The 72,089-nt window shown below is 36.4% G+C and overlaps 5 protein-coding genes and 1 long non-coding RNA gene across 8 annotated transcripts in view; 2 read left to right on the top strand and 4 right to left on the bottom strand.

Annotated features, from left to right (window-relative positions):
• LOC110888950 (flavonol sulfotransferase-like) overlaps positions 1-217 on the bottom strand; it is a 1,038-nt gene extending 821 nt beyond the window's left edge. Inside the window, exon 1 of the mRNA XM_022136443.1 lies at positions 1-217. This exon is cut by the window's left edge and continues 821 nt beyond it. Within this exon, the coding sequence (XP_021992135.1) occupies positions 1-217 (217 nt within the window).
• Positions 218-7,996: 7,779 nt separating this feature from the next.
• LOC118484313 lies at positions 7,997-9,280 on the top strand. Its single transcript, XR_004873300.1, has 2 exons — positions 7,997-8,569; positions 8,927-9,280. It is a non-coding gene; the product is annotated as an uncharacterized LOC118484313 (long non-coding RNA).
• A 28,844-nt stretch (positions 9,281-38,124) lies between these two features.
• On the top strand, positions 38,125-39,168 carry LOC110888949 (flavonol sulfotransferase-like). Its single transcript, XM_022136442.1, has one exon. It carries the CDS (start codon positions 38,125-38,127, stop codon positions 39,166-39,168), a length of 1,044 nt encoding a protein of 347 aa, XP_021992134.1.
• A 3,804-nt stretch (positions 39,169-42,972) lies between these two features.
• Positions 42,973-47,745, bottom strand: LOC110887460 (mitotic spindle checkpoint protein MAD2). 3 transcript variants are annotated; one of them, XR_004873299.1, is made up of 13 exons: positions 46,996-47,745; positions 46,837-46,913; positions 46,405-46,502; positions 46,181-46,300; positions 45,937-46,096; positions 45,436-45,584; positions 45,220-45,338; positions 44,647-44,773; positions 44,450-44,533; positions 44,210-44,287; positions 43,714-43,803; positions 43,412-43,533; positions 42,973-43,252 (listed from the first exon to the last, which is right to left on the bottom strand). XR_004873299.1 is itself a non-coding variant. In XM_022135078.2 (3 exons), the coding sequence occupies exons 1-3, from the start codon at positions 43,880-43,882 to the stop codon at positions 43,196-43,198; spliced, it is 348 nt and encodes a 115-aa protein (XP_021990770.1). In that variant the 5' UTR covers positions 43,883-44,170; the 3' UTR covers positions 42,973-43,195. The 3 variants fall into 3 exon arrangements, 1 of the variants encoding a protein (XP_021990770.1); XR_004873298.1 differs by having other exon boundaries at positions 44,210-44,533; XM_022135078.2 differs by lacking the exons at positions 44,210-44,287; positions 44,450-44,533; positions 44,647-44,773; ... (5 more) ...; positions 46,837-46,913; positions 46,996-47,745 and having other exon boundaries at positions 43,714-44,170.
• Positions 47,746-49,208: 1,463 nt separating this feature from the next.
• LOC110891395 (5'-methylthioadenosine/S-adenosylhomocysteine nucleosidase) lies at positions 49,209-52,509 on the bottom strand. Its single transcript, XM_022139087.2, has 5 exons — positions 52,239-52,509; positions 52,074-52,141; positions 51,844-51,999; positions 51,505-51,741; positions 49,209-49,677 (listed from the first exon to the last, which is right to left on the bottom strand). Exons 1-5 carry the CDS (start codon positions 52,456-52,458, stop codon positions 49,309-49,311), a joined length of 1,050 nt encoding a protein of 349 aa, XP_021994779.1. The 5' UTR covers positions 52,459-52,509; the 3' UTR covers positions 49,209-49,308.
• A 19,203-nt stretch (positions 52,510-71,712) lies between these two features.
• LOC118484203 (extensin-like) overlaps positions 71,713-72,089 on the bottom strand; it is a 5,198-nt gene continuing 4,821 nt past the window's right edge. The window contains exon 4 of the mRNA XM_035980198.1: positions 71,713-72,089. This exon is cut by the window's right edge and continues 21 nt beyond it. Within this exon, the coding sequence (XP_035836091.1) occupies positions 71,713-72,089 (377 nt within the window).

The following is a 72,089-nucleotide window of genomic DNA, read 5'->3' as shown; positions in this document are numbered from 1 at the left end:
TTGCTTCAACCGAGAAGTCGGCTTTTGAGTGATACCAAAAACCGTGGAAATGCCAAAATCCCATATACTTGCATAGATCATGATCTACATTCATGGGAAGAGACGAGACTTTGTCTTTATATCGCTGGATTAGACTCGACATTTTTGCCTTTCGTTCCTTTTCTTCATCTTTTGTAATGGTTGCTACAGGTGAATAGAAGGCAATAGGCCAAGACATTATGTTAAGCTCACAATGGAAGTAGGCTCAATTGTTTACATTATTGTGCAGCTCATTTGTGCATATGATGTACATATATAACAAGATTTCCAAAAGAAAGACATTTAATATTAATTGTTAATAAAATAAATAAATTTTAGATAAACATAAAACTTAAATGAATTAATATATTAATATATGTATATATGTTTATGTTTGTTTGTTTATTGCATGATTATTTATTTATTCAATCTATGAATATAAGCAAACTTCTGCTTAGCATTGCATGATTAGATTAATTAAATCTATGAAGATAAGCGAAATTCTGCTTAAAAGCTTATAAACGGTTCAATATATATGCTTGCTAATAAAAAACAAATTGTTTTGTATAAAGAAATATTTTAAACATTTTTCTCATATTCAATTTCTAGAATCCTGAGTTTTGATTAAAAATAGTTAATAATTCCCATCCATTATTCATCCTATAAAAAACATTAAGTCACGTTCGTAATCAATAATTCATAACAGCTGTTGCACCCTGCTGGCGTTCTATAGATAAGGCTGTTGCACCCGACTATTATTGTTGCTAGAATCGAGAAAGATGGGCCAAGCTCTTCTACAACGTATTAGGTAGGGATTTTCTGTAAACTGTTCGTAAATCGTTCGAGCAGTTTATTTATCAGTTATTTGATAAACGAACAAAAATGATATCGATTGTGATGAAACACTGGTTAACACTTAGGCTAACCAGCTGAGTCGTCTCGTGTTTAGGAGTTCAATCTCTTTCTCCACTTGCAGGATGTTGGATTCCTGCAAAATAGAACACCGGTGACTCGTCACAAGGAGGAGAATAGGGGGGTTCTCCATGTGACCATCCTCCGGCGTGAGAATAAGCACTGTTCTGAGGAGAATAGTGTGTGTTGTAGGTGAAATAGAGAGAGAGCAGAATGTTAAACCCGAAGGAGGAGTGTCCTATTTATAGCCGAATGATGAAGGAGGAAGGAGAGGCCTTGCCAGCTGCTACCGGGTGCCAGCTGTCCGACCAAGATGAATATTTTCTTGGTCTCCTCTGTTACTCAGAGTAGTGGATGACGTGGCGCGCCGTTATTTGTCCAGATAGGAGAATTGTATCAGCAGCTATCGGCCTGTCCTAGGATTATGTTGCAGGTTCGGGTGGCGTCCGATCATTGATGACACGTGTTGTCCTTTTTGTCTGGAGGAGCATCTTTGGCGTCACATGCGATTTCTTCCAGAAGCTTTTAGAAGCTTCTGGATATGCTCTGCTGGTAGACGCCATGTTGGATAAAAAGTGGTGTGGTCCTTGCCATGTGTGCATGGACTTGAGACCATACCTCTTCAGATTGTGATAAACGGAGAACTTAAACCCATATTCCGTTTGTAGACGTCGTAAATCAAACTGAAAAAACATAAAAGCTGATAAATATCGATTGTGATCGTGAATAAAGATAAAAACAAGAGTAAACTGCCAAAATAGTCCCTGAGGCTTGGTCATTTTTGTCACTTCAGTCAAAACTCAAACCTTTTGAATCTGGGTCCCTGTGGTTTCAGTTTTATTGCCATTTTCATCCAAAATCAAAATCTGGTCGGATTTTTTAGTTAATATCCAGTTTTTTTTTGTCTTTTTCGTCCCTTTTAATGAAGGGCAAAATGTGACATAAATAGAGACTGAAAATAAACAGGGTTAGTGGTAAAGGTTGAACCATGTATCAAAATATGAACACAAAGGTTGAGTTTTACTGATTTCATATGGAAATGTATGAAGTGCAGTTTAGGTATAACATAAAAGTTGATTTATACAATTTAGTCCAAATATAATGACAATTATAACACTAATAATATATAATAAAAATAATAATAACAATGATAAAAAAAATTAATTTGTAATTGAATACTACACTAAGACCGCCCGTACTGAGGCGTGTTTTTTAAAAATTTTTCAATTAAAACGCCCTATAACGCCTCACATGCCATTACACCCGGCGTTATAGGGCGTTATTTTCGATAAAAAATTCGTCCGGCGTTTTAATTAAAACGCTTAAAATTGAGAGGGGGCCCACTTTTTGACCGTTGACAACGGTCATATTATTTATTATTTATTTTTTAATTTAAAATATTACCCACTATAAATATATACCCCACATTCTCACTTTTTTTTATAAAAAAACTCACTTTCTCTCCTACTTTCTCTCCCACTTTCTTCTAATTTTTATAAAAAAACACACTTTCTTCTAATTTTTATACAATCATGCATCCATACCGCCCCCCTTTTGGTGTCCCCGCAAGACCCACGAACCCGAACACAACCCAACCGCAAACCCCGTACAACCTTCAAGACATGGACCCGAGCTTTTTAACTTACGCGGCTTACTTGAGCGGCGCCCCTCCGTTTGTTCCTCCCACTTTCGGCTATGGTCAAGCCGGCGGGTCTCAACCGTCACAACCCGAAGCCGAACCCGATGTGGAAGTCGTACCGGAGACGCAACCCGAACCGGTGCAAGAAACATCAAAACGCGGCAAAAGGTCGCATAAGAAGAAGGAAAAAGACGCACCGCGGCGTACAAAAAATATCATTAAATGGACGAAGGAAGAGGAATTCACGTTGACTCGGGCGTTTCTTGACATTTCGGAGGACGAAGATACCGGTAACTATTTTATATAAATATTATTTTACTTATTTTGTTACTTTAATTTTTAACATACAACTTATAATTTTTTTTTTTTGTAGCAAACTTTCAAACGGGCCCGGTTTTTTGGGATAGGGTTCGTGCACTCTTCTTTAGCACGTGGGGTCAAGGCGAACATCGGGACAAAGATTCCATTTCTAGCAAATGGACCGACATCAACAACAAGTGTCATGCGTTCCAAGAAGTCTTCCAACGTAACTACGATAATCGGCCAAGCGGTGAATGTGACATGGGGGGTTTTAACGAAGACTTTGGAGGAGTTCGAGAGGACAAAATGCCCTTTCACGTACTATAAGTGTTGGGAGCTACTACGAAAAAGTCCAAAGTGGGCGGTAGTTAATCCAATGATGTCTAGTAGTAGACGTCGGGCTAAAAGGTCAAAAACATCATCCTCCGTTGACCCGTCAACTCCGACATCGGATGCCCGCAATGTTGATTTAAATGAGGCGGTGGACGTTGACGAGGGAATTCAAGAAGAGTTGGTCCGACCCACCGGTAGAAGAAAGGGAACCGGGAAAAAAACGGTCGAGTCGTCTTCCGATCTCGAGTTAAAGGAAGATTTCGAGGAGATGAACCGTCGTCTCCAAGACATTCGCGACCTCGGCCACCAACGTTATGAGATTATGAAGGAACGAGTGGCCGAAACCAAAACATTTAACGAGATGCAAGAGGCGAGGCAAATGGAAAAGGACATTGAGTTTTTGTCCAAACCTATCGACCACCTACAAGGCGATGCGTTGATCCTTATGCAAATGCGTCGCCAAAAAATTAGAGAAAAATATGGACTCTAGATCATGTTATTTTTTTTAAGTTTATTTTTTTTGTTTCGGTTTTTTTTTCTGTTTATTTTATTTTCTGTTTTTTTTTTCAGTTTTTTTCCAGTTTTTTTTATTTTTATTTCAAGTAATGTATATTTTTTTTAAATTAATGAAGTTTTTTATGTTTTAAATTAAAAATAATAATTGTGAAATGATTGAATGGGGGTTATTGGCATAATGCCCCACTACGCCACTTTTACTATAATGCCCCATCGCTGACTAGGACGCCACGTATCGGATAATGCCCCATAGTGGGGGCATTATACTACATTACCACTACACATGCTTTAAAAATAAGTTAAAAATGTGAAAATAAAAGAACAATTACACATCTAATTAGTCTATGAAACCAAATATAAAAGTAAAATAATAGTCATTCACAACAAGACTACCATATCTCTACTTATTTCTAAAACTTAAGGTAAATGTCTAAAAATCAATCTTTTTTTTATTCCATGTCAGAACCAACAAATCTACGTTATATTATATTATATTATATTATATTATATTATATTATATTATATTATATTATATTATATTATATTATATTATATTATATTATATTATATTATATTATATTATATTATATTATATTATATTATATTATATTATATTATATTATATTATATTATATTATATTATATTATATTATATTATATTATATTATATTATATTATATTATATTATATTATATTATATTATATTATATTATATTATATTATATTATATTATATTATATTATATTATATTATATTATATTATATTATACTATACTAGGTTATAACCCCGTGTATTACACGGATCGAATAAATAAATTTTATATACTAAATAATAAAACAATATATCTTTAAAAACCTCTTTTATTGCAAGGGTTAAATAAATATAATTTTATATATTAAATAATAAAAAGTTATATCTATAAGAACCGCATTGTACCGGTTGAATAAATATAATTTTATATAGCAAATAAAAAAGTTATATCGTTAAAACCACGTGTATTACACGGGTTGAGTAAATGTAATATTGTTTACCAAATAATAAAGTAATACATCTTTAAAAAACCTCATTTATTACACGGGTTTAATAAATATAATTTTATATACCAAATAATAAAAATGTTACATCTTTAAAAATATGTGTATTACACGGGTTGAATAAATGTAATTTTCTATACTAAATAATAAAAAATATATATCCTTAAAAAACCCTGTGTATTGTATGAATTGAATAAATCTAATTTTATATATCAAATAATAAAAAGTTATATATTAAAAACCTCATGTATTACACGGGTCGAATAATGTAATTTTGTATAGTAAATAATAAAAAAAATATATCTTTAAAAAATCACGTGTATTACACGGGTTTAATAAATCTAATTTAGTTTGGAAGTGAGGCGAGAAAATCATAAAATAAATGCTTACCATTAATGATAGGTGTCACATATTAATGTTTTATTATATATTTAGATTGATATAAATAGATTATTCTATTGTAGTAAAATTTGTTAACGGAGTCTCAATAAATTTAACCTTTTATTTAAAACTTGTAAATGTAACGAAGTCTCAATAGATATAACCCTTTATTTAAAACTTGTAAATGTAGAAATGATAAATAATATTAGTTAATTTTATTTTAAGTTTTGTAAAATCGATTTGATACCAAACTAAACAAAACGTTCAAATATATAGTTAATATCAAGAGTAAATTACGATTTTGGCCCCTGTGATTATATCACTTTTATCCTTTTAGCCCAAAAATGATTCTTTTAACATCTGAACCCCAAACATCTTTTTTCCTAACCCTTTTGGCCCCTAACACTAATCTCATCCATTTACTTTTAGGGGCTAAAAGGGTTAGAAAAAAGACGTTGGGGTCCAAAAGGGTTAGAAAAAAAGAACTTGAGGACTCAGATGTTAAAAAATTTCTTTTTGAGCTAAAAGGGTAAAAGTGATATAACCACATGGACCAAAATCGTAATTTACTCTAATATCAAATTAAATAACTAAGTTTAAATTTGAAGTAAATAGATAAATATAAAAGTAATAATTAAACTAAATAATATTTAGTTGGAGAGTTATCTATAATTAATTTGAAAATATTAAACTAAAATAATAATTATCCATAAGACATGGCTTAATATGATGACAAGTGTCCCAAAACTGGTTTCTTTTATTATATAGTATTATATTATATTATATTATATTATATTTTTATAATTTGAAAATTTGCTACAGTAACATTTATATATATAAAAAATTACTATTCATCTTCCATCAAATTACTGTGAGTGTACAAAAACAAGGGATATAATAAAATAAAAAATTACTTTTCTTCGGTTTCAAACTTGTCATCGACGCTAGGGCGAATCTAGGTCACTTTTGTGGGTTTCTAGGAACCCATTCGGTTCAGAAAAAAATGAGAAAAATTAGTAAGAACCTCGTATGATTTGGAAAAAATAGTAAGAATTAGTGAGAATCTACCAAAAGGAACCTAGTGAAAAAAGTTCTTAGGTCCTTCACTATCTACTCGGGTGTGGGTGGCGATTGGTTAATTTTGGGAAGGTTCCACTCACCAGCATGGTTGGGTGTGTTTGGGTTGTCAAATTAGGGGCAATAACAAAAGTTCTAGTTGAATGGATTCATTGTGGTGAATAACAGAAGAAAGTTGGAAGGAAACGTATAAAAAATTGAACAGATTAGAAGAAAGTTAGATCATTTTTTTGGTGAAATGAGTGATTTATATAGATTTTTAAAAGTTCAATAATTTTTTTTGTTAAAGGGTTCAAACGACTAGTTGCACAATCCCCTACACCCCCGATGGTCATCTACCCAGCCTCCACACCCACGAAATCCACTGCATCCGGCCCCTCCACGCCCCTTACTGCCCCGTCGGCACAATCCCCTACGGGTCATCGACCCAGCCTCCACACCCACAAAATCCACTACATCCAACCCCTCCACCTCCTTTAGTGTCCGGCTGTTGTGGCGTGTCAGGCTCAAATAGTCAATGTATCTGGGCTTAACACTTCCCACAACACATGTTATAACTCTAAAGAAGTTTCACCAATGTCATTGTCATTGAATCAAAGTCTCTTTAGAGACTAAAGCCCTTTTTGAAGATGATGTAGGAGTGAGAATAAAAAAGTTTAATGATTTTTTTCTAAATTTTGGGGTTAGAGATACAAATGTGAATGTTTTTTTTAAATAAAATGGGAGCCCGAAGTGAGCCCAAAGCCCTTGATTGACGTTAATGATCCTTGGGCCGAACTTGATTTTAAGTAAGGCTGGCAATTTTGACACGAACACGATAACATGACACGAACCTACATGAAGTTAACAGGTTTCGTGTTTAACCTTAACAGATTTCGTGTCTATAACAGGTCGACACGATAAAATCTGTTTAATTTCGTGTCATGTTCGTGTTTACCAATTTCGTGTTCGTGTCTTATCGTGTTCGTGTCTTAACAGGTCATGCCAAAGACGATATGACATGTTAAGACATGTTAATACTTAAGACCATTATACAATACATGTTAAGACCTGTTAATGGCTAAATATCAAACATGTAGTAACAGGTTGTGTTCATGTCTTAACATGTTGTATGATACGTTGGTAAATTTTTCGTGTCTTAACAGGTCGTTCGTGTAACCTGTTTATTATCAGGTTCGTGTTTGTGTTTTGAAAATTTGACATGATAAGATTTCGTGTCATTTTCGTATTTACCTATTCGGGTTCGTGTCTTAACAGGTCGGGTTGACACGATATGCCAACCCTAATTTTAAGATATTATGATATTAAAATTAATATCAGAATTTTCATAGCATATAGATATTTATTTAATTTGTAACTTTGGTTAACGGTATAAATGTAAATTCATACGAAATAACTAGCTGGCTTATTGTATTCTTCACACATGCACCTTTTGTGACCTAAAAATCAGACAAACCAAGAACACAAACTAAACGTGTTTACATTTTTATTATTTTTTATATATAATTTCTGGTAGAGGATCCTATAAAAAGTGCTCAAAAGTGTGAGAAGTGTGAGAAGTGTATTATAACACTATATATAATACTATATAACACCATATAAACACCGTATAACAATAACAATATTTAACACCATATAATACCATATAACACTATGTAACACTATATAACATTATATAACAAATATAACACTATAGTTTGTCTGATAGCATGTCTATGATAGATGTATAGTGTTATATTTGTTATATAATGTTATATAGTGTTACATAGTGTTATATAGTGTTACATATTGTTATACGGTGTTTATATGGTGTTATATAGTATTATATATAGTGTTATAATACACTTCTCACACTTCTCACACTTTAGGCCCTTTTTACACTATCCTTACCCTATAATTTCTAATAGCCACTTCTCAACATAAAGTATTTTAGAACTTCAAAAACCAAATATTTGTAATTTGTTTATTAATAGTTTCATGATCATCTTTCAAAAAATACTTACAACACACGTTTGGTAAACCATAAGAGAGTAGTAAGCATTAGCACGAGTATTTTCTCACCTTTAGTGTTTCATCTTTGTCTCATTTGTAGCATACAGTTGTATCTCAACACCCGAAGATATTAACAAGATGATGATAACTCAAAACTTGAAGAAATTGATTGTGATGTTTGTCATATCATCAATGATGATGATCCAAGTAGTGTGGCGGATGATGGTGAAGATATTATGGAGTGTGATCGGAAGGCATGTGATGTCTTGGGGGCTTGACATGTGGGTGCGGTTCGAGTTGATGCTTCTCAAGTATGAGATGGAAAGCATTAGTGCAAATTATGTCGTTCCGTATGACTACTATAAGGTGTGTTAAAACATTCATATATGTATTTTGTATGCATAGAATGTCATAAGCATATATCAAAAATAAGATAAATACACATAGGGCAAAGGGTATGTGAGGGGGAGATATATCTACTCAACTTTGGTCTATCAAAGTAAAAAAGGAATCGAAAAATTATGTTACACACAAAAATGGATTCGCTATACAAATTTACAATGTAATAGGTCAAAACTCAAAATGTTGATATTTGGCTGGTGCAAATGAAAATGAAGCACAAGCTAGCTAAATTACACATATTATGACACTTTTACTTAACTAGAGCCTAGGACAAGGTTTAGTTAACAAGAACAAAACGATAAGCTTCTACTATGAATCTAGGCGTTTACCTCTCTATCGATCTGGTCGGAGAAGGTGGATCCATTTATGGCTAGTGATGGAAAGTGGCTTTCGGCAACTATGTAATGATGGCGGTAGTGTAAGGGAAATGTGATCTTCAAGCATTCAAGAAGGCTAGAAGTTTGAAAGATTTTGCCATCATCATTAACATTGTTGTAGACTTGAAAACTATGTATTGAATCTATCTATTGTATGGTGATGAATGAGTCATCTCTACTAATTTGGTTTGGGTTCTACTTGTCTAATTTGAGTCCAATCTCACTTGGAACAGAACTCAAAACACTCAAAATATAAGTTCCTTCTTTTGTCTTTTATATTATATATTTTTTTTTCTTAGGAGAACTTGTTACCAAAAAACTCACAGGAACTCATCAATACACTACTAACCAACGAGATTATGTAAAACGCAGCAGGCGACCTACAAGGGGTTAAAAGAAGTAAACCAGTGGAAGTTGTATTCAAAACCGGGACCTTTACTAAAAGGGGTCAAACGTTTACAACCGTGCTATGCCTTCTTTGGAGGTTTTATTAATATGGTTTATATATGGGTTCTACAACCTAAACCTCTATTAATTTAATATATATATTCTTAATTTTGTAACTTTATGTCTAAATAAATGTTACTTATGAATTCTTATAATGTCATTTTTAACAAAAAAAAATACTATTGAAATTTGAAGGAAAATGATAGAACTGCATACGAAGTTCCAGCTTTTTGAATCATAAAAAAATATAATAAACAAATTTATAAATAATAAATAAAGAGTTAAGTGGACGTCCCTGTGTTTTGTCCAATTTTCCATTTTAGGCCAATTTTAAAATTGTGTTATTTTTCTTCCTGGCGTACTTGAAACGTGCCATTTCAATCCAAAAAAACAAACCCAGTTAAAAACTTTTGTTTAATGAAGGGCAAAATTTTCATTTCATATTTTCTTTTAATTTACATTTTTTATATCCCTGTTTTAACACAACCTAGACCCTCCATCATCACGGCGTTACCCCTCTTCTTCCCCTTTCTCCCTCTACTGAAAATAACCACCCACCAAAACCACCACATCGCACCACCCTTCACCACATCTCCACCTCACCCTCACCTTCTACAATCAGCAACATAGTGACCCTAACCACCATTCACCACCGTAACCCCCATTATCATCAGTGTCATCACCATCAGAGAACCCACACCACCATACACCGCCATCCGCCACAAATAACCAACACTTCCGGAAATCCACAATCACCCGACCGTCGGAAACCCCCATTTGTTAAGGACCATCCGCCGTCACCTTCCCCCATTTTCACCGTCCTCCGTCGTGCAGAACATTACACATCACCGGGAGTCAGTGGAATATCAACCATCACCATTGTCATTCACTATTTCACACACATCCACTCAAAAAATTATTCACCACGCCCGTCAAATGAGGATCTCCGCCACCTGCAACTCCAGCTACCAAAGGAGCACAACTGCCACCACCTTGCAATATGGTAATCCAGAGGAAATACTTGATCTGTGGTGGTGTTGTTTAGATATCGTCGGAAAATGTGGTTTAGATATCGCTGAAATACCCTATCTGTTTAAGGATTGTCGGCTAAATATGTTGTAGGAACCGTTTGCGTAATTAAATAAAAAGAAAACAGTTTTATTAATAATGATTACAATACAGAAATATGAAAGCCAAAAACCAGTACAATTACAACTGAAATAATCAAATTACAAGAAAGAAAGATGAAACATAAATTTGATTTGCTGAGGGTTGTGTTTAACACAGGGCCCTTAAAACAAATTCCGAGTCTCCCAGGATAACTCGTTTTGTTTCCCAGGGTACAACAGCCGAAGCAGTGTGTACTGCCGGAGCTGGCACAAAACCCGTAGTCTACCTTGATAAAAATAAGAAGATCAGAAGTGGGAAGAAAGTTGTTTGCATTAGCTGTGTAGTTGTTGGTGTCTCTCTGCTGTGGAGGTGATGTATTTATACAGCATCTGAATCGTAACAACTAAAACGAATTAAAGAAGAGATTTAAGTTGCATTAAACGTATTCAATGCAATTTAATTCGTCATTTAATTCTCAGTCAAAACTGTTGACTCGTCAGTTTCGAATGCTGAACTGAAACTGCTCAGTCATTAATGTCTGGAAGCTTCTGCAAGCGTGCAAGTCACACTGGTATGCGCGCCCTTTTGGATCAAGTCATGCGCGCGTGCGCCAGCCACCAGTGAACCCATACGAGCACGCCACACAGTCGCCTCGTATTGGCTCACTCTAGTGCGCCCGCGCGCGTCAACCTGCCACGACACCCTCCAAGGTCTACCTGCAACCTGGTCCTTGCAGCCCATGTGCTTCACCACGCGCGGTAAAAAATACAAAGGCGGTTCTTGGCGTCGCGAGCGTGCGAAGTGCAAAGTGCGCCATCAAAGCGTCACATTGCGCTCACGCCACGCGCGCGTGTGAGTTAGGCCCTTCGCGAGTACACTTAGTGTGTGCTTCCATGAAACAATAAGGATAGAGTGTTCCCACTTTAATACCCCTTTAAGTTTCCTCTCTCCTTCTATGTAGGACAAGGTTTCACTTTCCCAATTTTTCAGCATTCAATGTTTCAAACTCCAAACTTTGAGCATCGATATCTCATTCATCTTAGGTCTGTTTTGGACGTGGTTTAGTTCGTTGCGAAGCTCTTCCAACATAGAACACAAACCCACAAATAAATATATCAAACACCTCAGTTTGTTATACTTATTTCTAGTCCAAAAATAGGAAAAATACATTTCCTATATTTGTGAAAAACGTTATTTTCACAAAATTTCCAACATATGTTGCGGTGATCGGAAACATGAAGAAGAGAAGGCTGTCAAGGGGGGTTGGGGTAGTGGGGGTTGCAGGTGCTTAGGGTAGGTGGGGATGGTGGCAGCGGTTGGTGGTGTTCGCCGGCGGTGGTGTGGGGTGGTCGACGAATATTGGTGTAGGGTGGAGAGTTTGTGGTTGGTTATGGTGTAATAATAATAATAATAATAATAATAATAATAATAATAATAATAATAATAATAACAAGTTTAAAAGTTGAAGGATAAAAAACCTATGTAAAATCTATGTAAAATGACCTATTTACCTCTGAGTTAACTGAGTTTTTTAACTGGGATTTGTTTTTTGGATTGAAATGGCACGTTTCAAGTATGTCAGGAAGGAAAATGACGCAATTTTAAAAATCAGTCCGAAATAGCAAAAGTAGACAAACCAAAGGGACGTAAATGTTACTTAACTCATAAATAAAGAATGAAATAAACACTTGGTTGTATCAAATAATTTGAAGTAAGAAAATTAAATTAAATGGAAACTGAAAGTAAAATATAGAAGTTTTAATTTGAGTAAATGAAGCTAGTTATAAAATGGGATGTTTTTTTACAAAGAGAACAATTAATAATCGGGTCGGCCTATCTAATCCACACCCCACACACACAAGCGGGTCATGGACCTCGCGACCCGTTTAACCTTTGTTTTGTTCCTCTGACTAAAGATGTACTAAACGAAACATCTTTCTTTATCATACACGTAACATATATATAGGACATATGGATGTATTTCATTGAATTCCAAATTATAAATGAAAACTGAAAAGCTTTATCATACACGTAACATATATATAGGACATTTATGGATGTATTTTCCTATTCCTATATCTTATCTTATCTTACTATATAATAAAAGAAACCATTTATAGAACACTTGGCATCATATTAGGCCATGTCTTATAGATAATTATCATTTTAGTTTAATTTCTTCTAATTAATTATAGATAATCTCTTATTATATATTATTTAGTTTAACATCTTATAGATAATTATTAGAGGTTTAGGATTAATTATAGATAACTCTCCTACTATATATTATTTAGTTTAATATCTTATGGATAATTATTAGAGGTTTAGGATTAATTATAGATAGCCCTTCTATTATATATTACTAGGTTATAACCCCGTGTATTACACGGGTTAAGTGAATAAAAAATCAAATAGTTAATAACGAAGATTTAACAATTATAAAACGATATTTTTAAGACGTTTTTCTGATATCCAAACAAAATTTTGTGTCATGTATGATCAAAACTTGTGATGTTTGTCAAGTTTATAAATATGAAAACATTCGAACCATCGATTAGAAGACAGACTGTATCATCGACTTTCTCACGAGTTTTAATAGTCATGTAAACATACATTTAATAACCCAAGTTTTATTTAAATAATAGTGGTCTTAATTTATTAGTTCTAAAAAATGTTAGAAATGTCCAGATTAGACATATAGCAATTATCCAATTAGAAAAAACTTATATAAAAAAATAATGTTTCAATTTAAATTAATTAGATAAGTATAAATTATCGGTAATTATTAAATTATATAATTTTAAAATTTAAATATCTGGACGTGAGATGCATCTTAAAAGGATGGTTGTTTTTTGATAAATTTATTAGTATGGTAAATGTAATTATTATTCTTCTTGCATTTTAAACATCTATTAAATTTAAGAGTACACGGATAGTCCCTGTGGTTTTGTAAAATAACACCTATAGTCCCCAACTTTTGTAAAATGCACGAAGAAGGCGTGTATCGATGAGGGAGTTGCAGGTGCTGAGGGTGAAGGTGGGGTGGGGCCATTTGAGTTAACTTTATCTTTTAATATTTTAATATTTTTTAATACAGTAAGGGCATTAAGGTCATTTCACACACACTTAACTGAGAAAACTAACCCTCATCCACTCCAGGGACTATCCGAGTAACAAACTGTCAAACCACAGGGAGCACCGGTGTAATTTCCAAAAGTTAGGGACTGTAGGTGTTATTTTACAAAACCACAGGGACTACCCGTGCATTTTACTCTAAATTTAATAATTTAAATTAAATAATAATTATCTACAATTAAGGAATTAAGATATAATTTCTAACCTAGTAATTAATATAAATAAATAAGAAAATATTTTATGGAACTTTATCCGTAATTTCTTAAATGTTTGAAACATATTAAATTTAATAATTTAAATTAAATAATAATTATATATAATTAATGACGGTCTAAAATAATGACAAGTGTCCCTAAATTGGTTTCTTTTATTATATAGTATAGATTTAGTTTAATAACTTTGATGTTTGGGCATGTTTGTCATTTTCATTCAAAACAATTTTTTTGTAAAATATAGAATACTACAAAATAAATAAAAATTAATATTAAATCTTATACTACTTTAAATGTCGAATAGAATATTTTTATTTTTCTAATAAAATATTATCCTTAAATTTAAATTGTTAATTTAAGATATTTTTAAATAAACAAATTAATTATCACCAAAACCAAACTATGTATTAATATATTATTTATTTTTATTTCATTATTAAAAATTATTATATCGATTTTATTACATAATTTTTAAACAAATTGTATATAACTTTCAATGTTAGTTTATATAAAAAATTAGATTTATCACGGTTTTTTAAATAAATTTATATTTTATCACTGTTTGACCATTGTATCTTCTTTTCAATAATCATCTCCGCAATCACCATATCTATTGCGTACCGAGTATATCCATTAGTTTTTTTTTAAATATAAGTTTCTTATTATTTCGTATATAAAATCATATTTATTCAAGTCATGTAATACACGAACAATTTTAAAGATATACCTTTTTTAATTATTTGTAAACAATATTACATTTTTTCAACCAGTGTAATACTCGTGGTTTTAAAGATATAACTTTTTTTATTTGGTATATAAAATTACTTTTTTTCCCGTACAATATGGTTCTTATATATATAACTTTTTATTATTTAATATATAAAACTACATGTATTCAACCCGTGCAATAAATGAGGTTTTAAAGATATATATTGTTTTGTTATTTAGTATATAAAATTAATTTATTCAACCCGTGTAATACACGGGGTTATAACCTAGTATTCCTATATATTAATAAAGGAAGTAAATGAACAGTAAATTCTATTATAATATAATATTATATACAGTTTTTTTTATAGTTTTATTATTTTAACATTATAATAATTGTTATCTTCTTTACTTTTTAATTTTGATAAGTTTGGTGTTAACCGGTACTTGTATCAAAAATATCGTTTCGTTATCGGTACATGAACGTAAAAAACAGCACCAGACTGGTACATAAAACGCCAAAGGCGGTACCAGATTGAGTTTGATAATCTTTTAGTTCGAGAAATTTGGTACTACTACCCAGTACTATTTGCTCATCCCTGATCACAGGTACTGTTCGAACAACAACGATATCGTTCAACTTTTTTTAGTTTCAGGGGTAGGGATGAGCTCGGTGTCATCTGACACTGAAAATACCGGTTACGGTATCGGTATATGAAGGTAAAAACCGGTAGCGAACCGGTATCAGGAACGCCAAACGTTAGTACCGAACTGGTACTTAGGATCTCAGGAAATTCGGTACCCATACCCATTACTATATGCTCATCTCTGACTACGGGTTTCTACCGAACAACATCATTACCATACAACTCTTTTAGTTAATTTTCTTTCGGTTATTTTTAGTGGTTTTTTTCTATATTTTCTTTTTATTCTTCTCAGTGATTCCGTGTGCAACGCGCTCATAGTGATTTCAAACACATATAAACACAGACTAAATAACAAAACAAGTTCGCCGCAACGCGGCGACTGTTTTTATAACTAGTTTCATTGAATTCGAAATTATAAATGAAAACTGAAAAGGATAAACAATTAAACAACCAGCCCACCTCCTATGATACCGAACCAATTAGTAGTCCAGTAACGTGTAGACCATTCCGTGGCCCATAATATCTTAAGCATGTCTTACATCTGATAATACAAAGCCCATTTGTATTTTCTAAAATGGGTATAGTGGAGACGTGGACATTGTGAGGCATTATATTAAAGAAAAAAGATCAAATACACACAAGTTTAACGTACAAAACGTATGACCTGAAGATTTTGCTGAAAAAACGCGGTGGTATTTTCGTAATTATCAGTAATTATCAAAATTACTTTACAAATAATCCTGTAGAGTAATTTTGATCTTTATAGAGTAATTTTGTAAAATGTTCTTATAGAGTAATTTTGATCTTGTAGGGTAATTATCTAAATTACTCTACAAGTGTATCAAAATTACTATGCATCAAAAATACTTTACAATTGAATCAAAATTACTCTGCAAGTTTATCAAACAACATGCTACTTCTGTTTCAGGGGGGGGGGGGGGTCGTTTTTTTGGTGAGGTATAGTTTTTTAATCAAAATTACTCTACAAGAACATTCTACAAAATTAATCTAAAGATCAAAATTATTCTACAACATTTAACAAAATTACTCTACAAGATCAAAATTACTCTACAATATCATTTGTAGAGTAATTTTGATAATTACTCTACAAGCAGATAATTACAAAAATGCCACCGCGTGTTTTTGTCTTTTTCATGCTATTCGTACGTTTAGTACATTAAAGTTATTTGTACGGGAACTTTACTCTTATATTAAAAGGGGTGTTAAACAATTAAATAAAAAAACATCCAAAAAATGTCATTGGGCAAGCAAAAGCAAGAACGCATGTGATTGGCCAAAGAATTGGACGTTGGGCGTGGAAAAAAGGACGCTTCTCAAGTTTTTTTTTTTTTTTTTTGAAAAAAACGCCCCAGGTAGTGTGGTCAATTGGTGTTTTCGGATGTTTTTAGGCAAATTTTGCCCAAATACTGCTCCACTACGGGTGGTCTAATATGTTGTATAACAACTTGGCCCATCTTTCTCGATTTTAGCAACAATAATAGTGGGTGCAATAGCCTTATCTATAGAGCGCCAGCAGGGTGCAATAGCTGTTATCAATTATTGACTAACGGACGTGACTTAGGCCATGGGGTATGGGGCGGGAGTTTGGGCGTGGGTTGGGGGAAAACTGTTAGAAATAACCCGTTGATGTGGCCTTAGGGATCATTTGGTAACATTACGAATATGACATAACTAGTCCCCGACAATTACTTGATGGTAGTAATTGTAATTATTGATTAGTATTAAGGGGTAATTATGATTTCCCTTTAGGTACCATTAATAGAGAAAACATAGAGTTTTATAACGGATCACCATTCATGACCATTATTCATTGATCTTTATATATTGATAACAAGTGGTGATCAAAACTCTAGAGTAGAACACCAATACTAAAATACTAAAAAATTCTCTCTAAGGTGATCCATCAACCTAGGGTACCATAACGGGAATCATGGCCTTATCTTCGTCTTCAAAGATGACCACTCCCACAAGTAAGTGTCTCTAACTTGGTATCTATATTTACGTTATGATTGAATAAACATGATTAGGTTCTATATTTTGACCCATGTTTATAGATATAATCAACATGTGGTATCAGAGCAATGTCGATTATATCTATTCAATCATGTGATTTGATGATTAGTTTCTTCAAAATAATTGTTGACTCATTTTTTATGAATAAGGGTATGAAATTGAAGAATGTATTTAATAAAATCCAATCATGGGATTCAAAAGTACACAATGGAAATACTATGGTTGACATTGTTGTCGTTTGTTATCTTCTTTTGTTGATAAAATCAACAGTGTTTTAAAACTCAATTCCTTTTCAATTCATTACTCATTACCATGAATCAAAATTATTTTCCATGGCCCAAACTTAATTAATCTAATCATTTATTCAACTTGATTATTATTTTTCCATAAATGACCATCAATGATCAACTTAATGTTGAAACGTCTAATCATCAATTTGATATTATGGATAGTTATTTTGCCTTTACTATGGGCATCAAATAATGATATAGCATTGGTTGTCATATTTTGCAATAATTTAGTCAAGAATTGTTTCATGCAAAATGACACCATACTGTATTTTAAATTCATGAAATTGTGTATTAAATAATCAATACAATATTTGGTTGATGATATGAATTTTATTTTTTTAAGTCATGATTATTTCTTTTGAATATATTTAAAATTTTGTGCCTTGCCTTATGTCGATGGCTATCAAAACTAAATCGTATATATTTGTTGGTGTGAATCCTATCTCCAATTTCGCATGGCTCATTTAGTTTATGAAATTAATTAATTGATTTTTTGTATGATCCACAAAAATTATATATTAAGCTTTCGCATGTGATATTTTGTATAAATTACTTCTGCATAAATTTTCGCATAACGTTTATACGAATTCGCATGCCTTATGTTAACTTTTGGAAGCCTTATTTTATTTGGTTTCGTATGACCATAACTTGCGAATGGCCCAACTTTAATTTATGTCATTTTATGTTATTATGTGTATTATTGGATAATGAACCCAACAACTAATTGTTTAATGACATACATAATGAATTATTAGCCTAATTTACATAAATATTTCATTTCTGGCCCAAAGGTGTTATGTTATATTTATGTGTTTTACCTTATTGTGTATGTATGTTCATCTTGATACATGAATTTTGGTCAAAGCCAAAGCGAAGCTAGAGTTCATGTAGAACATTGAGACAGTCTATATTTATGTGTGTTCATAATATGTGAATTTTGGTCAAAGCCAAAGCGAAGCCAGAGTTCATGTAGAACACTAAAGACGGTCTATTATTTATATCGTTCATAATGCTGAATTTTGGTCAAAGCCAAAGCGAAGCCAAAATTTAGGTAGAACATTAAGCCGAGGTTTATTATTTTATATCGTTTATAATGCGTGAATTTTGGTCAAAGCCAAAGCGAAGCCAAAATTCAGGCAGAACATTAAGTTGGTTTTATTTATTTATGTTCATAATACATGAAATTTGGTCAAAGCCAAAGCGAAGCCAAATTTCATGTAGAACAATAAGTCAGTCTATTATGTATGTTCATAATGCATAAATTTTGGTCAACGCCAAAGCGAAGCCAGATTTATTATAGAACATGAAGACAATTTGTTATTTATGTACATTCTCTGAATTTTGGTCAAAGCCAAAGCAAAGCCAAAATTCAAGTAGAATCTTAAATTAGTCTGTTATTTTGGTGTTATAGTAGACTATATCTTCAATATAATAATTTGTGTATGCCTTACTTGATTACCTCATAATGTAAATCACTCCAAGCTTCTTCTTAGATTTGTATCTCATCTATTTCATCCACTCTAATTTCAAAACCTAAAATGTTTTGCTTACTAAAGAGTTTCTACAAAATTTGCTCTTGTTGAATTGTTGATTATTTCTTAAGATATGATAATCCTACTGCTCTTTTCTGATAAAAAGTATTTGTCACACCCCGATTTCCACGTGTCTCACCGGTGGGCCCGGTGGGGGATTACCGTGACGATGTTGGCAACAATATAGTCAAACCACACAATTATATAATGCACAGTGGAAGCTTAAGATAAATATATAAACTTCAACCTCTGGTTGTAGTATCAAATGTATTACAGAAGTTGAATATATCCACAGCGGATCAAAATAATAAAATATTGTCCATTCAGATACGGCATCGAGTTTGCGAGACTATTCATGATGCTTAGGCAGCTAATACCAGCCAATTTCGTATAGTACCTGCACTTAATCTTTTTGGGGAAAATACGTCAGTTTACACTGGTAAATACATTCAACTGACACATTTGAAAATGTTTATTTAAAATTGATTTGAATGCACAAGGCACAAACTCTTTTATAACTTGGGAAAATTATAATAAAATCTTGTGAACGTTTTACATGTTCTTTTATGCGTTCAGTAGCCCGGGTCGTGCCGGGTTAAAGATTTATAGACACACCACATTGCGTAAAACCGTAGTATAAAAACCAACGGCTACGTCTTTTAATTTAATGTCGACACTATATACCGGGTGTACGCCTACACCGGGATGTCGATGGTCGTGGCCATTTCGTAAAATGATGCCAAGGATATCCGGGACAACGGTCATTAAACCCCCCAAAGGCTTTTAAGCAACAAAACTGTTTAAATGAGCCGATCATATTATTTAATTAACCACCTAAGCGATGGAAGAATACAATGCTCAATCAAGCGGTATTAATATACCGTAACCCAAGCCCATATAGGGGAAATAAGTTAAAGTATTTACCTTTGCAAGTATATTTCCTTAATTTGGATTAAATCACCGATAGCTTTTACTGGGGCTCCTAATCTGGAACGAAGGTTTTAATTAACCTCTTAGAATCCTAACGAGTCTTTATAATGGCCGTAGCCTAGACCGGTTGGTTCCGATATATATAGATATGGTTTAATCGCGCGAAACGGCGAAAACCGAGAATGGAGTGTGATTCTGACCCAACAAGTTCAGAGACTTGTTTTATATGGGTTAATGGTTCACACTCTGGATTTTGGGGTTCAAATAATATAATTTGACCCGTATCGGCTAATTTATGAAAACTAGTTTCATAAGCCGAACCGTGCGCGCAATAGGCGAAACGGTTAACCATGAGAGTCGTACGCTTATTTCCTAAGTCAACATGCCTTAAATGGGTTGTGGTATCAGTAGGATACCTTCCGTGACGCCCGTAACGAGTTTAAGTTAATATTATGCCCCGTAGGGGCTTTTCGGTCACTTTAAAGACTTTTAAAGAGCTTTTCGAGTTCTACAGGAAATCTGAGTTTCCGAACAGCTTATAAAGCTTAAAATACTTTATTTATTATTTAAAATCAGTAGCAACTGGAATCGGGTCAAAAGACCTTGTAGAACTCATGTTTTGGCCGAAAAGGGCATATTCGGTATTTACCGACCCGTAGCCATAACCGCAGGTTATGAGCGAGGTAAAAATTATTAAAAATCTTTAAAATTCCCAAAATATTATTTTAATACAGTGGGTAAAAGTTTTGGTGACGAAATCTTGGTTTAGATAGGTGTTATGCTAATTGCGCCGTTAATTACTAAAGTTTACTTTAAATGCGCTATTTAGCATAACTCTCATTCTAGACCTCGGATTGACGTGAAACTTTAAGGACATGCTTATAATTTAGTAAGCAAGGTTCTGGTCCGTTCACGTGTCCGAAATGCTCGTTTTATTTTCAAAAGGCCGTTACGGTCAACTTTTAGGCGAATGACGGAAATGCGCAAAAGACTCGGATAACTCATGAACCGATCACAGAGGTTTATACCAACATGTGACCTGGTCCTAAGAGAGTCCTAAGGCATATCTATACCTCACTAAAACGGGTCAGAACTGAAGTCAAAGCAAAAGTCAAACTTTTGCGACATTCGGCTCCGAACCGGTTCAATATAGCAAATGGTCGATTCAAACGAGCGCAACAAGTTTATATACTTAATATCATGTTTTATAAGTGTCAAAACAGGTTTCATAACATATACATTACAGATTATGCATAAATCGCTAAAATAGCTTTCTGTTGACTTTTTAACCGCACGTTTGACTCGATATTTGACATAGTTAGAGTGGTGATCAGGGGGAACCCTTTTAGAGGTTTTTTACCCACATAATTACCTACTCAGAACTACTTTTGATCCGTCATAAGACTGAACCATTTGCAAGTTATTGTAATGACAACCGTTAGTTACGACGGTTGTGTTCATAGGCTAAAACTATGGAAATGTAAGACCAAAATGGTTATGAACGACTTACAGAAGTTGAGGGAAGACTTAAGAACTCAGAGGGATGCTTGAGAGCTTCTTAGAATGATCAGATAGTGTGTTTTGTGTTGTGTGAATGTTATGAGCCAAACTTAGCTATTTATAGTGAAACTAAGCCCTCAAGATCATCACAACTCAGCCTACATTTGATCATGGATCATGGGCAGGTGTCCCTAAGGTGTATGGGTCAAGTGTAGGGTGCCCATGCCTCATTTATTGAGGTTTGATCGTTCACAATGCTCAAAAGGCAAGAAACTACAAAGTTTCTGCATCTGGGCACTTTACGCGACCCGCATGGGAGTTCCCATGCACTTTTACGCGGGTCGCCTAATATTCAAATATCAGGCGTGTAATTTAGGAGGCTCGCGGCCCGCCTACACTTAAGCTTAACCTTCACGCGGGTCGCGAGAGGCCTGTTTTTCAGATTTTTAAAATCTTTTGAAATGATTACGAAATCCTGGTAATTAATAACGAAATCTTTCGTAATGATTTACCTGACCTTTCGGGTTTGAAGGGGTAACTTTGCGGTTTGGCCCTTGGTTATTTACCGATAGGGGCCTCGTGTTATTTACCCGCATTATAAAGACCCCGGTTAGTTTATTAATTATTTGGAAAGCCTTAACTTTCACTGTTGACGCTTTTAACCCTTCTCATACGAATTTGAGTATAACTCTCTCGTTTTAAGACGGAACTTCGCGGAATTTGTACAGTATATTCTAGTGAGCGTATAATACTGTTACGAAGCCTTGGGAACGTTAAAGGGTCACTCAGAGGTATAATTAAACATGTTGACACAGTTAACCCCTGTAGCTCGTAATCTCTCACTTTCTTCCGCGTTTCGCTTCCGTACGATCTATGATTTATTCGTTTGAAGGTACAAGCATTTATTTAGGGTTATTATACAGTATATTTACCCTTGTTGACATTTATAACCCTCGAATTTATATACTTTCAAGGTTTGTCAAAATTAGTCCTTTATTTATTATGGATGCCACGTGTAATCAAATGACACGTGTTAACACATCATTGGACACAAAAATTCGAGGTGTTACATCCTCACCCCCTTAAAATAAATCTCGACCCGAGATTTACTCAAATAAATAGGGGTACTTTTCTTTCATTGTAGCTTCGACTTCCCACGTATATTCAGGACCTCTACGAGCATCCCATTTGACTTTTACAATTGGTACGTGCTTTCTGCGAAGCTTCTTTACCTGTCGATCCTCAATCGACAAAGGTTTTTCTATAAATTTTAAGCTCTCATCTATATGCACATCTGTGTGTGGAATCACCAATGATTCATCGGCGAAGCACTTTTTGAGATTGCAGATGTGGAACACGTTGTGAATTCCATTGAGCTCTTCAGGCAAGTTCAACTTATAGGCGACTGATCCGATACGTTCAATAACCTCAAAAGGTCCTATGTATCTCGGACTCAGCTTGCCCTTCTTGCCGAAACGCATCACCCCTTTCCAGGGTGATACCTTAAGCAACACTTTTTCACCTACTTCGAAGTGAAGATCCTTACGTTTCGGATCAGCGTAGCTCTTCTGCCTATCGCGGGCAGCCTTGAGACGTTCCCGGATCTGGACAATCTTGTCCGTCGTCTGGAAAACAATCTCTGGTCCTGATAATTGGACCTCTCCTACTTCCGCCCAACAAACAGGCGATCTACATTTCCTACCATATAATGCCTCAAAAGGCGCAGCCTTTATGCTGGTGTGGTAGCTATTATTGTAGGAGAATTCGATCAGGGGTAGGTTCTTATCCCAGTTACCACCTAAATCGATCGCACATGCACGAAGCATGTCTTCTAGCGTTTGGATAGTACGCTCACTTTGACCGTCCGTCTGTGGATGGTAAGCCGTACTAAAGTTTAGACGCGTGCCCAAAGATTGCTGGAAACTCTTCCAGAAGTGTGATGTGTATCTAGTATCCCTGTCGGAGATAATAGACACAGGTATGCCGTGTAAGGCTACAATCTTATCAACATAGAGTTGGGCTAATATATCGGAGCTATACGTCTCCTTGATGGGTAGAAAATGAGCCGATTTAGTCAGCCTATCGACTATGACCCATATTGTATCGTTTCCTTTCCTGGTTTTGGGTAACTTGGTTATGAAGTCCATAGTTACGCATTCCCACTTCCACTCGGGAAGTTCAGGCTGTTGTAGCAAGCCAGACGGCTTTTGGTGCTCGGCTTTGACTTGAGCACAAGTCAAGCACTTTGCTACATGGGCGGCTACAGACTTTTTCAAGCCTATCCACCAATAATTTGCCTTCAAATCTTGATACATCTTGTCAGCACCAGGATGGACTGAGTATTTGGAACTATGGGCTTCCTGGAGAACAACATCTCGTAGTCCTCCATACATTGGAACCCATATACGTCCGTTTAATCTAAGGATTCCATCCTTGCTAAGAGTCAACTGCTCCTCAGTTACTCCCAGCTTTTCATTAGGATAATTAGCTTCCAACACAGCCTCTCGCTGTGCAGCTAATATCCTCTCAATCAAATTGTTCTTGAATTCAATGCTCTTGGCATTGATTCGAATAGGTTTTACCCTTTCTTTCCTGCTCAAGGCATCAGCGACTACATTCGCCTTGCCGGGATGGTACCTGATCTCGCAATCATAGTCATTCAGGGTCTCCATCCAACGGCGCTGCCTCATGTTCAACTCCTTCTGGTTGAACAGGTGCTGGAGGCTTTTGTGATCAGAATAAATCACAAATTTAATACCATAAAGGTAATGTCTCCACAATTTTAGTGCAAATACAACGGCACCCAACTCCAAATCATGGGTGGTGTAATTCTTTTCGTGCACCTTTAATTGCCTTGAAGCATAGGCAATCACCTTGCCCTTCTGCATAAGCACACACCCCATGCCCGTGTGTGATGCATCGCAGTAAACTATGAATTCCTCTGTACCTTCCGGTAATGTCAGCACAGGTGCGTTTCTTAGCTTTTGCTTCAGTATTTCGAAGGACTCTTGCTGCTTTGGGCCCCAAATGAACTTTTCTCTTGGTTAGGGAAGTCAAGGGCGCAGCAATCCTCGAAAAATTCTCAATAAACCTCCGGTAGTATCCTGCTAACCCCAGGAAACTACGGATTTCGGTAGGCGTCTTTGGCTCTTGCCAGTTCATGACCGCCTCTACTTTAGCGGGATCCACTTGGATACCACGCTCACTCACAACGTGACCTAAAAACTGAACCTCTCGTAGCCAGAATTCGCATTTCGAGAATTTGGCGTAGAGTTTCTCACGCTGTAGTAATTCGAGAATGCAACGGAGGTGCTTCTCGTGGTCAGCTTGGTTTTTGGAATATATAAGGATATCGTCGATGAAGACTATGACAAATTTGTCCAAATACGGCTTGCAGACGCGATTCATGAGATCCATGAACGCAGCCGGTGCATTTGTGAGCCCAAAAGGCATCACTAGGAACTCGTAATGACCATAGCGAGTCCTAAATGCTGTCTTATGTACATCCTCATCTCTGACCCTTAGCTGATGATAGCCCGACCTTAAGTCGATTTTCGAGAAATAGCTTGCTCCTCGCAGTTGGTCGAACAGATCATCGATCCTTGGCAAAGGATATCTATTCTTTATGGTAACTTTATTTAGCTCTCGGTAGTCGATGCACAACCGCATCGATCCGTCCTTCTTCTTTACAAATAGGACAGGAGCTCCCCAGGGAGATGAACTAGGTCTGATAAAACCTTTCGCCAGTAGTTCATCCAACTGGGTCCTCAGTTCTTTCATTTCCGTCGGAGCTAATCTGTAAGGTGCTCTTGCTATCGGAGCTGCTCCAGGAATGATGTCTATTCTGAACTCCACTTGTCTATCTGGTGGCAAACCAGGTAGTTCTTCGGGAAAAACCTCGGGGTATTCAGAAATGACAGGAAGATCCTCGATCTTCGGCTTCGGTTCTTCAATTATCACCTGAGCCATGTAAATTACACAGCCTCTGTTCAAACACCTTGAAGCTTTCAGCATAGATACGTCTTCGGGCAACCCGTACTGCGTATCTCCTCGAATGGTAAGCGATTCTCCACTCGGAGTCTTTAAAACTATCTGCCTCTTGCCGCAGATGATTTGGGCCTGATTACGGGATAACCAGTCCATGCCTAGCACAATGTCAAAACCCGCTAATTTGAAGGGAAGTAGAGATAAAGGAAAAGATTGGTTCCTAATGGACATTTCACATCCTTCTAGAACAGTTGAGACGGTTTCTATCGTGCCGTCTGCTAACTCTACTTCGTATTTCATATCGAGGGTTTTGATAGGCATATTTAGTAGTTGGAAAAATTTCTGGTCTACAAAGGATTTATCAGCGCCAGAATCGAATAGTACTCTTGCAAATATATTATTTACGAGGAAAGTACCTGTAAGCACATTGTCGTTCTGGACCGCTTCCTTTGCATCCATGCGAAAAACTCTCGCATTTGACTTCTTCGTCTCTTCCGCCTTCTTGGCATACTTTGGGCAGTTACTCTTGATATGCCCCTTTTCATTACAACCATAGCAGGTTGCATCCTTGATTTTCTTGCACTCCACAGTCTTATGATCCTTGGACTTGCATAGTCCACAGGAAGGAGTCTTTGATTGCGACTGTGAATTTGATGCAAATCTGCACTTCCCAGAGTGGGGTTTCTTGCAGATTTTGCAGTTGGGTCTTTCACCAGCTTGCCGATCTTTCTTCGCCTCCGACCCTCTTTTGCCTTCACCGTTTCCACGGTGCTTCTTCCCTGATCTTCGTGAGGTATCATCCTCACGTTTTCTTTTCTCAGCCTCCTTGCTCCTTAGTGTCCTCAGACGGACAGCATCTAAAGTTAGAGACAAGGAGAGGTCAGTAACTGACCTGAAGGTCGTCGGCCGGGAGGCTTTTACACTCGCCTTTATTGCGGGCTCCAAGCCCCCAATAAAACGGGCGATTCTTCGAGGTTCTGGTGTCACAAGGTATGGGACCAGACAAGACATTGTATTGAAGCTCGTCAAATATGCCTGGCAGTCCAGGTTCGTCATCACCAGTGACACAAAGTCAGCCTCGATCTTCTCAACCTCATGCTGAGGGCAGTAGTTTTCCTTAATGAGAGCAATAAATTCCTCCCATGTCATCTTATACAAAGCAGACTTACCAGATGCCTGCACCAACGCCCTCCACCATGCCAGGGCCTCGCCCTTAAAAGACTGGGACACATACTTCACCACATCCCTCGCTGCACACCCGCTGATGTCCACAATAGTGTCCATCTCATCTAGCCAAGTGATACAATCAACAGCACCTTTCTCCCCTGTAAATTCCCGGGGCTTACAAGATACAAAGTATTTGTAGGTGCAACCCTTAGCATTTGATGCATCAGTATATTCTCTATCGCGATGAACGCTGTTCTCAGTGGACGAGTGTTTGTCGTCATCTTTCTTGGGTTCAGAGGGTGGTTTGGAGTGTGTCTTTGGTTTAGAGGGTGGTTTTGACACGGTTCTGCCTTGGGACTCAGTATATTGACGATCAAGAGCTGCCTGAACAGCATTGTCAATCAGAGCCTTCAGTTGTGCGCCTGTCAGATGCACTGGTGTATTGTCGTAGTCATCATCATTAGTATGGCTATTTTCTCCGTTAGGATCCGCCATTGTAACTTGAATCTGTTACAGAAGATAACAAAATTTTATTTAGGAGATTATTATATAATCGTCTTTTATGACAATTTGTCAACCATGGTACAAAGACCATATTTGGTTAACTTATTATTTCATTACATATTAGGATTTGAATATATCCTATTTCAGCTATATAAATAGTATTGGCGGCATAAAGCCTAATCATGATGATGTTTTGTAACCTTAGCCGAGATTTCAGAGAATCAAAGGCATAGAGATTTGAACCGTAGTTCTTTTATCTCTTTCTGACAGGGAGTCATAGACCACCACTGCCTTTTGTCGTTATAATACAATTATTACGGCCCATAGGCACTACACCTCTAATGGATGTTTTAATATGGTTGGCCCGTAGGCACTATATCTCTAATGGATGTTTTACTAAGGTTGGCCCGTAGGCATTACATCACTAATGGATGTTTTTATAATACTGGCCCGTAGGCACTACATCACTAATGGATGTTTTTAATAACATTGGCCCGTAGGCACTACATCACTAATGGATGTTTTTATAATACTGGCCCGTGGGCACTACATCACTAATGGATGTTTTTTAATAACATTGGCCCGTAGGCACTACATCGCTAATGGATGTTTTTATAATACTGGCCCGTAGGCACTACATCACTAACGGATGTTTTAATAAGGTTGGCCCGTAGGCGCTACATCACTAATGGATGTTTTCATAATACTGGCCCGTAGGCACTACATCACTAATGGATGTTTTAATAATATTGATCACCTTTATTGGTGGTTTAACCCACGATTTATAAATCATTTAGTTGGGTTTTGAAATCCTTAAAGGATTATCGTATAAGAATGACGTGCGTGATTTTAACGAATCACATCTGCCATGATTGTTAACATGCGTACAGAGGTTAACAGGGAAGCAGAATCTTTTTATTTAGGTCGTACCATCTTGACTGGATCTTAAAAGACACCAAGCTAGGTTTCACCTTTTAAGATTCTTTATTTAGGCAGATCAATATAAAAGGAATGGTTTTGATTTATTTTATACATATTAAAACAAAACTCATAACATACATTCCAAAATCTCAAATACAATTACATATTGCCCTAAACGGGTCCTTCAAATAGTACATACCTCCATAGAGGTTTAAAAATAAGTGACGAGTCCACGCAGGGACTAATACAAGATAGATGTCCATGCAAGGACTAAAGATAAGTCCACGTAGGGACTGAAATACGATAAGTGTCCACGCAGGGACTTTATTTCAAAGTAGAAATTACATTAGTACAACTATTAAGGGCTAGTGGTCACGTTTCTTCTTTTTGCCCTTTAGTAGATTCGCTAAGCCCTTGAGAAATCCTCGGTGGCTCTTTTTCTCTTCTTCGAACTCTCTCTCCACACGATCTAGTCGATGGAGTATCTCTTCCTGTTCAGGAGGAGAAAATCGTGGTTGTGGCGCTTGTTGCGGAACTGGAGGTCTGGGAGGTATTGGATACCCATGAGCTGAGTAGTCCGGTGGTCCCATGTTTCCGTGTGCTCCGTCAGGGTAGCGCGCATTATATCTTGCCGACACCACATATGGGTCGCGCTCATAGCCGTAGTTGTATTGTGCTTGTGATGGTTCGAACGGGTTGTAAGCCGTCGGACCCGTGTAAGCAGGTATGGGTTGGTCATACCCAAATGGTGGCGAATTTTGTGCAGCTGGTGCGGAGTTCGCCTCCTGTATAGGACTTGAAGGTCCTTCTTCTTGTAGTGGCGGATAGTGGCTACTACTAGAATGTCGAGGAGTGCTGAAATGGATACCCCCTCCTACTCGTGTAGACATACGAGCATTTGTCCTCCTACGCCTTGGCGGATCAGGTATTACTGGTTGCGCCGGTGGCGGAGGTGGTGGCGTAACTGCCTCAAAGCGTGAATCCTCAGAGGGATCCTGCGGATGTCGCGGTTGTTGAGATGTCTGTTGAGGTGGCGTGTAGTACCACTCATGTCGGTCAAACAACGCTTGGAAACTGTCTGGTCCTTGATAGGGTGTACCATGGAAGGATGACCCATCAGAGACTTCTATCGGATGCGTGGGCGTACCACGCGCAGGTTCAGTTGGATCAGTATCTTCATCCATATGGTCCTCGGAGAAATGATCTTGTGGCCCTAGTGGAACAAAGCCTGAAGGTTCCTGTATGTAGTCAGCCGGATTAAACTGACCTATGTAGTATGGAGTAGGGTCGTCGTAATTTCGGTGCGATACCGAACGTTGTAGAGGTATGAAGGAAGGTTGTGGGTTGTTGGGATCATTTTCTGAATTTGGCCCAAAGGAGTGCCGGTAGGATGGCGTCGAGCTGTGCGAAGTGGAATGCCTCGCGGGTTCGTAAAGATCCCTTCGTCGTTGTGGCTCTTCGCTCCGTGTCATCGAAGGATGTCTTGTACCAGATGGTCCAGCTTCGTTATCGTGATGTGTCACGACTTCTCCTCTGCCTCTTCTTCCCCTTCCTCTTCCTCGGAATATAACAGGTGGCATTTTCCTGCTCCAAAACTTATTAAAAATCGAATTGAAAATAAAGACAAAAAGGAGTATTAATCCGAATTTGTCCTAAGTAATTGTCTAGACTCAAATATGTGCAATTGTGTCATTGAGATTAAACACAATAGGATAGTGTTTAATTCACTCAATGTTGGCTCTGATACCAACCTGTCACACCCCGATTTCCACTTGTCTCACCGGTGGGCCCGGTGGGGGATTACCGTGACGATGTTGGCAACAATATAGTCAAACCACACAATTATATAATGCACAGCGGAAGCTTAAGATAAATATATAAACTTCAACCTCTGGTTGTAGTATCAAATGTATTACAGAAGTTGAATATATCCACAGCGGATCAAAATAATAAAATATTGTCCATTCAGATACGGCATCGAGTTTGCGAGACTATTCATGATGCTTAGGCAGCTAATACCAGCCAATTTCGTATAGTACCTGCACTTAATCTTTTTGGGGAAAATACGTCAGTTTACACTGGTAAATACATTCAACTGACACATTTGAAAATGTTTATTTAAAATTGATTTGAATGCACAAGGCACAAACTCTTTTATAACTTGGGAAAATTATAATAAAATCTTGTGAACGTTTTACATGTTCTTTTATGCATTCAGTAGCCCGGGTCGTGCCGGGTTAAAGATTTATAGACACACCACATTGCGTAAAACCGTAGTATAAAAACCAACGGCTACGTCTTTTAATTTATTGTCGACACTATATACCGGGTGTACGCCTACACCGGGATGTCGATGGTCGTGGCCATTTCGTAAAATGATGCCAAGGATATCCGGGACAACGGTCATTAAACCCCCCAAAGGCTTTTAAGCAACAAAACTGTTTAAATGAGCCGATCATATTATTTAATTAACCACCTAAGCGATGGAAGAATACAATGCTCAATCAAGCGGTATTAATATACCGTAACCCAAGCCCATATAGGGGAAATAAGTTAAAGTATTTACCTTTGCAAGTATATTTCCTTAATTTGGATTAAATCACCGATAGCTTTTACTGGGGCTCCTAATCTGGAACGAAGGTTTTAATTAACCTCTTAGAATCCTAACGAGTCTTTATAATGGCCGTAGCCTAGACCGGTTGGTTCCGATATATATAGATATGGTTTAATCGCGCGAAACGGCGAAAACCGAGAATGGAGTGTGATTCTGACCCAACAAGTTCAGAGACTTGTTTTATATGGGTTAATGGTTTACACTCTGGATTTTGGGGTTCAAATAATATAATTTGACCCGTATCGGCTAATTTATGAAAACTAGTTTCATAAGCCGAACCGTGCGCGCAATAGGCGAAACGGTTAACCATGAGAGTCGTACGCTTATTTCCTAAGTCAACATGCCTTAAATGGGTTGTGGTATCAGTAGGATACCTTCCGTGACGCCCGTAACGAGTTTAAGTTAATATTATGCCCCGTAGGGGCTTTTCGGTCACTTTAAAGACTTTTAAAGAGCTTTTCGAGTTCTACAGGAAATCTGAGTTTCCGAATAGCTTATAAAGCTTAAAATACTTTATTTATTATTTAAAATCAGTAGCAACTGGAATCGGGTCAAAAGACCTTGTAGAACTCATGTTTTGGCCGAAAAGGGCATATTCGGTATTTACCGAACCGTAGCCATAACCGCAGGTTATGAGCGAGGTAAAAATTATTAAAAATCTTTAAAATTCCCAAAATATTATTTTAATACAGTGGGTAAAAGTTTTGGTGACGAAATCTTGGTTTAGATAGGTGTTATGCTAATTGCGCCGTTAATTACTAAAGTTTACTTTAAATGCGCTATTTAGCATAACTCTCATTCTAGACCTCGGATTGACGTGAAACTTTAAGGACATGCTTATAATTTAGTAAGCAAGGTTCTGGTCCGTTCACGTGTCCGAAATGCTCGTTTTATTTTCAAAAGGCCGTTACGGTCAACTTTTAGGCGAATGACGGAAATGCGCAAAAGACTCGGATAACTCATGAACCGATCACAGAGGTTTATACCAACATGTGACCTGGTCCTAAGAGAGTCCTAAGGCATATCTATACCTCACTAAAACGGGTCAGAACTGAAGTCAAAGCAAAAGTCAAACTTTTGCGACATTCGGCTCCGAACCGGTTCAATATAGCAAATGGTCGATTCAAACGAGCGCAACAAGTTTATATACTTAATATCATGTTTTATAAGTGTCAAAACAGGTTTCATAACATATACATTACAGATTATGCATAAATCGCTAAAATAGCTTTCTGTTGACTTTTTAACCGCACGTTTGACTCGATATTTGACATAGTTAGAGTGGTGATCAGGGGGAACCCTTTTAGAGGTTTTTTACCCACATAATTACCTACTCAGAACTACTTTTGATCCGTCATAAGACTGAACCATTTGCAAGTTATTGTAATGACAACCGTTAGTTACGACGGTTGTGTTCATAGGCTAAAACTATGGAAATGTAAGACCAAAATGGTTATGAACGACTTACAGAAGTTGAGGGAAGACTTAAGAACTCAAAGGGATGCTTGAGAGATTCTTAGAGTGATCAGATAGTGTGTTTTGTGTTGTGTGAATGTTATGAGCCAAACTTGGCTATTTATAGTGAAACTAAGCCCTCAAGATCATCACAACTCAGCCTACATTTGATCATGGATCATGGGCAGGTGTCCCTAAGGTGTATGGGTCAAGTGTAGGGTGCCCATGCCTCATTTATTGAGGTTTGATCGTTCACAATGCTCAAAAGGCAAGAAACTACAAAGTTTCTGCATCTGGGCACTTTACGCGACCCGCATGGGAGTTCCCATGCACTTTTACGCGGGTCGCCTAATATTCAAATATCAGGCGTGTAATTTAGGAGGCTCGCGGCCCGCCTACACTTAAGCTTAACCTTCACGCGGGTCGCGAGAGGCCTGTTTTTCAGATTTTTAAAATCTTTTGAAATGATTACGAAATCCTGGTAATTAATAACGAAATCTTTCGTAATGATTTACCTGACCTTTCGGGTTTGAAGGGGTAACTTTGCGGTTTGGCCCTCGGTTATTTACCGATAGGGGCCTCGTGTTATTTACCCGCATTATAAAGTCCCCGGTTAGTTTATTAATTATTTGGAAAGCCTTAACTTTCACTGTTGACGCTTTTAACCCTTCTCATACGAATTTGAGTATAACTCTCTCGTTTTAAGACGGAACTTCGCGGAATTTGTACAGTATATTCTAGTGAGCGTATAATACTGTTACGAAGCCTTGGGAACGTTAAAGGGTCACTCAGAGGTATAATTAAACATGTTGACACAGTTAACCCCTGTAGCTCGTAATCTCTCACTTTCTTCCGCGTTTCGCTTCCGTACGATCTATGATTTATTCGTTTGAAGGTACAAGCATTTATTTAGGGTTATTATACAGTATATTTACCCTTGTTGACATTTATAACCCTCGAATTTATATACTTTCAAGGTTTGTCAAAATTAGTCCTTTATTTATTATGGATGCCACGTGTAATCAAATGACACGTGTTAACACATCATTGGACACAAAAATTCGAGGTGTTACAGTATTACAGAAGAAAACTAGAGCATGACTAGTGGGATAAGTCAACCATTATATCTCTTATGATAATCAAGAACTCATTTCATTATTGCTATCATGGGAGCTATTCTAGATTCTAAATTTCCTAAGACTAATTTGTTTTTTTTTTTGGAAGAATCAAAATAACTCCTAAGCCGCATGCATTACTCTAGATTCTTACTATAAAGTTTGTGGCATATGTGAATACATCATAATGTACAATACCATGACCCATAATTTAAAGGTTTACACATGAAAATCATTACACTTTTCCGGTGCATTACATATAACTTTTCCATTAATACCATAAGTTTTCTTAAGAATCAACTATAACACTCAAGAGTACCAAAGGAAAATGAGTGTGTTGATTAGCTGCATATGTACAGGAAAATGAATGCAAGAAACTGGAAAATTAGATGATGTTCATCTCACCGCCACTAAACCTGAAAGGAGGATACTTTTAAGATTCAGAGATAGTGTACAACTACTACTTCCAGCTATAAGTTTCTTCAAAGGAAAGTCTCACAGCAGGTTTATGCCATTAAACTAGGCATGAGCATCGAGACTATCCATAATTCAATGAAACAGCTGGCTAAGATAAATAGTAAGATATTTATGATATTTAAGTCTGCTAATGGTAATATTCTAACCAACATATGACCGGTTGATTCTAGTTCTATGTGTTTCCTTACCAGAAATCAACAAATAATTAATATGAGAGTTAGTGGCAAAATTTTATGTTAAGACTATAAGAACCATAATAAACTGTTTTATAATTGGGCTTAATGATACCTTATATATTCTGTAGATTATTCAGAATTTAGTATCAATATAAAAGCTGCATTATGACAGTTGTGAGGTTTGCATGGTTAAAACAAAGTCACTTTTACCTTAAACTCTCATATTATTTGTTATCTCAATCTGGATAGAAACCTTATAAGATAGAACTTGATGATTCTACATTTTTCACAACCTTTGTTATCATGAAAATGAAAATTTAACAAAAGAAAAATGAGACTTACAAATTCCATCCATTAAGACCAAATTTCATGAGAAATCATGACTAGTTTAATGAAGGATGAAATATTATCAAATCTCATTCTTAGTGACTTATGAGCATGTGTTATAAGCCTTAATATTTAAATGGCTAAGGGAATAAATTAAGTTCCATTAGAAGTTATATTTCATTGGAACTTATCCCAAAATGGAATATTCAGACATGATTCATTTATCATAATATTTACTTGTATTGTCTTATATGAATTAAGGTATTAAAGAAATTAATTCATATATACTATGATTCCTTCAAAATATGTCCCCAAAATTTTTATAACATATGGACATTAAGGAAATCAAGTCTAACATATATGACATGTTCCCATAGCACATACATCATTGAAACTTATCTTGTAGCATTCCTACAGATCTAAAAGGTTAGTGGGAGTATTAAGTGTCTTAATCTTAATTTGCAAGAGTTGCAAGAGGTGGGGGAGTGAAAACTTGTTATTACCTCAATTTGCACCTCTTGTACAAAACATTGCTCCTTCACAACTTTTTTCTTTAAGAATATACTGCTGCTCTAACAAAAGTTTCGTTGTTGCTTAAACGTGGGCACACTCAGATTTCTTGCCAAAATTGTAATCCTCAAACAGAGAAACTACAATGAGTAACTTCTTTAATTTGTTTCTCTATTAGAATTTATTGGTCTTCTAATGTTGATTATAAGCATGTTAAATTGTTAAAGATTTCTAAGTCAGTGGGAGCAGTAAAAGTCCTTATCAGGATTTGCCAGAAGTGCAAGAGGCGGGGGGAAGAGACCAATTAAATTTTACTCCGATTACACCTCTTGCGCACACTTAGAATTATGAAAGTGATAGCAACTTAGGCAAGAGTTAATCCATAAAACTGAAACTCTTAATAAACCTAATAATCAACTAAGGAGGCCATCTAGGTTTAAAAGCCTACTAACTTTGATGATTATGTATCCTCCTTGACTGAAGTTGAAATGGATTTTAGAAAGTTTACTGATCCTACCTCTTCTAATTAAGACATTAGCATCAATCAATTTTCGAAATGTAATAAAAATTGTTATTAGCAAATTTGATTTTATGTGTCAAAATAACGTTTGGGATTTGATTGAATTACCTAAATCCAAATGCAAATGTTAAGACACTAAAAGCAAGATTGATTGTTAATGGTTATGCTCAGAAGAGAATTATTTATCAAAGAATCATCTTACCTTTCTTACAAAGGGTTTCTTTGAGGATCATTGTTGTTCTAGTAGCTTATAATCTTTTGTAGCTACATTAAATGGATATTAAAGCAATTTTCCCTAAACAAAGACTTACATGTTCAAAACAACCTGAAAGTTCTAAACTGAAAGGTCAAGAACACTTAGTTTCTAAGTCGATGAAATCCATATATGGGTTGAAGCAAACATCAAAATGTGACGAAATCTTAATGCGATTCTTTTCATCACGAATTAAGTGGATTTATGTGTACCAACCTCAGGGTGAGTGGGAGCAACTAATGTTAACTTGTCCTTATATAGATGATACTCTTTTGATAAGTATATGTTACATAAGTCAAATAATTTCTCACACATATTTTGATATAATGAATCTCGAAAATACCACTTACGTGAGAGATATCAAAATATACCAAGATAGACCCATTGGGGCATTAGTTTCGTGCCATAAGCTTCACTCTAAAGTGGGTCCTTACATATGTAACAAACAATATTACTCTCATTAAGAGGATAAAATGATAAATGAGATTACATCCTTATGCTTCATTAATTAGAAGCCTTATGAAGGTTCAAGTCTATACTCGTTTAGATATTGCTCACATTGATGAACATTATATCACTTTAGATGATTGTGAAGCATCTTACAATATCTTTAAGAAACGAGAAAGGCCATAAGAAGAGGTTGATTATTCTTACCTTGATTTTATGATGTTCAAAAGAAACTAAAAGTCAATTTGGGGTAATCCTTGTGTTTGCGGACAAATCTATCTCATGGAGGAGTCATGAGAAACTGTTAACAACAACCTAAATTATAATGACATAATATGTTGTTAATTAACAACGCAATTGTCACTAAATGTTGTTGAAATTTTATCAGTGGACTCATAAACTTATTAACTCCATATAAATACTATATTGAAGACTTACTGTGAAGAGTCAGCTACCTTATTTTCTCGAACAGTAACAGTTCGAGAGGCGCTGCATTAAACTTCGATACAAAATTATTGTTCGTTTATGAACAAGAAGAGGAACCTAAATACTTGTATCGAATACATTTACATTCATGATATGCTTGCGGATCCGATAACTAAGGTCTGCACCCAAAGTCTTTTTAAGAGCTCATAATAAAGACAGGTTTTACTAAAGGCCTTACATAATAGCATATCATACATATGAATGATTAGTTATTATTTTTCCTCAATTACACAATTTGTTTATCTATAAATACGTATGTGCACCTGATGACGTATAGACAAGAATTATACAAATTAATTTCAAAGGGCTTACCTTAGTCATTTTGGTCTTAAATTTACGTATGTTTTGATTTGGGGTTGTAACATGATTAATGGGGGTCTTGAGTTGATAGTAACTCAATGACTGTATTTTTCTGTTGCAATTTCAATTTGAAACATTGATTAATGTTTTAACTTGGCCAAACTTACTTATACTTATCACAAATGATCACTCGGCCAAGTGGAAGAATGTTAGAAATAACCCGTTGATGTGGCCTTAGGGATCATTTGGTAACATTACGAATATGACATAACTAGTCCCCGACAATTACTTGATGGTAGTAATTGTAATTATTGATTAGTATTAAGGGGTAATTATGATTTCCCTTTAGGTACCATTAATAGAGAAAACATAGAGTTTTATAACGGATCACCATTCATGACCATTATTCATTGATCTTTATATATTGATAACAAGTGGTGATCAAAACTCTAGAGTAGAACACCAATACTAAAATACTAAAAAATTCTCTCTAAGGTGATCCATCAACCTAGGGTACCATAACGGGAATCATGGCCTTATCTTCGTCTTCAAAGATGACCACTCCCACAAGTAAGTGTCTCTAACTTGGTATCTATATTTACGTTATGATTGAATAAACATGATTAGGTTCTATATTTTGACCCATGTTTATAGATATAATCAACAAAAACGTCCAAGGTACCACCACGGGTGGGCTTGGGTTGGGGCGTGGCCCCTTGGGGCTTGGCTTTCAAGCCGGGCGTGGGGCGGGAGAGCAACTGACATGGCGGGCTGTGAATGGTTATATATATATATATATATATATATATATATATATATATATATATATATATATATATATATATATATATTAAAAAAAAAGAAAAGCTGAACCCAAGCCCCAACCCAAGCCCCACCATACCCCCTTCAAAATGGGTTGAAGACTTAAGTTTTGAATTTCCACGTATCAACCTAAGCCCCACCATACCTCATGATCTTAATGTTTTTTAATCAAAAGTCAGGATTCTAGAAATTGAATATTAGAAAAATGTTTAAAATATTTCTTTTTACAAAACAATTTGTTTTCTTATTAGCAAGCATATATATTGAACCATTCATAAACTTTTAAGCAGAAGTTCGCTTATATTCATAGATTTAACAAATAAATAATCATGCAATAAACAAACAAACATAAACATATCTATACATATATTAATATATTAATTCATTTAAGTTTTATGTTTTTTCTATAATTTATTTGTTTTTTTATTAACAATTAATATTAAATGTCTTCCTTTTGGAAATCTTGTTATATATGTACATCATATGCACAAATGAGCTGCACAATAATGTAACATAATGTCTTGGCCTATTGCCTTCTATTCACCTGTAGCAACCAATACCATTACAAAAGATGAAGAAAAGGAACGAAAGGCAAAAATGTCGAGTCTAATCGAGCGATATAAAGACAAAGTCTCGTCTCTTCCCATGAATGTAGATCATGATCTATGCAAGTATATGGGATTTTGGCATTTCCATGGTTTTTGGTATCACTCAAAAGCCGACTTCTCGGTTGAAGCAATTATGGCCTTACAAGACCATTTCGAAGCTCAACCCACCGACATTTTCTTGGCAAGTCATCCAAAATCGGGCACAACATGGCTCAAGGCCCTCGCGTTTGCCATTATGAACCGGAACAAATTCAAGACACGCAGTGGTTCTTGTCCAACCCACCCATTACTCACCATTAGCCCACATGATTGTGTCCCTTTCATGGAGAGTGAGTCTTTCTTGAACAACCCTTCTTTTGCCAATGGCCTCATGCATACACATATACCCTACACTTCCTTACCTAAATCCATCATTAGTTCCGATTGTCGAATTGTTTATTTGTGTAGAAACCCTAAAGATGTGCTCACTTCTTATTGGCACTTCTTGAACAAGTTGAAAGATGATGGTTCTACACCAACTAAATTGGATGATGCATTTGAGCTTTTTAGTAGAGGTATGAGTCCATATGGATCATTTTGGGATCATGTGATAGGGTACTACAAGGCAAGTTTAGAACAACCGCTTAAAGTATTGTTCTTAAAGTACGAGGATTTGAAGAAGAACCCTGAGAATGAGGTTACGAAATTAGCCAAGTTCATAGGTAACCCTTTTACAGAAGAGGAGGAATTTGATGGATCAGTGAAAAAGATAATCGAACTATGTGGTTTTGAGAATTTAAGCAAGGTTAATAAGGATGGAAAGCAAACATCTAAGGTTTTATCCGATGATATCTACTTTCGAAAAGGCATTGTTGGTGATTCTGTTAATTATCTTACGAACGAAATGATTCAAACTTTGGACAAGATAACCAAAGAAAAGTTTGATGGTTTAAGTATCTCATTTGAAGCATGACCATGTTACTTAGATGTGGTTACTTGATGGTTGTATCTTCATTTTCTCTTTATAGTACATCTTAATTTCCTATGATATTTCCATTTAATGGTACTTATTTCTTTATACGTTATTAGAGCATTCACAGTCGATCCTCCATGAGTGTATTCTCTATATTTTATAGAGTGGTTGTAAGTGGTTGTGAGTGAACTAGAGAGAAAATGTTATTTTTCAATAGTAAATTTTTTTAAATCACCCTCTATAATTTTTTTAATATTTTTTGAAAGTGATTGCTAGTTGAGAAGAGAAAAAAGGTAATGATAAAAGTATATAAAATAATTATTTAACTGAAAAAGAAGAGAGAAAAAATAGTAATTTCTAGTGTGATTATAGAGATGAGGCAGATAATCGATTGTGAATGCTCTTTATGTCAATACATTTTGGCCGTGTTACTTGATGGTTGACTGATCCTGATACGTTAGTTTGATTCAGATATATACACTTAGCCCTAAAACTTCTAACTACTTTAAATTAACCCTTTATACGTCTGAATAAAGCAAGTTAGTATTTCACTATTTTGACACCTATTTGATCAACCCATTATTGATTTTGGCATCATTTGAGAGAGTCCGTGACCAAGCTCTCGGGAGCCCGCTCATACATTTTGTTTTTTTGGACGCTCATACATTTTGTTTTTCTTTTTCTTTTTGACTAAATTCAAAGTGTTGTACAAAAAGAGTTAATACTCACACACCTCTCTTTTCTATCTCTCTATATATACATAGAGGGTTGAGATCCTGTACAAACAGTGCTAATTATAAGAACCGTAAGAACAGATCTGAACCATTGTTAATTTAAATCAAGGGTTGATATTGATTATAAATAAAACTTTTATAATAAAAATTACTACTAACAAATTAGGGGTAATTTTGTAAAATTGCTAGTCATTTGACCATTTTCTATTAAATACAAATTCCACCAAGGTTTTTTAAACTAAAATAACTTTTATATACTTCATTATTTTTTTTAAAAATATATACCATAAAATCAAGTATTTTTTTATCTTTAATATGAGTACCATATTGCTATACCTTTTTGTATTTATAAAAGTGTTTTTTAAAAAAAGTTAACAAAAGGTGTTTTATATTTGTACTAATAAGGTGCTGATTATGTGTTAATTACAAAATAATACAAACAAACACCAAAAGTAGATATAATCAGCACATCTGGTGTGCTGATAATGGAGAATGATTGAAGATGTTGTGCTAATGTCGTTTATGTTGATAATGGAGAACGATTCAAGGACGATGTGCTGATAATGAAGAACGATTAATGATGTTGTGCTAATTATATAGTGTTGTGCTGATTATATTTTTTGTAATTATTTTTAATTAGTTATAAATAAATATGGTCAAAAAGTCTAAATTACCCCTAAACTAATTTTTTATTGATGGACACTTGTCAATTATGTATTGGTTCTTATGGTTCTTACAAACTTAAGTGTTTGTATTTGATCCCATTCCTATACATAGATATATAGAGAGATAGAGTATAAGACCGGGGGTATGGCTTCACGCCACCCCACCACATAAGCTCCATGGTGCCCTTTCTATCAATTGATTCCGCCACATGGTTAGTGCGCGCGAGCGGATGAAACTAAGGGGCCCCACCAAAAGTCAACTAATCAGCTTTTTTTTATTTATCTTTTTTTTAATATAGTTAAAAGGGGTTTTATAAGGAGCTTTATTCCACACCGTGTAAATTAACGATAAAGCCCCATGTTTATCAGTTTATGTGTCGTCTACGTGGCGTAATAAAGCCCCTAGGGCTTTAAACCACACTCTCTAGCCTAAAAGGAGGTGAAAACAAAATATAAGGATGTAAGAATGGTGAGAGCCTTTGTAAAACCATATGAACTATCCGTGTACTTTACTTTTATTTTTTTCTTAAAGTAACTTCATTAGGAAAACAACTAGGGAACACCAAAAAAAACAAACACAACACTTGCATGTCCATTGGGAAACTACACCAATTCTCTCAAACAAGCAAGCGATATATATTAGGATCTACATTTTACCTAAAGAAAACCCAACGATGTAATATCTCCAAAAATACCTTCGTATTTTCCTTTCCCATTTGAGAATATCTTAACGTTTCTAGCCTTCTGTATACACCAACATGTGATGACAATCAGTGGCGAAGTATATAAGGGGCGGGAAGGGTCGCCCGACCCCTCGAATTTTTCACTTAATAGTGTTATATATGTGGTTTTCGTATAGAAATTTTTGGGTATATACGTTTTCGACCCCCCGGTTCTATAGAATTTTTTTGTTACATACGTTTTCGACCCCCCTTTATTCGGGTCAAGCTTCGCCACTGATGACAATTAACCCGTGAATGATTCTCTTTTCCTCCTTCCTAAGGCCACAATTATATATATTGATTTCGAGGGACGATGAATAGTAATTTTATTTTTATAAAAATATATAGTTTTTTTATTATTAATATACTAGTGTTAAGCCCCCGCGTTGCAGCGGTTGTCGTAAAACTGTGTCAAGTAGTACGAATGCTATAATACTATCAGCAATCACCAACATCGGAAAAGCTCGTAAAAAAATAAATAAAAAACGGAAAAAAATAAAGCCACACGAAAAGCAGACGTAAAATCTTTGAATCATGCACGCTCGTTGCAGAGAAATTAAACCGAAACGTAAAACATAGAAATAATAACTAATTCAATCCAAGACCCGCGCGTTGCGACGAACTTTTCATATGGAGAAATATTAATGTGTTGTGACGGGCCAAACGGGAAAAAATACACGAAAAAATGTTGAACCCTACACACACGTTACGGTGCGTTAACTCACAAAATTTAGAAGGAAACGAAAAACTTAGGAATGATGAATAATATGGTGGACCAAAATAGAAAAATAAAAAGAGTTGGGGTTAAATTGCAAAAGATGAAAAACTTTAGGTTAAAAGTTGAAAAACCGAGAGTCTAAATTGCAAAAGAGTAAAAGTTTTGGGTTAGAAATGAAAAAAGAAAAAAACCTTATACATGAGGTACAACACCATAAATTACAAAAAAAAAAAGTTAAAAATTTTGTTTTTGTAAAACTTGAATAAACTATTATATTAGTAGATTAAACTCTAGTTAATGGTTAAATAATTATTTATTATCTGCATAATACACAATATGGTAACTATTTATTATTTATTATTTTTTGATTAGTTTAATATTTATGAATTAATTTTTTTCATATTTGTTCAATAGATATTAATAATTTATTAGATATTAGAGTTAGATATTTCTAATATTATTAATTGAATTTATTAATATTAAAATAAAAATAAGGATAAAGATAAAGATCAAGAAAAGTGATATCTATATATTAATTATTAATATTAAAAGAAATATATTAAACTAATATAAATCAAATTCATGAGCTTGAAGGAGAGAATGCCATATGGCATTATTTGTAGTCTTTTATTAATATTTAGATTTAGACTAGGTTATTACCCGGGAATGCTTCCCGGGCTGGAGAAAGTTATACATGTCACTTTTTATTTATATGCAATAAATACTTAAATAAAATGATAAAAAAGAAGTAACATGTTATATGAAATCAAAAAGCAACAGTTTACATTATAAGTTACCAAAGACTTCTTTATAGACGATATTAGACTTACTATGGATGGAATCATGGACTAATTTGCTTGTGACATGTGCATATTTTTTTAATATTAAGAAGTTGATAGCACCTCATAACCCATGTCAAAGTGTCCGTATGTGCATATTTGCTTGTGACATGTGCATACTTTGACCTGTCAAGTCATTTTACATTTTATGAACATAATTGTAATCAAAGAGAACAATTTTCATGAAAGCCATGATAGAACAAGATTCCATATTTATATTTCTTATATCTTAAGCAACTTACAGAAAATGTGAATCAAAATGATTCACATCACAATCTTTGGGAACCAACAACAAACAACAGTAACCAAAGTTTTAGAGTAAAAAGTAAAAAATCACATCTTTTACTAATTACTGCTCATCCCATTCATCATTCTTGTAAGACACTAAAGTGTCAACCTTGTGAATCTGCATCATGAATAAAACAATATCTTGTTACATTTGCAGTTCATGATGACACCTAACCTGTCTTAATAACCTATACACCTTTTCATAGTTGATTGCATTATACAATTTAACATATAAAACTTATACACCTTTTCTTTGTGAATGGTGTTTCGATGTTACCTTGGTATCGAAAGAATGCAATTTCACCATCTGCGGATTCGCAATCAGTTTCGGATCACTCTTGGTCCAAGTGAAAGGTACCGTAACATCCATATCAGTATATGCTAACACATCAAATATACCTGCCGACAAACCATACAAAATACCTCAAAACAAAGGGAAAAAACACCTGCTTCGACCAAAATTATGCGAAGCTGTAAATCCTTCATAATTGTAAACCATGTGAGCAAAGACTATAATCTAAACCTACATCCGAACTCTAGAATAACTTCGTTGTTGTAATAAAATTAAGATAACGCTACCTGAAAATCGGACACGAAAACAATTCAAAATGAGTATCCAGGTGATGCCTTTTACAAGTGTCTTCCAAACACCGAACACCACTTTTGTGCCTGAAGAAAAAAACCCGTTGTTGTCAATATGAGCACAAAAATCAGTAAAAGGAAACCTTCTCAGAAGATTGCACAACATTAAATACAAGTGAAGGCTTTCAAGTTGAAACTTACAAGAGAAAGCATTTTTTACATACCAGACAGAAGAATCCGATTAGTTGATTAGAAAAGTAACCATGACATTAAAATATCAATTGACCATAATATTTGGACGTGCCTTTTGAAAGTGAACATGCGAGTTATTGAATAATCATATCTGGAAAACCATTTGAAATATAGAAATCGTGAGCCATGCTAAAAGTCTTTGACGATGCTCATTGTTTGGGAAATGTGATTCGGATTGAAAAAGAAATGTTAGGCAGTAATCATGTTCTTGATAAAGTCACAATTTAGAGCAAACACAAACCTCGAATGTCGGGACCTAGCTCAACCACCAACTACAACCGGGAAGTCGTCTCTATTGCCACCGATATGTTTAAGAATTCTTCCGCAAGAACCAGTTTACCAAACAGAGAACATGGCAAAAGCACAAAAAGCAAAACAAACTATAAAACATCCATAAACCATACAATTAAAATAAGTGCTTAGTTAAGTTAATAGTGGACATTAAATCAAAAAGACAATATCAGTTTCACAAACCCCATACCTTAATGCATAAAAATTTAGGCTCTTTAGACCAGAGCATTTGACGATTACATGCTCCAAGCCCTTATCCGTTATCTTGATGCACCTACATAATCAAGCATTCAAAAATAAAAATTTGAAACTTTAAATTAGATAAATTTTGAACATGTACACTACTGAATATGTTGAGATATTGGAATGTATAGATAATAATAATACAATAATACTTCAAAATAGCATATTGAGCGATAGATTCGGAATGGCAGCCATCAATTCATTCAGCTCTGCTTCCTCGGTTGACCCATTGGCTCCATCCAAAATTAAAAGTATTTGCGTCATCCACCACCTACTTCACAGTATAGATCATAAAGGTACATGAAAAAAAGGATCAAGTAATGCATTCAATAATGGCAGTTGCTATTATCCATGTGACATTTAACCCTTCTTGGCCGCCCCACACAAAAGTTAACACAACCAGAATACTTAAAAAATAACAAAAGGAATATTCTTCTCATACGAACATTACGCAAATCACCATGGACTTTGTTCACATGAATCCATAATTGCATATGCCCGTCCTCTGTTTAAGCTTCCACGTCAAATTATGCCCTTGTCGATGGAGCTGCAAGTGCTGGTTTCTCTGAAACCCCTTATTGCATTTATGTGAAATACAATAACCTAGTTTTTAATTGTATAATCAATCCGTTGTTACCGATTTATTTCACCGAATAATATTATACATGTTCTGGGATAAAAAAAATAACCTACTAATTTCAGGTTTTGAATTTTTACCTCTCATGTTGGTGACTCAGATTTGGCTCAATATTCCTCTCATGTTCTGCGTCCGTTGTTACCGATTCAAAACAGAACCCATTTGTTAAATCCAAAAGCTTAGAGAGGGGCTAAACACCCTGCAAGAGACAACTCCAAACAAATCAATATAGACCCCATACACCAAAATTACATCCACAAAGACAACCTAACACCTGGACCAAAACACATACATACCTATTTGCGGCCAAAGTCAATTCCTACAAGATTCTTCCAGTTATGTGGATCAATTGGTAGATCGAAGTTGTTGATTGACCAATGAAATTACCGAATGAAAGGAAAATATGATGCATCCACCATCACAACTTTTTCCAATTGACCTAATCCTGGATCAAAGTCATATGATCAGTGCAGAAAAATATAGGATTCCATAATGTCTGAACATCAATAATGCCTCAAAAAATTCATATTCACTATCAAGAAAATCTCAATAATGTCTGAAAATCAAGATTTGGTGGCTGAATGGGTCCCACGCCATCATTTCGGTACAGAACATAATCCGAATGTTTTGGATTCACAAACATCCCTAACTATCCAATCAAATGTAGATCCGCATCGTATAATGCATTAACAACAACAGATTCAATATGTACACCCGTTACCCAACCTGCCCGCAGCCTGACCCACCCGTTTTTCCACCACTACCAATTATAGATACAAGATAGAGAGAAAATATACCTGAAAACGTATATTAAACAATTCAAAACTTGTTTAACATAAGGGAACTTCTTGTTTTTTTTGGCTTTTGTAGTGACTGTGAATTCACCATAACCTTCTGTTAGTGCAAAAACAAGTCTGCCAAAGGTCGGCCCACTGCAGAAACAATTTCTTTAATAACCTGATTCACGCAAAACAAATATTGTTAGCTCAAATCCGATGAAAATGCTTATAACACTCGACTCTAAGAGATGTTAAAACTTACAGCCTACTGACACCAAGTTGAAAAGTGGATCAAAATAATTGCTTTATTCTCAAATCTGCTTGTTTTAATCTTAAATCTGATTGATGATACCCATGTCTTACAAAATTCAGCGGGTATATCCTGTACAATAAACATACACATAATTATACCTAGAAGTTGAGAATAAACGTTCATGTTAGGATACCGACAACATATAAAGATTTAAAACATAAAAGGATATATACCATCAAAAACATAGGCCTGGATTTGGGTCCTTGTGTTGCTGAGTTTGTAGAACGCATCACTCGCCTTATCAGTCAGAGCACGATATTGTATCACTCGCCTTATCAGTCATCAACAAAGCCTTTATCACTCTCAGAAAAATGAATTAACATATGATTTGCATTAGGTGGTACAAATAAATGGATATCATTAAAAATTCTAAAAAATTAATCAAACATACATATTCAGAAAGACATTAAAAACCAAACAAAAATTAAAAACTATGATGAACATTTACAATCCCTAAGAAGGAAACACAATCAAAAGAAATCAAGAAACCCTAATTTCAACAACGAAAAAAAGATAATAATCAGAACAGAGGTTCAATAACAAATATGATCAATCAAAGATTTAATGTTTTACCTGTATTAGCAGTTGAAGATTTAACCTTTTACCTGTATTATGTCGGATCGTGACTTGTATAGCGTCGTTGATAAAAACATTGAAGACATTCAAGAGAAAATAACAAAGCCTAATTTCAACAACGGAAAACCTTAATAATCAGAACAAAGGAACAATACCAAATATTAGCAATCAAAGATTTAGAGATTTACCTGTATAAAATCGAATCTTCCGTTGTATATGAAGTATGAACGATGATGAAAACATTACATCTGTTGTAACTGTGCTTCAGAAAGTGTTTAGGCTTGGTACCATGAGCACCATCATATACTTGACCTACTCAAAACATTTGACCTATTAGAGATAGAAAACCCCAAATCGATCCGTCTAATAAAAGTGAAATTTCATTTTTTTTAAATCAAGTAGGATACCTCTTAACAGATTGAGTTGAACATAATCAAAACGTGTAGCTTTAAACAAAATGAAAATCTCAAAAAATAGATTCAATCGCGCAATTAATATGTAAATCGAAATCAATATCATTAACATCACACAATCAAAAGCCAGATTCATACCGCTTTGTAAAAAACATAATTGATCTCTTGGAGAGAAGCATAAGCCGCAACATCAACCAGGTAGACTTCAATTGGATCGTTTGTCTTCAATTCTTAACCACAGATCATTCTTTGATATGATTGCGGTTAACGGTTGTAGAGGCAATGTTTTGCGATTGTGAAAAGATATAGTTTAGGGTTTGAGATTAATAGGTGAATGAACGATTGAAAAGGGTTTGGAATGGATGAAGATTAGGGTTTGGAACAGAGATAGTGAGCTAATATTGAAAAGATTATGGTTATATATGATCCGAATAGTCGGGTACCAAATCAAAGAAGTGGAGGTCCGCGTGTGATTTTTACAGCCCATTTCGTTTTCCCGCCAAAATGGATTTCTAGATGCTCTAATCTAATGCCACATCAGCCCAAATCTTCTTGTTTATTATATATAATAGATTAGATTATAATAGTTTATTATTACATTTACTTTTAATAATATATTTTTTTAAACATCTATTTCCTTTATCTTTTTTAATAATTGTTTTTTTTTTCTTTTTTTAACATATATTAATTTATCGATTAATTTGATACTTCTTTAATAAGTTACGTTTATAACTTTTTTCTAAAAACTTAAGTACGTAGTTGTGCTTGATTTCTTTCCCTGACATTCCGTTATAAGTTTTGTTAAAACGAGGTTATACTCAAAATAAAGTAATTATTTGGTATCATAAAACGGCACGATGATAAACTAAATCGTTCTAATGGTTTGACTTTCTAAACAATACGCTTTATTTTCAAATCACATTTGTTTCACATTATCATTTGCTCGATTTCGCCGCAACGCGCGAGATAAAAAATCTAGTTTTTATGAAACTCCACAAGGTCTCAAAACGAAAAATCTAGTTCTAAACAATACGTCGTGAAGGCATGAATAAGTTTTTTCTTTTGTTTTTCCTTTACTTTTAGGTCTAAACATATTATTTATTTAACAACAATTTAACGTAAAGGACAACAGGTGTTAGTTTTAAACATAAGGCACACAATTACGCAAACCTTCTGATCCATTGAAAAAAAAAACAATAAATGGAACAGATATATAAAGAATAACCGATCTGATCAGGTTATGAAAAACATGATAACTGTCAATAGCTGAAAACTTACTTGTAAAAATAGTTCCACAATGAAATTTGGACTGAATTATCAACAACAATGATCTAACTATTATATTATTCAAGCTCCAATCTTACATCAAAAGCATTTGTTTTTCCTTTTTTTTTTTGTTTTTGTATTTGATTTTATTTATTTTAACGATTAATTAGAGATATATTGATGTTAAATGATTAATTACATCACAAGCATTTGTTTTTTGTTTTTGTTTTTTTTTTTATTTTAACGATTAGAGTTAATTATACCGTTAGTCCCTATGGTTTATGGAAAGTAACGAGGTCAGGTACTAATAGTTTAAAGTCATACTCCAAGGTTCTAACGTTCCGTTTGGTAATAACATGAGATACTAAGACTAAGATATGTAAGTTTTTATGTTAGATTCTAGTGCTTTTCAATCATGGGGTAGGATCAAATACAAAACAGTCTTAACCTACAAAGTGTAGGAAACCGGGTCAAACGAACTCCGATTAACCTCATTCCAACGGCGTTAGAACCGACTCGTCGAAACCTACCAGAAACCCTAACCCCTTAAACCTAAACCCTAAACCTTAATTCTAACCCCTAAATCTAAACCCTAAAGCTAAAACATCTGTTAATCTTGGTATCCTAGGTTGTTGCAAAATGAAACGTTAAAACCTTGGAGTGTGCCTTTAAATTATTAGTACCCGATATTGATATTGTTATATTCCATAAACCATAGGGAATAACGATGTAATTAACTCTTTATTTAAAAGACAAATAGGTACAATAAGACTCATTATTCTCCTTCTTTTAAGTGTTCAATAGCTAATGACATCATTTTTGCTAGGCATAATTTAACATTTTTCTATTGTAACCATCCAACAATTTAATGAACTCTACCGTGACTACCACAGAGTTGTTTGCACTGAGGCCGGAAAATGTATCAGCCTCGTTGGAAGTAGCTGAGCCACCACCTGCGAGATCGGAAAGCGCCCTAAAAGTTATGAATGGGACCTTTTGTTGATAGCAAATGAGAGCCACGCCGGCGCTTTCCATTTCAACGGGGCTAATGTTAAATTTGTTGTATAAAAAGCTTCGATAGGCCGCGTTATCTAGATAAACGTTGGCACTCGTCCCCCTTTGCACGGTGGTGACCTTCGGTGGCTCTGATAAACATGTTGTGGCGTTGATGCAATCCTCTAGTTTTAGTTTCTGTCAGGAACATAAGTTCAAACGTAAGTGATTAGATCGAATGCTTTTACGATGAAACGGTAATATAAAGGTTGCCTTGATTAGAAAAGAGACGTAACGTAGTAGAGAAGTCAAGTCCAGGTTTGATTAAACTCGAGCTCAGTCTTCACATGATTAACTTTATAACTTTGAGTTCGACACGCTTGTTCTTTAAATATTACGCATATACATAATACTATAAATTCGAGTTATATGCATAGCATAATATACATTAATTAGTTTTATGAGACCTCGAGTCTACAATGTTTCAAGCTTTATATACAGAGATAAAAAGTCTTCTCATAATTTTTTCTTTGGGTAAATTCGAGTTTAACTCATTTATTATTTAGATATATAATTTTATATTTATATTATATTATACTAGGTTATAACCCGTGTATTACACGGGTTGAATAAATAAATTTTATATACTAAATAATAAATCAATATATTTTTAAAAATTTTCTTTATTGCACAGGTTGAATAAATATAATTTTTATATATTAAGTAATAAAAAGTTAGATATATAACAACCATATTGTACGGGTTGAATAAATATAACTTTATATACCAAATAATAAAAAAAGTACAGTATATCTTTAAAACCATATGTATTACACGGGTTGAATAAATGTAATATTGTTTACCAAATAATAAAAAAGTTATATCTTTGAAAACCCTCGTGTATTACATGGCTTGAATAAATATGATTTTATATACCAAATAAAGAAAATTATATTTAAAAAAACAAATAGTTATACTCGGTATGCGATAGATATGGTGATTGCGGAGATGATTATTGAAAAGAAGATACAGTGGTCAAACATGTTATTTATAAATCAAATAAGCAGCCATTGGAGTGATAAAATATAAATTATTTATTTAAAATCTTTATTAATATTGATTTTGTGATTATTTTAATTTATTTAGAGATAATATAATAATAAACTAACAATATAATCATTGTTTAATCGAAGAAGTTCAACTTTTCAAAGAACCAAAACTCACCAACCAACAAATCTCTACAGTAATTAAGTTAGTTAGAACATAAAAAATTGGATTTTTGATTTTGTGTTGGTTCGTGGTTTCAAAACTAAATAAACCAAATTATTAGTTGTATCTGGTCTTATAACGAATATTTGAAATTATAGTTTTGTTATTTGTAAAACTATGGAATAATTTATCTTTTCGTAAGAATTCTTATTAGATTTGATTAAATATTATGAATAATAAGAATTTGTATTAGATTAGATTTTAGATTTGGTTAAATATTATTAATAATAAGAATTTGTATTAGATTAGATTAAATATTAGTATTATTAATAATTTTAATCAATTAAATGAGAGAATGACAAGTGTCTCAAAAGTGGTTTCTTTTATTATATAGTATAGATTTGTATATATAACATGTTAGTTCCGTTTCGTGTACCTAATCAAACTCGGTAAAGAAGTCGGGACTCGACCCATTTGAGCGCCGCTTAATGATCAAGTTTCCGCTTGATCGAACTTGAGTAGCTTACAAACGGTTCAGCTTATTTGCGCTCATTTACAATAAGTATATATAGGGAAAAAACTAAAATATCACAAACAAGGAACCCCACCATGCAATTAATATTGGTTATGGGTATTTTCAGTGAGTCATTGACAAACAAGGAACCCCACCATGCAATTAATATTGGTTATGGGTATTTCAGTGAGTCATTGATGTTGATGTATTATTATATTTATATTTATATTTATAATTATAATTGTAATTATAATATAATAGCCCATCTAGAATAATATTATATATAGAGAGAGGGAGAGAACCTCAAGAGCTTTAGAGATAGATAAATAATTGGAGTCAACAGGGATCCAAAATGCTTGTTGAGTTTGCTCAGGAGTAGCATCAACAGGATAAACTTCTTCTGCTTGATACCACACATTATTCAACATGTTATCATCACCATTTGATGAATATGATCCAAATTTCAAGTACCCAATTTCCCTTGTAAATCCACCTTCCCCTTCAAATGGCAATGGATCTTCAGGCCCATCTCCATACCTCTACAACATTCAAGCATATAAAGTTTGTACAATATCAATATATATCTTACCATATATATTTATATATTTACATCATACAAGTCATTAATTCATGTTGTGTACCTGCCAATTCCATAGAGCAGAATGAGACCAATATTGAGCAATGGTCACATCTCCAATATTTAGGTTTGGGTTTGCATTCCCTGCTATTCCATAATGTATCACACCCTTTATCTCAAACAAACTCAACAAAAGTTGTGTAGCAACCGCCGCGTTCACCTGTAGTATACAACAATGCATTCATGAGTCATAGAATACGATCACCAACCCTTATGAAACACGCGAAAACATACCATTCCCATTCCGCTCATCACCAAAATCACGGGCTTATTGTAGATATTTCCAAACCGAAACCTCCTTCCTTTAAAGTTCAAACCAATCACAATTCAACACTTACATTATTGAATGAGCCTTTTATATAAGCAAGTTTTGTGAATAAATGCTCGATATATGCGTACCTGCATAGTCGATAACGAGCTTGGTGGACTTGTATTGAGGATTGTTGAGTAGAGGGTTCATTTCAAACATGTTAGGAATGACCAACCCTAAATAAGGGCCTTTTTTGTTGGCTTCATCAACCCTCTTTTTTGTAGTTCCATGTAATGCACTATTGGCTTGTTCTTGAGATGTAACAAAAATTAAAACATAAATAAAAGTGGAAAATATATTCCTAAACATTTTTGGTTTCTGAAAGTTGTGAGGAAAGAAAGCAATGTGGATGAAATGGACTGGATCAAATTTGACTATTTATGAAGGCCAGGTTGAATTTAACAAATGAATACACATTATTATTACTATTATATATTATATAATATATAAATATAAATAATTGTAATATATGGGGGTTGGTGCAAATTATCAAAACAAATCAAGGATATAAATATATTAAATAATGGTGATAACTACTTGGATTTCACATTTATCACGTGCTGCCAGCCCACATGAGTTTTGGGTATATTTATGCAAGGAGATATAACTAAACAAGTGTTGCAATAGATATTTTTTTAAACAGAAAACTTTAGTATAAAATTGTAGCTAATCATAATTAGTTTCAAAATGGTTTTGGAACAGGATAGGGTTGTCGGCAGAATTTATATAATTATATAGGTTTCCACCACTTTCCCTTGTTCTGATCGGTTCATTTGAGTCACTTTCACTATCTCAAAATAGAACCGGTGAAACCTCTAGATCGCGGTTTAACCGGTTTTCAGAACATTAGTTTCTTACTACACAATCTGATAAATCTATCGAGAAGAGGATTCATTTAAACAAGGTGGAATGACTCAATGACCTCCCAAAAAAGTTTAGGTTAAACAGGTTGTGTAAGTCAACTGTAAAAACACGATCTTTTCTATTCGTGTACGTGCGTTTGACATGATAGATGAGTTCACGTCTTATGGTTAGACGCATATCTATAGTGATCGCACTTGTAAAAGTGAGTAAAGCTTGATTAAAACTCGAGAGAAAATTATAATGACTTCAACTCGTTTGATGTCATTGAGTTTAAAACTTGACAAAATTGCAGTGCACGTCTACATTAAATTGCATTGCATATCCTTTATGTTTGAAAGTTTCAATACATGCCCTTTACGTTTATATTTTGTTACAGTGCATGTCCTTTACCGCAAACCCAGTTAGTTTTCTTAGTTTACTTAATCACATGCCTAAACATGATGGGAAAAATGGTTTTTTAAATACCTAACTTGTATAAGTTATGTACCAACTCTTTCTCCTCCCTCACGCGATCATGTAATATTTGTTAGAAAGATGTCTGCTGTTGAGTTAGAAGATGTGACAAAAGGTGGGGAACTACCAAAGAGAAAAGTGATTGTTACATGTGATAAGTGTAAGGAAATGGGTCATAAGAGCAAGACATGCACTAGGCAAAAATATCAAGGCATTGGCAGTCTACATGTGCTTCTACTAGTGGTTTTGGGTTAATTGGTTCGCTAGAAAATGTGATGGAGAACATTATCCGTTCGTCGTATAATGATGGTCTTTCGCCTTCACCTACTGGTAATGATAATATTGGTCACCTTGAGCTTGACATGGGCTTCAACGAAAGCACCTTTTTTGGCGAAATCTATTGTATCCATTAAGATGGGATTTATCATTGAATCCAAATTTTTCCTGCATTCACGAAGAACCATCAATGGAGGTTGTTGATGCAACAAATATTAGATATGAGATAGTGGCTTGGCTGGTTAGGCAAAAGGGTTGAAGGGTTCAACTTTGCCTAACGCATGTCGTGGGGTCCCCCCACGTTTGCAAGACGTGGAAAGAGGTTCACTAGTTTTATTCTTATTGTTTGCTGTGGATCCTCTTCTGAAATGTGTTCAGATTTGGATGATGGAGCAAACAATATGTGTGTGTTGGAAGTGACAAAGGAGTATCTTGCGAGAAGCAAGTACTTGATGATGTATGGCCAGTGATTTCGTGAAATCAAGACTGGCCTGGAATGTCCCAGGAAGTAAATGAAGTGTCACATATATAGGAGAAGGCATCTCCCAAAGAATAATGCTTTTGACTAGTGTCCCTTCTTGCAGTGAGTGGCTTACCCTTTCGGGGGTTAAAGCCTTTTGACCCCTGGATAATAGAGTGTGCTCTGGGACCTGCGTTGCTTTTGCGGCTAGTGGGTTGGTGAAGTGATTCGGAGATGTGACATTATACTGTTCTCACACTACTTTACTTCACCTCCACGACTTTTTGACCTTCGAACCCTTTAACCCTTTGAGCACTCAAGTATTTTAGTCATTTTATTTTGTCTTGTCTTGGGCTACCCCCGTCATCAGCCCCCCAAGTCAGAGGTGTTTGGAAATGAGCTCAAAGACTTCTGACTTTTATACATGTGTTTTTATTGACAAAAGGTTTCAAGGTGTTCAAAGCTTAAAGACTGGAAGGGTTGAAGTCAGTTATTTTTTGAATTTTATAAACTGACAACTAATTTGATTGATGTGTGGCAGTTCATAGGGCGGCGATTTTTGCAGGGGGTAACTGTTTGCCATTATAACCCTATTTTGGTTTTTATTACTCAAGATAATCATTCATATTCCACATTATCCTTTCAAGTTTTTCTCTGCAATTTTGTTTCTTCAAGGTTAGTTCCTGCTTCTTCTTTATCTCCTTACTTACTTCATATTTTTTCAAAAAATGGGTGCTCGTAAGGATTTGTCGAGATCCTTTTCTCGATTAACCCAGGAAGAAGTAGAGTTGTTTTGTATGGAATATGGTATTGGGACTAAATTTAAACCTACTGCTCATGCGTGTGATGTTTCAATTGACAAATGTCCGGTTGGTTTTATTGCTCTTTATTGCCGTCACTTTGAGTTTTCGAACCTCCGTCATCCGTTTTCCCTGTTTGTTTTGAACTTATTGGAGTATTACCGAGTCTCCTTTGGTCAGATTCATCCAAAGGGTATGGCTAGGGTTTTACATTTCGAAGTTTTGTGCCGTGCCCTTGGTTATGATCCTTCGCTTTTGCTTTTTCGCCGATTTTTCCGATTGGCCAAAAACGGTGACTGGTTCACCTTTGAAACGTCCAAGGTCGATGCTTGCCTTATTTCTTCCATGGTTACCACCCTTGGTACCTGGAAGGACTGTTTTTTCTAGGTTTCTGACTCTATTGTCCCTTTCAAGATGGTTTGGAGCCACCCGGATGCTGTTCTCAATGAACCGGAACCCCCTGAATCCGGTTTGAATGATGCTTTTCTGAAAGCCATCCGGGAGTGCCCTTCAAGGGTTCGTCCCTTTCCTGAGCATTTGCTAGTCTTGTTAGGGGTTAGTAAGTCATGGGAAAAGGCTAATCGGGATCCGGTTCTGATGAGGAATGGCACGGGTATGCATTTTTCTTCTTCACTTTCCTTGTGTTTTTCTTAATTTATGTCATATGTTCTGTCTGTTTGTTGTTTGCAGTTATGTCTGCCTTGGATTTCATTAAGAGTGACGATACTTCTGATGTGGTATTTGAAGATGTTCCCGTTATCCCTGATGAGAATGTTGTGGTTAAAGGTGCTGAACAAAGGTTTGAGGGTACAGGATATGTTGGCGTTTCCAATGTGAAAGGTTTTTCCAAGCCTCTTGCCCCAAAGGCTTCAACCCGCTGATCTACCTGCCGTTTGTTGAAGGCTGCTCCTCAATCCACTTCTACTGAGCCAGTGGAGTTGAGTGATGATATTGAAGCTTCTGAGGATTAGGATGTTGAAGCAGTCGTTGAAAAGGAGAAAAAACTAGTTATTCATGGCAAGAAGGCTTCTACCAAGAAGGTTATTGCTACCCCTGTTCAGGGTTCTTCAAGCAGGGATGTTGAAGGGTTGGATCCGGATGCAGTTTATGTTCCGGGTTGGTCGGTGAAAATTGATGACAGTTTCAAGGATGCTGCTGTTTGTGAAGATGCTCTGAGTCACCTTGCTCCTCCTTCAGTTCATAATACCATTTCTGAGATGGATGACGACGTGATGTTATCTCGCATGATCCTGAGTACCTGCAACCTTGCTGCCATGCTTCCTCAGGGCATTGCCCATTTTCGTCAGAGGATGCAGGAATATGAAGAATTCTCTAAGAAGAAAGACAAGATGAAATCTTCAATGGCCGCGATGAAGAAGGAGATAAGTGAGTTTGCTGGGAAGGAAGAGGCTTGGTCAAAAAAGGTTGATGATTTGTCTAAGCAGCATGAGATTGAAATGAGTGACTTCAAGAAAAGCTTTGAGGCCGATCGATTGAAGCTAAAGGCGGGCAAGGAGGCTTTGTCTGTTGCTCAAAAAGCCTTTGATGAGGAGAAGGAAAGCTTGAAGGCTTTGGTTTCCCGGGCTACCAACGATAACCAATGGTTGATTGAGCAGGGTTTTTAACAATTTGTTACTTATCTGCTTCACTCTGCTGAATTTAACTCTGCTCTTGGTGAAGTTTACACTATGTTGCTCAACTTGGGAAAACACCAAGGCCTCATTGCTGGTTATAAGTTACATGAAGTTGGGCATCCTCTGGAAAAGTCTCCTTTGTTTCGTCCTGAAGCTTTTGATGTTTTTAAGGGCTCGGTTGAACAGATGGAGAGGCTGACCTACCCTTATATTCATCAAGTTTGTTCTTGTTTTGGTAAGCCTCTTGCTGTGTTACAGGACTTGAAACCGGAAGGCCTAAATGAAAAAGTCTGTGCTGAAGTCTTGGGTTCTCTTTCGAAGAAAAGATCCTACTCAGGGGATAGTGATGACACTCTTTCAAGTGTGCCGGATGCTTCGAAGGATGCGAGCTTGGAGGCTTCAGCAGTAGGTGGTGATGGTGGTGCAAAAGCTAAGAAGTCCAAGAAAGCAAAGAAGGCCAAGGCTGAAGGTTCCGGGGCTTCCAAGCCTTCTGCCAATGTTTGATGGATATTCGTAGCTTTCTTAGCAAAAAAAACAACTTGTGGTTTGTAATGTTAACTTTGAACAATATTAGGTTTTGCAGGAACCCCTAAGGTTCCTGTTATATGGTTGTGCTTTTAGGCCTGTATGGCCTCTTGAACAATATCTTAACTTGCAAGTCAGTAGGACTTGCTTAAACTTGTGCTTTGGTAAAAGTCTTTCGGGGCTTTCTCTGTTATGGTATTATGTTTAACTATTTTTTGCGTTTTTATACTTGTGCCTATTTTGTTGAGGCAGCTTGGTTGGTTTTGAGCTTTTAAGCTTTTAAGCTTTTTTGGCTATCTATAGATAGATTGAAACCTTTGAGGTTTCAAGCTGTTATCTCGGGTGCTTGAAGCCTTGAAGGCTTCCTAGTGTTTTGGTTTGACTTTGTTTGTGTTTTACAAGTTTTGTTTAAGTTACATTGTTTTTTGTTTTCTTATAACTTTATCTTTGTTGAGTTTGTGTTGCCCTTATGTTTTTTATACCTTAAAGGGTTCAGTGCTGCAGTCACTTAGCCTTGGTATTTTTAACAAGAAGGCATAGCACCTATCCTATTTGTTTTCTTGTTTTTGTTTAACTTTGTAAGCCTGTTTGTTAATTATTTTTCTAAGGCTTAATGAACATTTGGTGTAGGCTGTTCAAACCTGTCTATGAGACTTCTTTGCTATTGATTATAAGTCTCATGGAGTTGTATTGATCTAGGAACTCACCCCTTATATAGGTCCATTCAACCCTTGAACCTATTGAGCGATGTGGCCTGGGAGCTCAACCCCTTACATGGCCCTTGCCATGGAGTTTCTTGGTAGGTTCTCAACCTGCTTTTAGGATAGAAAGACAAATTTGATAAAACAACTTCATTCATTCAAGAGATATTTTTACAAAAGGTTTTCGTATTTCAACTCTTGAAATGCAGCATTGCAAAATACAAACCAAATCTTTCCCGTTTAGACATGAAACCTTTTCAGGGTTTTTCCATTCCAGTGCCTTGGAAGCCTTTTGCCTTCTGGGTCTGCTAGCTTGTAGGATCCACCTTTGTGTGCTTCAAGGATGGTGTATGGACCCTCCCATTTTGGGCCAAGCTTTCCCTGATTCTTTTTCTTGCTAGCTTCATTGTTTCTAAGGACCAGGTCTCCTGGTTTGAAACGTTCATTATTTACTTTCTTGTTGTAATAGGCTTCCATTCGTTGTTTGTACTTAGCTTCTTGAATTGCAGCTTGGTCTCGTGCCTCTTCTAGGAGTTGCAAGTTCAACATGGTCTCTTTTTGGTTTGTTTCGGGATCCATGTTGACAGTTCGTTGTGTTACAACTCCCACCCCGGCTGGGATCACGGCCTCGGATCCGAATACCAGGCTGTAGGGTGTTCTTTTATGACTTTTTTTTCGGTTATTCTTATGTCCCATAGAACACTAGGCAATTCATCGAGCCAGTTGCTTTCGTACCTTCCCAATCTTGTTTTGATACCTTCCACTATGCTTCGATTTGTCCTTTCGACCTGGCCATTTGATTGCGGGTAAGCCACTGAGCTGAAGACCTGATTGATTCTGTACTCTTTACACCAAATGCTGAAAGGCTTCTCAGCAAATTGCTTTCCATTATCAGTGACGATTACCCCTGGCAATCCATAGCGGCAAATAATGTTTTCTCAAACAAAGTCGATGACCTGTTTGCCTGTAATCTTTGCAAGTGGTTTAACCTTGAGCCACTTTGTAAAATAATCTATTGCCACCAGTAGGAATTTTACTCCTCCTTTGCTTAGGGGAAATGGTCCAACGATGTCCATTCCCCATTTATGGAATAGCCATGCCGAGGTTATTGGGACAAGGTCATGCTTAGGACTTTTTGGGATCGGTGCATGGATCTGGCAAGCATCACATTTTCTTAATTGCTCAGCAGTGTCACGATGCATTGAAGGCCAGAAATATCCAAGGTTCATGAGTTTTGCAACCACCTACCTAACTCCAAAATGAGCTCCGCATATGCCTTCGTGAATCTCTTTGATCAAGTACTGACTTTGCTCATGACCAACACATCTTAGCAAGGGGGCAAGGTAACCCTTTTTGTAAAGGGTTTCTCCTTGTAGCACGTACTGCCTTGCCTTGATTTTAACCCTTTCAGCTTCTACTTGATCATTTGGTAGTTCACCATCTTTAAGGAATTTCTTGATTGGATTCATCCAATTTGGATCTTCATCAATGATTATGTCCTGAACTTCCACCTCATCAATTGATGGAGCTTTTAACACTTCTACTAACACCTTCTTTGTTAGGTGGGCAAAAGTGAGAGATGCAAGCTTGCTTAAGGCATCTGCCTTCTTGTTTTGGGATCTTGGAATCTGTTTGATTGTACACATTTGGAAGGTGTTCATTAATTCTTTAGACTTTTCTTTGTACCGTTTCATGTTGGGTTCTTTGGCAACATAGCTATCGTTTACTTGGCTTGAGACTAGTAATGAGTCTGTGAACACTTCAAGCTTTTGGACCTCCATTTCTTTAGCTAGCCTTAAGCTGACGATCAGTGCCTCGTATTCCGCTTCGTTATTGGTGGTCTGAAAGTCAAAACGGAGAGCATACGTGAATTCTAACCCTTCCGGGTTGATTAGAATAAGCCCCGCCCCGGACCCTTCAACGCTTGAAGCTCCATCGGTAAAGAGCTTCCAGGCTTCAGGGTTCAAGGGTTCAGTGGCGGCTGTGTTTACCTCAGTGATAGTTTCTTTAGGGACTTCTATGATGAAATCAGCCAAGACTTGGGCCTTGATAGCTTTTCTTGGGACATAGGTGATGTTGTGCTCACCTAGTTCTATGGCCCATTTGGCTAATCGTCCCGAGTTTTCCGGTTTTTCAAGCACACTCATGATGGGTTGGTCGGTGACCACTTGTATAGGGTGTGCTTGGAAATACCTTCGAAGCCTTCTAGCTGTTTGTACTAGGGCTAAGGCAAGTTTTTCTAAAGCAGGGTATTTGGTTTCAGCCAATTTTAAAGTTTTGCTGAAGAAGTAAACGGGTACCTGGGTCTTTCCTCGTTCGATTGTGAGGACCGCGCTTATTGCTTCTTCGGCAACTGAAAGGTATACTGAGATTAATTCGCCCGTTTCTGGGGCTTCCATGTCAGGCAGGGAAGCTAGGTGCTGCTTCATTTGGTTGAAGGCTTCATTAACCTCTTCAGTCCATTTGAAGTCCTTTTTATCAGTGCAACCTTTGAGCGTTTTGAAGAAGGGGAGAGACCTCTCTGCTAACTTTGAGGTAAAACGCTTCAAGGCTGCAAGCTTCCCATTCAAGCTTTCAACCTCCTTCTTGGTTTTTGGTGGTTTGGCTTCAAGAACAGCTTTCACCTTGTTTGGGTTGGCCTTAATGCTTTGTTTCCCAACAATATGGCCCAGGAACTTGCCTTCCTCAAACCCAAATGAACATTTTTAGGGTTGAGCTTCATGTTAACTTTTCTTAGGTTCTTGAAGGTTTCTTGAATGTCATCGAGCACTTGAGATTCCGTCTTGCTTTTGATCACTAAGTCATCTACATACGCTTCCATATTTTTACCAATTTAACTTGCGAAGGCTTTGTCCACCAGACGTTGGTAGGTTGCCCCGGCATTCTTGAGACCGAAGGGCATCTTTTGGTAACAAAAGATTCCCTTATCGGTGTGAAATGTCGTCTTTTCCTCATCTTCCTCTTTCATGAGTATTTGATGATACCCTTTGTAAGCATCTAGAAAGCATTTGAAAGGGTAGCCGGTGAGGGAGTCAACCTTGAGATCAATTTCCGGCAACGGATAGCAATCCTTGGGACAGGCCTTGTTAAGATCCTTGAAATCTATGCACATCCTCCAAGAGTTGTCTGGCTTCTTGACCATAACTGGGTTTGCAACCCATGATTGGTACTTTACTTCTCGGAGGATGCCAGCTGCCAAAAGCTTCTCAACTTCCTGGCATGCAGCAAAACTTCTTTCGGGTGCCAAACTTCTTTTCTTTTGGACCACAGGCTTAACATCCGGTGGTATTCTTAACTCATGCTCAGCAATGTCCCGAGGGATCCCTGTCACATCCTCTGGACACCAAGCGAAGACATCGCTGTAGTGTGTTAACAACTTTTCGAGATATGAAAGGGTTTCTTGTGAAAGGCTTGGATTGACCCTTATTCTCTGTTCAGGGTACTTAGGATTTATGATTAGCCTTTGCTTGTCTTCTTCGCTTTTGGAGCTTTCGCCTTCAACCATGTAGGCATCCTGGGAAGGTTGAAGGGTTGCTATTCCTCTTTCGATGGGAAACTTGACAGTGCCATGGCCAACGGACACAGCCATATAAAATGCACATTGTCCTGGCCTCCCAATGATCACGTCATAATTTGAGGGAATATTGATAACCACAAAGGTGAGTGGCTGAGATCTTTCTTTCTGACCTTCACTGAAATGGACATTAAGTGTCAGTTGCCCTAAAGGTTTAAGGGGTATATCGGCAATACCTTTTATGGAGGTCCCAGAGGGTTGAAGCCTTGAACGTTCTTCATTGCTCAAGCGGCTAAAGAACTTTTCGAACATGATTTCGGTAGCTGCCCCAGTGTCTATGTATGCCCTATTCGTTTGTAATGTTCCCACAGTTGCTTCTACCACGAGGGGGTTTGAAAGAGGGTCTTTCTCTGTTGGGGGAAAGCAAACACACTAAAGCTCCCAAGCTTCCAACCGTTGCCTCTTGTACGGAACCCTTCCATCAAAATTCACCATATTGACTTCCTTGCCTTTACCTTCAGCCATTTTGTCCCTTACTCCCTTTACCAAGTGAGCAAGTTCCCCGGACTTAACAGCTTCTTCAATCCTTTTCTTAAGCTGGAAGCAATCGTTGGTATGGTGACCTTTTCTTCATGAAATTCACAGTATTGTGTGGAGGTTTCATCCTTTCTGCTTTTGGTGAGAGGGGTGAAACTCATGCCTTTTTCCCTGTTGGAAGGGTTGCGACCTTTAGACCTTCGATGATCTGAACCTTTTTGGCGTCTGTCATAGGAGTTAAAATTTCCTCTCTTATGGCTGGGTTGTTACCTCGCTAGCTGGACCCTCTCTTACTTTGTTCTTTGATATCCACTGCCTCTTCTCCTCGAATGTGGGCCTTAGCCCTTTCAAGAGCTTCTTCCAAGGTCTTGGGGAGGGATTTGTTGAAATCCCTTGTGAGGTATTTGGATGTTATGGCGTTCATAAAACCGGCCACCCTCATTTTCTCGTCTGCTCCCACATAAGTTAGACCTTCCCTCTTGTATCTTTCTATGAATTCTCGAAGGCTTTCGTCATCTCTTTGCTTGATCTAGAAGATCACTGTAGCATCTTTGACATACCGCCTTTGTTGGGAGAAATTGGCTAAGAACCCCTTGCTAAGATCATCAAAGCTTCGAACGCTTCGAGCAGGTAAGTCATCGAACCAGATTCTTGCTGATCCCATAAGGGTTTGCATGAACATTAAGCAACATTCAGCGTTCGACCATTTCTCGATTCTCGCTGCACCGGTAAAGATCTTGTCACACCCCAATATTCCACGTATTACCGGTGGGCCCGGCGGGGAGTATCGTGACGTAGTTGATATCATCATTGTCAATACACACAATAATATAGCACAGCGGAAGGCTGGGTAAATAAACTATTACAAACCATACTGTCTGTCGCTGTTCGAGTACATGAATAATACAGACTGGAATGTAATAAGATCCACAGGCGGATCATAAAGTACAAGAAAACAAAAACTACAGACTCCGGGTATCTATTGGGATTTGCAAGATCCTCTATAACACCCTATATAGCTCCAGCCTATTACGAGAAGTACCTGTCAATTCAATCTTTAGGAAAATACGTCAGTATACACTGGTAAATACAATTTAACTGACTCGTTTTGAAAACATTTAAGAAAATTGGTTTAGATGCACAAGGCACAAATCCTTTTTAACTTGGGACAATCTTATTAAAATCTTGTATACAGTTTTACATGCTTGTCATACATGTGGGGCTGGTTTGTAAGCCGGACATGATTAACTGACTCACCACTTATAGAACCCACAGAGGAGTTATCCCCAACTTGTGGGTAAATTAATATTTAGCATTTGCATCTGTCGGGTGCATGCCTGCACCCCGTGCATAGGTCGTGGCCATTAATAACTTAATTGAGCCAAGGATATCCAGGACACGGTCGTTAACCCCCAAATGTTTATGTTATCAAACAATACAGATTAAAACGGGTTATGCGGATTTATTAAATCACAATCCGACATAATAATCCCATACCCGACCAAGCGGTATTAATATACCGTATCCCAAGCCCGTATAGGGAAAATAAGTTAAAAGTATTTACCTGATGTAGCAGTAAATCCCTAAAGTTACTGAAAGGCACTTTTTACCGGAAGCTATAAATCTGTATAGAAGTTTTAATTATCTACTAGGATGCTAACGGGTCTTTACTTAAGTCAAAGACTTAGACCGACTAGCTAGAAAGAAACCTTATGGACCTAACCGGTAGATTAAACGGAGACCGGGATAGAATGTGATTTAGACCCGACAAGCTTGGATACTTGTATAATATGGGTAACTAAACACATTCTGGAAAATGAGGTTTTAATGACAAAGTTAAGCCCGTTTCGGCTATTTTACGTAAACTAGTCACGTAAGCCGTTTCGAATGCGTAGATGCGTAACGGGTAACCGGACAAGTTATAAACAGGTCTTAATCATTTTTATGCTCAAAGTATGTTAATATAACAGTAGCATATCAACATTTATGCCCAAAAGCAATTTAAACCAAAATAAGTCCCATAAGGGTATTTTGGTAATTTTGATGCTTATAAAAGAATTTATTTATAAAACTAAGTTCCAGGTCTGATTAGATTAGTAAAAACATGTATTTTATTAAGTTATATCAGTAGGATACTTAACATATGGAAAATATACCTTTTATAACCAATTATGCACCGTAGGGGCATTTTGGTAATTTTACATAGGCTTTTAAGGGTTAAAAATAGATTTCTGAGTTTAAAACATTAGGTTACTGTAATATTATGTAAATTAGTTTAAAACATCAGTAGGTTATGAGTTTTAAATGATAAATATAGTTTTGACCCATACTAGGTGCTAAAAACGCTAAATATGCGATTTAAAGGGCTAATAAGGTAAAAATAGGAAATCTGATATTTTGGTCAGTTTATAAGGCTCAAAATAATACATTTATCATTTATGATCAGTAGCAAAAAGTTTGGCTTCAAAAAGTTATGTAAAACTCATTTTATGCATGAAAAGGGTAAAATCGGTAATTACCGAAATTAGGCTATAATCCCGCGTTAAGTTCAGCTTAAAATTAAATAAAAATCTTCAAAAATCCCAAAATATTATTTAACATCAGTAGATAAAAAGATTGGTGTCGGAAATCGGGTTTAGATGGGCCTTATGCTAATTACGCCTTTTAATTACTAAAAAGTGCCTTAATTACGCTATTAAGCATAACTCCCATTCTAGACCTCAAACTGATGTCAAACTTTCGGAACATGTCTAAATATCAGTAGCAAAGGTTTTAGTCCATTCATATTGCTAAAAATCTCGGTTTTATGCAACAAGGGCGTTTTAGGCACTAATGAGCATAATTACGATCAAGAGCATAAATTACAAACGATTAGGCACCATGCAATATAACTTCAGAGAGTTATACTACAATGTAATATGGTCCTAATGGAAGCTTAAAACATGGAAGAAATAAGCTCGAATTGGTCAGAACTGAAAGTCATAGCAAAAGTCAAGCTTTTGCGATTTTCGGTTATAATCTGCTTTTAGACCATTAATTGTCGGATTAGGACTGATAAAACATGATTATATAATAGTTACCAAGTCATTAGAATGTTAAATTATAATTTAGAACCTTTGGTTTATTGATTTTAATCAAATATGTAATTTCAGTCCAGTTTGACTTTTTGTCAAACTACTTTGACCCGACATTTAATCAGTCAAACGAGATAATTAGGAGACACCCTTTCAGGGGTTAATCACCTATACTATTGTGGTTTCATAACCACTTTCAATTTGATCAGTGGTTAAGCCACATGTAATTAAAACGAAAGTCAAACTGATTAAGCACAAAGTTTGACTTTTAAGTAATTAAACTAATTAAACAACTTAAAGAGGTAATTAGAAGCTTACTAATGGTCCTAGCAATCTTTTCTACACTTCAAGTCTTCTCCAAGTCCTTAGCAAGCTCCAGAGGTAGTCCTTTGAAGTTGTTTACAATTGATGTGCCAAGAACAATACACTAGCACTCCTTTTATAGTGAAAGGCCATGTCCTTAGATCATTGCAGCTGTTGATGGACATCCTAGGATCACTCCAGGTGTCTAGGGGGATTTATTTTACCGTTTAACAGCCCCTAGATTCGTTAAAACCGAAGTTAAGGCGGTGGAACAGGCCAAACCCGCACCTGGCAGCATTTTTCTGTAACTGGCATGCTGAGGCGGGCCGCGTAAGATTTAAGGGGGTCTTACGCGGGCCGCGTGGACCGGGAAAACTGGTAAAACAAGTTTGAAACTTGGCAATTTCAACCCCTGAACGTTCTAAACCCTTTTTAACTTCATTTTTGGCAATCAAGGCCCTTGTAGTTGATTTCTTGGAGCCCAAGGAGGTATAAACAAACTTCGTTAGGCTCGGGTTCGTTAGATTCCATCATAAACGCAAGTTTCATCAAGTTGACGCTTTTAGCCCAAAGTTTAGAAAACATGCTTAACGATCTCGGAATCACGTGAAATTTTTATCACACATTCTCGGGAGTATATTTGAATATTACGAAGCCTCGGTTTCTTTAAAAGGCCACTCAGAGGTCAGAAATGACATATTGACACTTTTAACCCTTGTAATTTATAATCTTCCGATTATTTTCACAAACGGCTTCGCATATCCAATCAATCACCCAATTAAGAATATTTTCTTCACGTGTGGTCATTCAGAGGCTCAAGTTTGGCATATTGACACTTTTAGTCCTTTCGTTTGCATATTTTCACTAGTTGTTAACTTTAGTTCCTTAAACTCAATCTTTCACATCACCGGAGTTTAGGACACGTGTCTATGTATAATTGGACACGTTTTTACGTGGTGTTATATCCTCACCCCCTAAAAAGAAATCTCGACCCCGAGATTTACTGGAACAAGTGAGGGTACTTCTGTTTCATAGTGGACTCAACTTCCCACGTATATTCGGGACCTCTACGTGCGTCCCATTTAACCTTTACTATCGGTACATACTTTCTTCGGAGCTTCTTGACTTGCCGATCCTCAATTGCTATAGGCTTCTCAATGAATCTCAAGCTTTTATCAACTTGCACGTCTTTATGAGACATTGCTATAGACTCATCAGCTAAACATTTCTTGAGATTACAAACGTGGAACACATCATGAATTCCACTCAGCTCCTCTGGCAATCTTAGCCTATATGCTACACTGCCAACACATTCGAGAATCTCGAATGGTCCGATATATCTAGGGCTTAACTTGCCCTTTTTACCAAAACGCATCACACCTTTCCAGGGTGATACTTTTAATAACACTTTATCGCCTACTTCAAACTTTAGAGGTTTTCGCCTCATGTCAGCATAGCTTTTCTGCCTATCCCTGGCGGCTTTTAGGCGATCTCGAATTTGGAAAATTTTATCCGTCGTTTCAAGGACTATATCTGGTCCTGATATCTGAGCTTCTCCTACTTCTGCCCAACAGACAGGCGTTCTGCATTTCCTACCATATAATGCCTCAAAAGGCGCAGCCTGAATACTGGTATGATAACCATTGTTATAGGAGAACTCAATCAATGGCAGGTGGTCGTCCCAACTACCACCCAAATCAATAACACATGCACGAAGCATGTCTTCCAAGGTTTGAATAGTACGCTCACTCTGACCATCAGTCTGGGGATGGTAAGCAGTACTAAAATTCAAGCGAGTGCCCAAAGATTGTTGGAAACTTTTCCAAAAGTGGGAGGTGTATCTAGTATCTCTATCAGAGATAATTGCCACCGGTACTCCATGAAGAGCTACAATCTTATCGACATATAATTGGGCTAGCTTATCGGAGCTATGAGTTTCCTTGATGGGTAAGAAATGGGCTGACTTCGTCAGTCTATCAACTATAACCCATATAGTGTCATTTCCGTGCCTTGTATTAGGTAACTTGGTGATAAAATCCATGGTTACCTTCTCCCATTTCCAAGTGGGAAGTTCCGGTTGTTGTAGAAGACCTGATGGCTTTTGATGTTCAGCTTTAATCTGAGCACATGTCAGGCACTTAGCTACATGGGTGGCAATAGATTTCTTTAAACCTATCCACCAATAATTTGCCTTTAGATCTTGATACATCTTGTCACCTCCCGGGTGAACTGAATACTTGGAATTATGGGTTTCCTAAAGGATCACATCCCGAAGTCCTCCTTGAATAGGAACCCAAATTCTACCGTTCATTCTAAGAATTCCATCTCTTCCAGGTGTTAACTATTCAGCAATTACACCTAATTTTTCATTTGGAAGATTATCTTCCAATATAGCATCTTTTTGTGCAGCCAACAGTCTTTCATTCAAATTGTTCTTCAACTCAATGCTCTTTGCATTGATCCTAATTGACTTAACTCTTTCTTTTCGGCTTAAAGCATCTGCGACCACATTCGCCTTACCGGGATGGTAGCGAATCTCGCAATCGTAATCATTTAATGTTTCCATCCAACGACGTTGTCTCATATTGAGCTCTTTTTGACTAAACAAATGTTGGAGACTTTTGTGATCCGAGTAGATTACACATTTTGTCCCATACAAATAGTGTCTCCATAACTTTAGTGCGAATACCACAGCACCCAATTCCAAATCGTGAGTGGTGTAGTTCTTTTCATGCACCTTTAGCTGTCGCGATGCATAGGCAATTACATTGCCCCTCTGCATAAGTACGCACCCCATGCCAGTGTGTGAAGCATCGCAATAAACAACAAAGTCTTCAACTCCTTCCTGTAACGACAAAACCGGAGCATTGCTCAATTTTTGCTTTAAAGTTTCGAAGGATTCCTGCTGCTTGGGACCCCAGGGAAATTTCACATTCTTACGGGTTAAGGAAGTCAATGGTGCAGCTATTCTTGATAAGTTCTCAATGAATCTCCTATAATATCCTGGTAAACCCAGAAAGCTGCGAATTTCTGTAGGTGTCTTAGGCGCTTCCCAATTCATTACAGCCTCTACTTTGGCAGGATCTACTTGAATACCGTGTTCACTGACCACATGTCCAAGGAACTGGACTTTGCGAAGCCAAAATTCACACTTAGAGAATTTGGCATATAACTTCTCCTGTCGAAGCAGTTCTAAAATACATCGAAGGTGCTTTTCATGCTCCACTTGGCTACGCGAGTAGATAAGTATGTCGTCTATAAAAACAATGACAAACTTATCTAAATAGGGTTTGCAGACTCTATTCATGAGGTCCATGAATGTTGCAGGCGCATTAGTGAGCCCAAAAGGCATCACTAAGAACTCAAAGTGTCCATACCTTGTTCTGAATGTCGTCTTCGGAACATCTTCGGTTCGAACTTTAAGTTGATGATACCCAGATCTCAAATCTATCTTTGAAAAGTAACTCGCTTCTTGGAGTTGATCGAACAAATCATCGATCCTGGGTAAAGGATAACGATTCTTGATCGTTACCTTATTCAGTTCCCGGTAATCAATGCATAAACGCATTGATCCGTCCTTCTTTTTCACAAACAAAATTGGAGCTCCCCAAGGCGAAGAGCTGGGCTGAATGAAACCTTTTTCCAATAAATCATCCAGTCGAGTTCTGAGCTCTTTCATTTCGGTAGGAGCTAGGCGATATGGAGCTCGTGCAATAGGCGCAGATCCAGGGAGAATATCTATCCTGAATTCTACTTGACTCTCAGGAGGTAATCCAGGTAATTCGTCAGGAAAGACATCAGGATACTCTGAAATAATTGGGATGTCCTCAATCTTCGGTTTTGGATCACTCACCGACACTTGTGCCATGTAAATGACACATCCACCATTCAAACACTGGGATACTTTAAGAATAGACACGTTGCTTGGCAATCCATATTGTGTGTCTCCTTGGATAGTGACTGATTCACCGGAGGGGGTTTTGATAATGATAAGCTTTTTATCACAGGCAATTTGGGCTTGGTTATGCGACAACCAATCCATGCCTAAAACTATATCAAAACCAGCCAATTTCATTGGCAGGGGGGACAGCGGAATAGAATGGTTCTTAATGGATATTGAACATCCATCAAGAAGAGTTGAAGCAGATTCTAAGGTACCATCAGCGAGTTCTACCTCATATTTTATGTCTAGAGTCTTAATAGGCAAATTCAATAACTTACAAAACTTATGATCTACGAAAGACTTATCAGCACCGGAATCAAATAAGACTCTAGCATAAATATTATTGATGAGGAAGGTACCTGTTATGACGTTTTCATCAGTCACCGCTTCCCGTGCCTGCATCTGGAACACTCGGGCATTGTTCTTCTTAGCCTCTTCAGGCTTCTTCGCATTCTTGGGGCAATTGGTCTTGATATGCCCCTTTTCATTGCAACCATAACAGGTTGCATCCTTGATGTTTCGGCACTCAACAGACTTGTGCCCTTTCTTCTTGCAAATCCCACATGGTTTGGCCTGTGGGTCCCGGTTGCACTTGCCAAAATGCCTCTTATGGAAAGTCTTGCACCTGGGCTTGTCACCAGTCTGCCCTTGCTTGGAACCAGAGTACCCTTTTCCTTTCTTATTTGACTGAGAGGACTGATCATCCTCTCTTTTCCTTTTCCCTTCTTCAGAGTGTTTTTTCGCCCTGCTCCTCACAATATCCAAAGTGAGGGATAGTGATAGATCCACTGCGGATCTATAGGTGGCGGGCTTTGAAGCCTTAACATTCCCCTTAACTTCAGGGGCTAAACCACCGATAAAACGCGCAATGCGCTTAGGCTCAGGTGTGACTAAATACGGCACCAGTCTGGACATGGAATTGAAACTAGTCACATAGGATCTACAATCTAGATCCTTCATCAGGAGGGTGAGAAAATCAGTCTCTACACGCTCTACTTCGTGTTGAGGACAATAAGTGTCCTTAACCAGATCGACAAACTTCTCCCAGGAAAGGTTATACAAACGGACCTTCCCGGTGGACTGTACAAGTGCTTTCCACCACGTAAGGACATCGCCCTTAAAAGATTGGGAGACAAACATAACTACATCTTCCTTAGCGCAACCGCTAATGTCTATCACCGTCTACATCTCATCTAACCACTTCATACAGTCTATCGCCCCTTTTTCTCCCGTAAAATCTCTCGGCTTACAGGAAACAAAATACTTGTAGGTACAACCCTTGGCGTACCTAGGGGTCGGCTCAAGATCTACCTGCCTCTTGGGTATACTACCTTGGTTAGACGAATGCACTGACTCACTCTTCTTGTGAGTATGTGACTGAGAATGGGTTTTTAAGTGAGTTTGAGACCGAACAATACTCGGCTCCTTAAACTTAGCATCTACCGCTTGAGAGACTGCAGCAGTGATTAAAGCTTGCAATTCGGCACCAGTAATATTGATTCTGGTGTTGCCCTGTGCTGGATGACTGTTTACTTCGTCTGAGCCAGCCATTTCTGAATGCTATAATATAGACAATAATAATATTTAAATTACACATAAATTCATCGCATTGATGATTCAATGGTCATGGTATTATTAAACCATTTAGACCATTTCAAGACATAACTAAAAGCTTACATAATGCATTATTCTACACATTATTAGACAGGGGAAAGATAGAAGTTTCACAACTGTCAATGTCATAGAAGACTTTTTACTTATCATTAAACTCGTTTCAAAGGACATTTAAATAGCTTAGGAAGCTTGTCATAAGAACGAGTTGAGATTCTAATTATGATCTCAAAAACCAGTGATCTTTTAAGGTCTGAACAAAGTTCATCGCCCTTTTGACAAGAAGTTTATGAATCGTACTTTCATTGTCATTTACACCTTTGCTTAAAGCATGCATCTCAAATGGATGTCTTGATGTATACATCACACTGATATTTATTAGCCAGGATTCGCATTGATCAATTTGGCTTTAAATGACTTGGAATGATCCAAGTACTCTTTGGAAACTTGTGTGGTTTCTCGTACCGCACAGCTGGGAATGTTAACACATTTTCAAATGTTAACAGAGGTTTGCTATCTTAAAAAGGTTGTACCATCATAGCTAATTAATACTTTGGCTAGGTTATACCTCTAAGAGTTTCTTTGGCAGATCAATTATAAATTGAAAGGAAATAACATGGGGTAATAAAATACACAATTAAAACCAAAGTTAAAACTTCATTACGAGGAAAACGAATACAACTGCCCTAAACGGGACTTAAGAAAAGACAAACTACCCGCGCAGGGGTATACATAAATGAAAAATAAGTCATCGCAGGGACTTGATACAGAAATCAAACAAATGTCCATGCAGGGACATGATTACAATAAACAAGAAACAAAACAACCCTCTATTTCTTCTTCCCCTTGATAAGGTTGGCGAGGCCTTTCATGAAGCTAGTATGCCTCTCCTTGTTCTTCTTAGTTTCATGCTCAACCTTATCAACCTTTCTAAGATTTCCTGAGTTTGTTGCTGCTGTAGTTGCTGGGAAGGAAGTGGTTGATACGGAGGATACTGATAACCCTGAATTGGGTAGTCAGTTGGAGGCATAGGAGGGTAAGTAGAAGGATAAAGGTGGTGATACTGCGCAGCCGTAAGATATGGGTCATGAGTTCCATAGCCCAATGGATATCCCGACGGGTCTCCATAAGGATTATACCCGGAAGAACCTGGGTACGTCGGAATTGGGTTATCAAATCCCACAGGCGGCATAGGTGGTGCATAAGAAGCTTGCGGAGGATTATCCTCCGGTGCCGTGTTTGAGG

This window comes from Helianthus annuus, chromosome 11 (assembly GCF_002127325.2).
Source record: "Helianthus annuus cultivar XRQ/B chromosome 11, HanXRQr2.0-SUNRISE, whole genome shotgun sequence".
Taxonomy (NCBI): Eukaryota; Viridiplantae; Streptophyta; class Magnoliopsida; order Asterales; family Asteraceae; genus Helianthus; species Helianthus annuus.
The sequence above is the reverse complement of the archived record's forward strand: the minus strand, read 5'-3'. Positions and strand labels throughout refer to the sequence as shown.

Excerpts from the sequence above, each read along its gene's own strand:
- LOC110888949 (XM_022136442.1), top strand. The coding sequence starts at position 38,125 with ATGTCTTGGCCTATTGCCTTCTATTCACCTGTAGCAACCAATACCATT.
- LOC110887460 (XM_022135078.2), bottom strand. The coding sequence starts at position 43,882 with ATGTTGTGCAATCTTCTGAGAAGGTTTCCTTTTACTGATTTTTGTGCT. Across the intron at positions 43,534-43,713 it reads TTTTCGTGTCCGATTTTCAG|GTATATTTGATGTGTTAGCA; the intron begins GTAGCGTTATCT and ends GTTTGTCGGCAG. Across the intron at positions 43,253-43,411 it reads TGCATTCTTTCGATACCAAG|ATTCACAAGGTTGACACTTT; the intron begins GTAACATCGAAA and ends TTCATGATGCAG.
- LOC110891395 (XM_022139087.2), bottom strand. The coding sequence starts at position 52,458 with ATGTTTAGGAATATATTTTCCACTTTTATTTATGTTTTAATTTTTGTT. Across the intron at positions 51,742-51,843 it reads CTGCTCTATGGAATTGGCAG|AGGTATGGAGATGGGCCTGA; the intron begins GTACACAACATG and ends TGAATGTTGTAG. Across the intron at positions 49,678-51,504 it reads CTATCTCTAAAGCTCTTGAG|AAACTAAAACTAGAGGATTG; the intron begins GTTCTCTCCCTC and ends TGTTCCTGACAG.